The sequence below is a fragment of the Podarcis bocagei genome (genome assembly GCF_964188305.1).
Source record: "Podarcis bocagei genome assembly, chromosome: 5".
Classification (NCBI taxonomy): Eukaryota; Metazoa; Chordata; class Lepidosauria; order Squamata; family Lacertidae; genus Podarcis; species Podarcis bocagei.
Genome location: NC_138129.1, coordinates 16,678,186 through 16,749,883, shown reverse-complemented (window position 1 = coordinate 16,749,883; position 71,698 = coordinate 16,678,186). Strand labels below are relative to the sequence as shown.

The window sequence follows — 71,698 nt, the reverse complement described above, 5'->3', positions numbered from 1 at the left end:
TCTTCAGGGGCCCAGGTAATAATAATAAGAATAATTTTATTATTTATACCCCACCCATTTGGCTGGTACAGGTACAGGTCTTTATCACTGCCTGCTATCTGAATGTTGTAACTAGATATTTTATTTTATTTTATTTATTTTATTATTTTATTTTACAAGACTTATATATTGCTTAATCATCAAACCACACACACACACACACACACACACACACACACAAAATGTTAAAAACAGCTAGCCTAACACTTTGAACATGGGAGTTGCCTGTAAATAAATGGATCGTGGGTCTGGGCCATGGTATGAATGAACATGATGCACTAACCGTGATGAATGTTAAGGAGGTCTGGACCTGAGCAGTGCTTGGATGGGGCAACACCTGGGAGTCCCATTCTCCCACAATGCTGGCAATAAATAAAGAATGTTTTGTTGGTTTATTATAGACATTCTTGGGGTCATCCTTCCCTGTCCAGTGCGTTGGTCATATGTATTGCGTCTGACTATCTGGACATCATGGAGATGCACATCTCTAGCAATTTCCCAGCAACATGTTGAGAAACATAAATTTCTCCTAGTACCAGAAAGCTCACTCATGTCCTGTTCTAATGGTGGCTTTGAACATTACGGGAAGCCCTGAAAAGAAGGTGTTTGAGTGACATTTTGTGTGTGTTTTTTTTGCTCCTCTGGAGTACGAAGCATAGGAAATTGCTTTATTCCAAGTGAGCCTGTGGTGATCTAGCTCAGCAATATGTCTGCTGACTAGAAAGCAGCTCTTCAGGATTTATGGCAGGATCTTTTCGAACCCTACTTAGACTCAACTTGATACCTTCTGTATGCAAATCATGTACTCTGCCAGGGAACTATGACCCTTCCCCAAAATAAAGGAGCAATTTTCACACCTTCCTGTAGTGTAGTAAGAATTGATCAGACTTGAGCTTCTGCAGTGACCTTAGACAAGGCCCTGTTCTTCTGACCTCAATCTCCTCTGCCTTCACCTGTAATTATTATTATTATTAGTTATTATTAGTTATTAAATTTGTATACTACCCTATACCTGCAAGTCTCAGGGCGGTTCACAGGATAAAATTAGAATTGTTGTTGTTTAGTCGTGTCCAACTCTTCGTGACCCCATGGACCAGAGCACGCCAGGCACTCCTGTCTTCCACTGCCTCGCACAATTTGGTCAAACTCATGCTGGTAGCTTTGAGAACACTGTCCAACCATCTCGTCCTCTGTCGTCCCCTTCTCCTTGTGCCCTCCATCTTTCCCAACATCAGGGTCTTTTCCAGGGAGTCTTCTCTTCTCATGAGGTGGCCAAAGTATTGGAGCCTCAGCTTCACGATCTGTCCTTCCAGAGCACTCAGGGCTGATTTCCTTCAGAATGGAAAGGTTTGATCTTCTTGCAGTCCATGGGACTCTCAAGAGTCTCCTCCAACACCATAATTCAAAAGCATCAGTTCTTCGGTGATCAGCCTTCTTTATAATTAGAATATAATACCACAAAACACAAAGCAAAAACAACCCAATAACACCCCCCCCCAAACACACCTGTAGTATGAGGATAAAATATATGCATCTATTTAATGAAATCCATGTTCTGCCATTCCTCCATAGAATTCATGGCAGTGCACAGGGTTCTTCCTCCCCATTTTATCAGCACAACCACCCTATGAAGTGGGCTAGCCTGAGAGCGACTGGTCCAAGGCCACTCACAAATGCAGCTGTCACCTCTGATACCTTTAAATATTCTGAGGTAATGGGAGGTGAGGCAGCCAGGGTCCCTCCCCATACTCATCCTGTTTGCACACACACACACACACACACACACACAGACACCAATCTCCCTATGGTATGGCACACCTTGATATTTGCTTGCAACAACAGGCAAGTTGAGATGGATGGACGACAAGAGTAGGAGTGATTGGAAGGGAGAGCATTTAAGGGTGCTGTTGTCTCCTAAAGGTCTCTGTCTGGAGTCTTGGTTAAGACTTAACAATGGCGTACTGGTCTGTTGTGAGAATTGTTGCGATCATATAGGCGAACCACCTTGAAATGCTTGAAATGTGTTGCATAAATGCTAAGAATTATTGATTGGAGTTGATAAGGGCACAAGAAGAGCCAAGAATATCAGTTGCTGGAAACCATAGGAGTGGAGAGTTGCTCTTCTGCTCAGGTCCTGTTTGCGAGTTTCCCACAAGGCATCTGGTTGGTATATAGTTTGGATTTGATATCCCGCCTTTCACTCCCTTTAAGGAGTCTCAAAGTGGCTAACAATCTCCTTTCCCTTCCTCCCCCACAACAAACACTCTGTGAGGTGAGTGGGGCTGAGAGACTTCAGAGAAGTGTGACTAGCCCAACGTCACCCAGCAGCTGCATGTGGAGGAGCGGGGAAGCGAACCCGGTTCACCAGATTACGAGTCTACCGCTCTTAACCACTACACTACACTGGCTCTCTGGTTGGTCCCTGTGAGAACAGGAGGCTGGATTAGATGGGCCATTGGCTTGATCCAGCAGCTGTTCTTATGTTCTTATGTTTGATCAGACCACAAACCCATCTAGCCCAGCTTCCTGTTTCTCTCAGGGGCAAGTCAACTGCCTCTGAGAAGCCCACAAAGGGGCAGAGGCTGGAGACTCATATCTGCACATTGCAAAAAGCCAATCAGCTAGCCATTCATAGCAGCTTCTTGTGCTTTGCCCTGGTGGCCATATTTATTGCTTTATTGTGTTTTTATTTTACTGTTGTGAATCAACTTGAGATTTTTAATAATAATAATAATAATAATAATAATAATAATAATAATAATAATAATAATAATAATAATAATAATTTATTTATACCCTGCCCATCTGGCTGGGCTTCCCCGGCCACTCTGGGTGGCTTTAAACAAAATATTAAAATACAGTAATGCATCAAACATTAAAAGCTTCCCTAAACAGGGCTGCCTTCAGATGTCTTCTAAAAGTCTGGTAGTTATTGTTCTCTTTGACATCTGGTGGGAGGGCGTTCCACAGTGCGGGTGCCACTACCTAGAAGGCCCTCTGCCTGGTTCCCTGTAACTTGGCTTCTCGCAGTGAGGGAACCACCAAAACAAAACCACAATGCAGTCCAGATATATGTTAAAGCAAAATATGTAATTTTCTACATCCGCTTCTTAGCACATCCTATAATGGGAAAGGTCACCATGTGTACTGGTTCATGCCACTTTATCTTCCCAGCGACAAGAACTTTATGAAGATGGTAGGTTAAGAGAGAGAAGAGTTCCTCACAGCAAACATGTAAGATATGATAGTAAGATAAGGTATGCTTAAATGCCCATGTACACTCCTCAGGTAGATACTGTCCTATCAGCGGTTCCTGTGAATGGCTGGGTGTGCATGCATGCCTATATCTGGGATGTGTGCCTTTCAGTCACCATTTGCGCATGGCTTTTCCCATAGCAAATATGCTGCAGGATAAATGCAAAGACCGCAAATGTCTATTCCACCCTTCAGTGAAAAGCTGAAAAACACAGGTTTGGCACAGGTTCGGAGGGGATTCCAAATGTTGGGGTTCATAGTTCATGTTAAGTGTGGACCCCGTGTTTCATGTATCAAGGACTCAGTTTGTGGGGTGCTGCAAAATGTGTGGGGGTTTTTTTTGCTGCAAAACAACTGCAAAATTTTGGCACAGTTTTTGAGGGGAATTCAAATTATGGGGTTCGTAGTTGCCTCTCTCAGGGAGGCACACAGAAAAAATTGTGGAAACAGTGAAAATATATTTTTCAGAAACAAGCAAAATTTGCACCCTACTCTGAAATGTGAGCGGATCCCTTGCTTTCCATTCCAACCCAGATTTTTGCGTGACGTGGAACCCTGCATACTTCTATCTACTGTCATCGACAGAAATTGCGGCAACTGGAAATGGTATCAGCTCACCTCCCTTACCTTTCCCCAGATTGTTACCTAAGCAGAAGAAGAACAAAACAATATCCAAAACTTGTAAGCAATGTTTACGGCAACTCCAGATCTCACAGAGATCTCATTCTTGCAATATTTCCTTCCAAACAGCCGCATCATAAAACTTGCAGCTGGGGAGACAGCGCTTGCTACAGTGACAGTAAAAAAAAATATCTGAAGATATGTGCAAAGAATTTGTGGGGGAAGGTTCTTTTTCAAACAAGTAAGTCAACAGGTTGGACCTCTGACCTCTTTTTTTCGGCAAGTTGACAGCTTGGTTACTCTGTGGCAATACAAAAGTGATTTAATGCACATTTTCTCGGCTAGATTAGGCAAAAGGTCCACCAGATCCAGGAAGGTTTCCAACAATGGCCAGCCAAGTGCCTCTGGGAAGATCACATGCAGGCGATTGCCTTCATCTATTGTTTGTCCTCGGAAACTGGTGCAGGTAAACTCTTCCTGAGCATGGAGGCTTCACTAGCTTTCAAAACTGATAGATCATTAGGAATTTCATATGTACACCTTAAAGCAGAATAAGAATCAAGAGTGATTGGTCACCGCATCACAGGAAAAACTCTTCTGGATCAGGCCAGTGGTCCATTTAGGCCAGCAGAGAATCATAGAATTGTAGAGTTGGAAGGGACCACAAGGGGCATCTAGTCCAGCCCCCGGCAATGCAGGAATCTTGAACCCAGGACACTGAGATTAAGAGTCTCATGTTCTACCAACTGAGCTACTCTCACTCCAACCAGGATTCAACTGCTTTGGCAAAAGCATATCAGACCAGTGCCTTCCCTATTGTATTTCCAGCTAAAAACATTCCTCTTTCAACAAGCCTTCTAAAATCTTTATCCCAGTGGGTATCCGTCATGAATTCAAATTGATTTTATGTGTTATTGTTTAAAAAATATTTTCAATATTAACAATTATTTTCTTAAATTCATAGAATCATGAAATTGGAGAGTTGGAAGGGACCATAAAAGGTAAAAGTAAAGGTACCCCTGACCATTAGATCCAGTCGCGGATGGCTCTGGGGCTGTGTGCTCATCTCGCTTTATTGGCCGAGGGAGCCGGCGTTTGTCCACAGACAGCTTCCGGGTCATGTGGCCAGCATGACTAAGCCGCTTCTGGCAAACCAGAGCAGCACACGAAAATGCCGTTTATCTTCCCGCCGGAGCGGTACCTATTTATCTACTTGCACTTTGACGTGCTTTTGAACTGTTAGGTCGGCAGAAGCGGGGACCGAACAACAGGAGCTCACTCCGTCGCGGGGATTCAAACCACCGACCTTCTGATCGGCAAGCCCTAGGCTCTGTGGTTTAGACCACAGTGCCACCCACGTCCATGGGGGGTGTCATCTAGTCCCACCCCCTGCAATGCAGGAATCTATTTTATATATGTTTATGTAAATCGTTTTGCGATGCTCAGTGGGAAGAAATTCACAAATGGCATTTATTTATTCACTATTACTTGGGCTTGGGCTACCACAACCACCTTAGGCAAGGCTTCTGCCCAAATCGCTCCTGCAAAAGGACGACTGTATGGAGGTGACCTGACAGTCACCCCAACCCTGGTCCAGGGAATGAAATCATAGTGCTATTAAGCCACAATTTCCCGATCTCCCTTTGCCTTCCATGGGAGTTATCTTAAACTGGCCTGCCCATTTTACCTTTGCAGCCTGATTTGCAGAAAGACCAGGCAGCTGCATTCTTTTCTCTCCTTCCCTTGCTAGTTCTTTCCACTCCTCCCAAACCCATCCCAGGAAAGGAAGCCAAATGCCATGCTTGAGAAATACTGAGGTGCAATTGCCTTCTCAGACAGGTTGCACACAGCGATAGATGTAGCTCTATTGATCCATCGTAGAAATCCAAAATCCACAATATGGCAATACCTTTATTAAGTCCAACCAAAAAAGTAACAAAGGTGTTCTGTATGGTTCACAGAACTGTAGAGCTGGAAAGGACCATAGGGGTCATCTAGTCCAATCTCCTGCAGTGCAAAAATTCCTTAGTTTGATTATTCCACAGACAGAATCTGCCATGAAAACAATGACGGATTATATGTCATCATAGCAGAACACTGTGTCTTGCTTTTCTAAACAGTAGGCATGCAAAAAGAAAAACCTGGGCGGCTTCTTATGGTGAGCCAGTAGGTCTGCAGTTTCTGCAAAGGACGACTGATTTTGCAACTAAAAGCATGGGCAAGGTTCAAAAACCTTAAAAGGTAATGTCTTTCTTTTCCTTTTAACTCATCCCCTTTTTTAAAAACAGTAATTTCCCAGTGACCGATACTGACCTGAAAGGTCAGAAGGTTTGACTTAATAGCCGGGAAATGTTCTTCCCCCATCCATCATTAGTACCTAATTAACAGCATAAAATATTTTGCAATAAATTTCAATGACACTGAATGGGTGGTTTGCGTTGCTTTTTTTTACAAAGAAACAGCCGCATTTGCATTTGAAAGGGCCACCAGGAGCTCTGGAGGAGTCCACCTGATGGCTTCTGCTGGGGCAAGATATCTCTCCTGTCTAGCTCTCAAGAAGATTTGGTGACCATTGCCCCCCACCCACCCTTTGTAGGGGAAGGAAATTTCCACAATTGCAAGACTCTTCACTTATTATCTACAGCACAGTCTCACACATTCTGGCATACTAAGATCTCTGGTATGTATATTTAAATATTTGATCTATGATGTCAAGGTGTGGATTTTCAAAATGTTCTGCTGCAATAAAAATTAAAGCAAGCACACCTGTCTTACGTGGAATGGGCATGGAATTAATATGAGGGTCTTCAAGCTGGTTGAACAAGCCTGGGCCATGTAACCTGATGGCGCCGCCAGTTGAGATCTTCACCATGAAAATGATTGTTGAGACGCTCATAGGAAAATATTGTTTTCCGCAGGTGCCTTCCTATGCTGGTGTTGGTGCACCTTACCTCGATGACACTTGGGCAGGGCACCTGATTGGATGCATCTGCAGAGCCAATCCACCATTTCTGCCATTGCATCCTTGCAGCCTCCATCTCAGTGCTGCCCTGCTCCGCCTGAGCCCTGTCTAGGTAAATGCCAGCAATCTCTAACTCAGCAAATTCTGCCCCAAATGGGGAAGCTGAGTCATGATACCTCCATAACTAGTCTGTATTTAACCCGAGGAAAGTTGAACTATGGAATTCCCTGGTCAGATCATGGTCTCCTGATATGTCTGGAGCTCCTTCACATGTTGGCCAACCAGGTGGCCAGGGTGGGGCATCAACAGGTAGTCAAACTTGTCTGTGTGTCCTGTGTCCCTCCTGTTTTCAATATGTTTTGGGATATCTGGAAGCCCATGATATGAGGCCCTCCATTGGCCTGGTCTAACCAACTCATGGCTCCTCCTCTCCCAGAACTGTTAAGGTCCCACACCACCAAGCTAGGAGAGGTGAGACAGCAACACCCAACAACAAGAACAACAATTTGTAATTTATATGCTGCCCATCTGACTTGGTTGCCCCAGTCTGGGCAGCTTCCAACAAATTAAAGCATCTGCCTGGCTTAGACTACCTGGCATTTGGCTCCTCCCCTCTCAGAATTATCTCCTTCAGATGCCACAGAACCTGAATGTGCTCAGTTCCCTTTTCCATTTCCAACCATTCTCCCTTTTGCATTGTGTCTTATTGAAATATAAACTGCAATTTCAAACAGTGGCCTGTTAGTGGAAAGACTGCATGTAAGCATATTTCAGAAACCGTTAAAAAAATTCCTCTTGCTTGGGAGTTTTACTATTACCCTCGTCTAACTTCATCTTCTCTGGTTTATATCTAAAACAGCAACACCACACAGACAAATTTCCTTCAGCCCAAAGGCCTCTCTGATGGAGTGCATTTACCTGATTAAAAACGCAATAGTTTGGTACACCTCCAGAAACCAAAAGGCCTACTTGCCGTGATGACCACTTTGTGTCATCAGTCATGACCGTAAGTCCTTTGAAGGGATAGAAGAACACCTCCATTGGACTTTGCTCAACAAGGAAGTATCGCTCAGGGGGTGGGGAACATTTTGCAGTCTGAGGGCCACATTCCCCTCATTGGCAGCCTTCAGGAGGCCGCTTGGCAGCAGTGGGTGTGGGCAGAGAAAGAAGTGAGTGGAGCAACAGGCAAATTCTCACCTAAGTACCTTAAAGGACAGAGGTTTTTATCAGTAGCCTCACAGCTCTATATCCTCTGTCCAGGCAAGCAAGAAGCATTGCTTGGTGAGGCCCCTGGCCCCGCCGTTCCCACAGAAATAAACACACAGACACGAATATGTTGGGTTAATGGAATAAATTAGGCCACAACATTATTGGTTACAGATGTGAGCGGTTTGGCTTAGGTAAGTGGATGAAGCAAGACTATATCCTGTCTCCTGCACGTCTACAGGAAGTCTTGAAAGGGTCAACCACCAATAGGGGGAGTCCTATGATATACATCAATTAAGAGCTCCCCCAGGGTCACGGAAGGGGTCATGGCATGGTCCCAGCCAACGCCCAGTCTTTGGACAGGAACCACACACCCGGATCCCTTTAAGGGGATACTCTTAGAGTGGAGGGGCAGGCAGAGGCAACAACCTCCCCTCCCATAACAAGGCTTACCCAGTGCCTAACCTTACAAAGTTGTGATGATTGCTACTAGGTAGGCAAAAACCAAATGGATGGTGCCAGTTTGCCAAGTGGAAAAATTCCTACCCAGCCCCAACAACCAGGCAACCAACATTAGTCATAGCAAGGCCATGCTTAAACCACACAAGAAAAGAGGGTGGATGGGCTGGGAAATCCAATGGAGGAGATGAATGGAGGCTGCCCCCTCCCAGCTGCGTTGCAGTTTAAACGACATGTGGCTATGCCCCCTGGCTAACCCGATTGGTCAGCAGGGGGCGTGACACGACTGGGAGTCCTAATGACTCCCTCCACCCAGTACTGGGTCACTGCGAGGTCCCAGATCTCCGCCTGCCATTGCTGAAAAGGGGAGCCATCTTAACACAGTTCAAGGACACATTTCAGCCAGATAAAAGGACTCATAAGAGGGCACAAAGCAGAGGAAGAATCCTGAGGGCCAGAGACACCTGAGAGTCCCCACCCCTGGTACAACTGAATTGCCCCATAGTCTTTTAAAACTTTTGGTTTATCACAGGGCAGCTGTGATTAGTGATGAATGGATCTTTGTGAATGAATCAAGGCCATTAAGGAGCTAACAGTTTCAATGGCCATCTAAGGCAGTTCTTGATGCTTGGTGTTTTGCAGGTGGGATACAGGCTGCACTGATACTTGATCTGAAATGATTTTTGTATGTTTGTACTGGTGATGTTTTTATTGTTAATTGCTTCAGATCTTTCATGGGAAGCAATTCATATATGAAACAACAACAAAAATGCCACAACAAAACAACTTTCCCCACCTGAATGCTGAAATGAAGAAAGGACCTCTATGTGGGAAGGACTATGAGTTCAGTCCCAGCATTGAAAACAAATTCCTAGGTTCAGAATGTTCTACAAAGCACCCTTAAAAAAAATCTAACTATAGGTTGGAATAGATGATCCTTGGGGTCCCTCCCTCCTATGATTCTAAGAAGAGCGCGGCTGGATTTAGACAAATTCAGCAGGAGGATTAGACAAATTAGTGAAGGAGAAGTCTATGGATGGCTACCAGGCATGATGGGTATATGCTGCCTCCACAGTCAGAGACAGTGATGCTTCTGAATGCCAGTTGCTGGAAATTGCAAGAGGGAAGAGGGCTCTGCTGCTAAAATCCTGTGGTCTGGTTGGGGTAACTGAAAGGACCAGATGCAAAGCCTGGGAGATATTTTGGACTCACAGCTGTCCATGGAGGCACAGGTCAATTCTGTGTCCAAGGCAGCTGTCTACCAGCTCTATCTGGTATGTCAGCTGAGACCCTACCTGCCTGCACATTGTCTCACCAAGGTGGTACATGCTCTGGTTATCTCCTGCTTGGACTACTGCAATGTGCTCTACGTGGGGCTACCTTTGAAGGTGTCTTGGAAACTGTGGCTGTTGGACTGGTGACTGGGAGTAGCCGCCAGGACCATATAACACTGGTCCTAAAAGATCTACATTGGCTCCCAGAAGTCGCCCAGAGGGGCTGGTGCAATCCAATCAGATGGGCGGCATTATTATTATTAATAATAATAATAATCCTGGTTGCAGGTTTCCCACAAGTATCTGGTTGGCGATTGTGAGAACAGGATGCTGGACTAGATGGGCCATTGGCCTGATCCAGCGGCCTAATCTTATGTTCTTATGACTGAAAGCCCACCTAGTTCACTACTCAATTCTCACAGCGGCTAAGCAGATGCCATTGGGAAGTCTGTAAGGAGGACATGAGCACCATAGCTATCTCCCGCTTATGCTGCCTGGCAGCTGGAGTTCAAGAGCATACTGCATCTGACATTGGAGGCAGCACATAGCAAGCTTGACTAGTAGGTACTGATAGCCTTAACCCACCTTTTAAAGCCATCCAAGTTGGCCACTCTCACTATATCTTTTGTTAGCAAATACTTTTAAGTTTACCTATGCAGTTCCTTTTGTCTCTGCTGAATCACTCCGCTTCAGGGATTTGAGGGTTCTAGTAAACAAAACAAAAGAAAACCTAGATTTGACAAGCCTGAAATCTGCCCCCCTCATTAAGAACACCAGCCATGTGGGGAATGTGCAGATATGAACCGCAGATTGCCCGGTTACTGTGCACAGTCTCCAAATGACATTGAAGAATGTGTGCAACTTGACAGCATTAAACAGGGCATTGCAAACATTGTGTATTCTTCACTTGGACATCAATGCATGTTCACCAGTCAAATGTGTGAAATGCATCCATTAATGAATGGTGTAAAAATTGGAAGATCACTCGAAGGTCATGCATATTCCCTGTTCGCCTTCCAACTGCATAAGCATTCTCTACAATAATGTCTGGTGAATTATGTCCATAATAACCAGGTGAATTATGCACATTCTCCATTCAGCTCACGTTAACACCTCCCTCCATGAATAAAGCCCTAGAATCTTGACAGATAGTCACACATTTCCCCATCTCTAATTTTCACACTGCTTTGATCTCACCTCTCTTGGTTGGTGAGTTTCAGTTTGTGGAATCGAACTATTTGCACCCTCTTATTCAACAGTTCTGCCAGTACTTTCTCTGGAGCCTAGAAGCTACTGGCTGGATTTATTTATTTTTTATTAGCAGCCAGAGACTTAAGCATCAAATACTTTCTCAATGGCGTGATTGAATTCAGAGTGCTTTTAACAGCTGGAGATTGATCAATGGGTTGGTGGGGCTGTGAGTGGGTCATGCAAATTCATTACTCGCAGAGACCTCGCCCAATCTTTTATGTGACAGAATTCCATTGTTCAGCAAGTACTGTTAGGTGACACAATGGGCCCATTATCTTAGCAATGCTGCAGCAGCTGTGTCAAAAATAAAACAAATAAATCATACTGGTTGCAGCTTGAGCTAAGTTTGTAATCGTTGCAACACTCACTGCTTCATTTTGTGTGTGTGTATTATTTTTTAAAATTACGAAAACAAAATAGACAGTGTTACATCTTGCAATTACTTTACCCCAGTCTGTATCTGTTCTGGATTTTAATTCTTTTTAGGCATTGTTTTTATCTATGAAATTACTTTTATTGTCACTTTGAGATTTTTTTTTATGGTGATATGTTAATGGAATCAAATAAATAAATATAAGCAAGGTCCCTTGGCAATTTGGCCATTTTCTGTATCATATTATCATCACCAAATTATTTTCATGTACAGTAATGAAAAGGAGCGTTATTTTGGATTTGATTTATCACATGCTTCCTTCAAATACTGTATTTGATTATATAGACTCATATGACCCAGCTGTCCCTATTTGCTAAGGATGGATCCTATTTTCTGGTACCTACCGTACCTTTGGTAAAACACTGTGTCGATAGTGTTCCTATTTGACCTTTTCAGGAGCTGGGGAAACTGTGGCACTGCAGATATTGTTAGACTACAACTCCTATCAGTTCTAGCCAGCATGATCAAGAATGACAGGAGGGTCCAACCAAATCTGGAGGGTCAAAGATTTGCCCTCACTCCAGAAGTAAAATCAGGAACAAGGTGCATTTTTATTCTAGCACACACACTTGTAAACTTGGTGCCCAATAAATCCCATGTCTTGCTGCTGCTGGGTCCTCAGCACAGTGCCCAGGGGACCAAGGCACCCCAGACTTATCCCAAAGTGGTTGCTAAGACCCAGCACCTCCAGATTTTTAATATTTGGTTGGTAGTTGGGCTGGCTGAGAAGAGCACTATAGGCAGCTGTCTACCATTTTCCATTTTCCGTCTCAGAATGATTCTGGGCCCCATGTGAGCCTGGGAATGCAAAAGAAGGACATGTAGCAGCTGGTGGCAGGGGCAGCGAGGCAGCCTCTGCCTAAAACTCTTGAGGAAAGGGATCCTGCTGGAGCCTGATAAATATTAGGGGATGAGGAGTGACTCTCACAAGGTATTTTCCCTGTTCATTGAGGGATGCACATCTTTGTTCCTGATTGCATTTTTGTGTGTATTTCTGTTTGTATGGTTGGATGGTGGCGTGTTCTGTATCCCTTTTTGTTTGCAGAGTATTCTATCTGCATAGGGGTCAGGTTGTACAGTGGTACCTCGGGTTAAGTACTTAATTCATTCCGGAGGTCCATTCTTAACCTGAAACTGTTCTTAACCTGAAGCACCACTTTAGCTAATGGGGCCTCCTGCTGCCGCCGCTCCGCCGGAGCACGATTTCTGTTCTCATCCTGAAGCAAAGTTCTTAACCCGAGGTACTATTTCTGGGTTAGCGGAGCCTGTAACCTGAAGCGTATGTAACCTGAAGCATATGTAACCCGAGGTACCACTGTATTGGTTTGGAGGATCCATACATCTCAGCACAGTCCATTATATTTTACAGGTTGTACAGGTTATACTATCTGCCCTCTTTTTCTTGGGGGGATTGCCTGTCTTTTTCAAGGAGGTGGTTGTCATTTTGAAGAAATTTCCTGGGTGTATGTGAGGGGTGTTCTTTTTGTAGAGTCCCCCCCCAACAGTAGGTATCTGAGCATCTTTAGTTTCTTCTTCTTCTTCTTCTTCTTCTTCTTCTTCTTCTTCTTCTTCTTCTTCTTCTTCTGTGAAATAGGTATTGTGACATGGTCCTAGGAGTGAGTTGTCACGTACCTGGCAGGCTACAATTGATGGCATTCAGTTTGGTGGGTTATAACTCAGGGAGGTCTGATTGAAAGATGTCCATGGAACCTGCAGCAGAGGAATTTGGCAGCAGGTTTCCCCACTGGCTGCAAGACAGGTCTAAGGCTTAAAGGCCTGGCTCAGATAAGACTCTTGCTTTATTGTCTTGGTGATGTTGCAGAACTTCACGGATGAGTGTGAGAAAGGTCTGGTGCTTCAATTTCCACAACTCCTGAGATCTTATCACCCAAATGACCAGATGCAAAGTGGGGGAGGGGGGCAGGATTTATATTTTAATTGCTGTTTAGCAGGAGAGGGAATTTTGGCAGGTGCCAGTCTTTATCATGTCTGCAGCACTGAAGAGAAAAAGTTGCACCTGCCAGAAGCATACTTGCTGGCTCTGCTCCTGAACTACTAATGGCAGCCTTATGAGGCAGAAATTGCATCCAGGAAGTTTTTCCTGGGATTGAGATAAGGGGGGGGGGGAGTGTCAGCAGGTTAATTTTTATCTGCTATTAAAGGCAAAGAAGGACCACTAAAAAAAAAGTTGGCACCTTTTCTTGCCATAATGCTTAAAACGCAACAGGAGACCTAAAACTAGGTTTTAAAAAAATTACCTGTTTCAGGTCACTTGGAGCAACTTGAAAGGAATTTTTATAACAAGAATGCATTTTTCCTTGCTCTGTATTTATTTATTCAAGGAAACTCAGTCCTTATTTATTCAAGGTAACTTCTGGAAGCTCTTAGGGCATAGCTGTCAACGTTTCCCTTTTTTTAAGGGAAATTCCCTTATTCCGAATAGGATTCCTCACAAGAAAAGGGAAAAGTTGACAGCTACGTCTTAGGGTTCCAGAACTTCCCCTATTGTTGCCCCAAAGACTTTTGTGCATTCTTAGGATCTGCCCAAAGCTGCTCCATTTTAGGTGGTGAAAACATCCCTTTGAGTCTGTTCCGGGAAGGATCCTTTTTTTCCTCCTCTTCTTCTGTGTAAACCTATTCAATTCTGATATAGGGTTGACTCCCTAAAATCGTTCCTACAGAATTCCCATGGAAGGGAATTTTCAGGAAGGGAATTTTCAGGTGCAGCTATCTGTGAATTTATCAAGCACCATTGCATTTAGTTCTCATGCCTGCTGGAATGCTGCCAGTTTCATCCATCTCAAAAGGATGGAAGTGTTGAATGTGATAGCCACCTTCAGCTGCATTGATGGGCAATCTAATCACCAGTCTCTGGTGAGTCAATTGAGTGATATGGAGGATGCAACCAGTTTCTATCACTGGATTTTTATAGTGGGCTGGAGAAACTTTCCCAGTGTATGCTAATTAGTCCTTTGAGAGGGGAAAGGGTGTGGGCGAAAGCTGAAATGTATCTTTTTTGTGATGCAAATTGTCAAGGTGAGACCGCAACCCTAATCCCTTTTACCTAGGAGTAAGACCCATGGAATTCAATATGACTTCCTTCTTAATAGGTATGGTTAGGATCACACTTTTGGACCTTCTTTTTAGAAAAATGAATACAAGAAATTCCCATTATGCATACACAAAACTTGGATGGAAATTGTATTTATTTTATTTTATTTAAATATTTTATTTAAATTATTTTATTTTTTATTTAAATATTTTAAATAAATATTTTATTTAAATTATTTAGACTCTGCCTTTCTGTTACTAAGCCTACAAGCCTATGTTTATCAACATAGGTTAAATTGAAATATTTAACAGCTAAATCCATCTAAAATGAGGGGTTTTTTTTACTTATATGTGACACTGAGTTACTGTAAGGGGGGAGAGAGGGGGGAAGAGAATAATAAAATTCTCACCTTAATACCAGAGACCAGTTGTATAAGGGGAGGGAAAAATTTGTTGGTTGTAGTTTTTGTTGTATATATTAAAACTAATATCCTCCGTGCCTTTTTTTAAAAAAGAAAATATATAAAGAAAATTGGGAGTTTTTGACAATTAATTACCAGATCAAAAACGATTTGATTTTTCTAGTAGTTTAACATTCAGAAAAAAATCAATTATTGGGTTTTTTTTGTTAGGTTCTGATGTTCTTTGATTACTGAAAACATTTCTTAAGATGTTGTATCCCAATTGTTTTTTCAGGATGTGGGGATGAAAAACAGCTTTAAAAATGCTTTAGCAATTCAAACACAACATATTAAGCAATACCTTTTTTTAAAAAGTCAGTTTGTGAATAGTGGTGGTGGGCATTAAGAAGAAAGTTGGTTCCTGCTGCTTTTAATTGCTTTAATATGAAAACTGCTTTCAGAATGGCTGCAATCCATGGGATGCATAAAAAAGGACTACCATCCTAAGCAGAGCACACACCTGGGAATAAGTCCCATAGAACTCAATGAGGCTTATTTCTGAGTACCGGTAGATATGCCTAGGATTTTAGTCCCACTGGAAGGAATGGGTTACAGGTTGTAGTTTATTATTAAGTACTCTCTGGAAATACAGAAACTGCTGTGATGATGACTAAGTAGCATCACATCCTTTGAATCTGCTGGCTTTAATTATGGCATGACTACAAAAGCAAGGAACCTGAGGACTATTTTCCCTTTAAGGAGTGATAAGAGCTGTTCCAAGGGACAGGCTGAAACTGGAGTCAGACTTTCCACTTTATATATATACACACACACACATACATATAATGACCTCTTTGCACACAGATATTTTGCAGCCAAGACTTTTCCTGGTATGTAGCACTACCTGCTTGGCACCTGTATGTTAGCCTCGGCCAACATGGCACCCTTCAGATGTTTTGCACTATAATTCTCATCAGCAGCGCTGGCAAGGCTAATGGGAGGACAGGAGGGTGATGAAGGTTGCTGTAGGTGATATCAATGTATATACAGTATTCAGAGTAAACTCAGAATCAATATCTAAATTTTGGCATAGAATCATAGAATCATAGAGTTGGAAGAGACCACAAGGGCCATCGAGTCCAACCCCCTGCCAAGCAGGAAACACCATCAGAGCACTCCTGACATATGGTTGTCAAGCCTCTGCTTAAAGACCGCCAAAGAAGGAGACTCCACCACACTCCTTGGCAGCAAATTCCACTGTTGAACAGCTCTTACTGTCAGGAAGTTCTTCCTAATGTTTAGGTGGAATCTTCTTTCTTGTAGTTTGGATCCATTGCTCCGTGTCCGCTTCTCTGGAGCAGCAGAAAACAACCTTTCTCCCTCCTCTATGTGACATCCTTTTATATATTTGAACATGGCTATCATATCACCCCTTAACCTCCTCTTCTCCAGGCTAAACATGCCCAGCTCCCTTAGCCGTTCCTCATAAGGCATCGTTTCCAGGCCTTTGACCATTTTGGTTGCCCTCCTCTGGACACGTTCCAGTTTGTCAGCGTCCTTCTTGAACTGTGGTGCCCAGAACTGGACACAGTACTCCAGGTGAGGTCTGACCAGAGCAGAATACAGTGGCACTATTACTTCCCTTGATCTAGATGCTATACATGTTTGAGTATGCCTTGGTTGATTATCATCCAGTGTATCAGGATGTCTCTAAATGAACTGTTTTTGTTTGTTTGTTTGTTTGTTTGTTTTTAAAGGTGGCAGCTCTAGATTGGGGGAAGGGACACACAAGACATTTGTACAATATGGGTCAGGTGTTACAGAAGGCAGTCTTTCTTAAACAACCCCCCCCCGACACAAAATAAGAAAAAAACACCTCATCCATTTTATCAAATGTTGGTTTCTCACATCTGTATTCCTGTAAGGGGGGGGGGAATTGCTTTTGGGGATGGTGTCTCCGAAAACTTTTACACATCACTTGGGAAAACAGGTGAACTAATGCCAGTGTACTGGAAGAAGCAAAAAATCACCAATGTCAAAGCAATGATTCTTCAACATCAAGGTCGTTGGACTGGTCATGTTGTACGGATGCCTGATTATCGTCTTCCAAAGCAACTACTCTATTCCAAACTTAAAAATGGAAACCGTAATGCTGGTGGTCAATAAGGGGTTTAAAGACTCTCTCGAGGCATATCTAAAGAAATGTAGTATAAACACCGACAACTAGGAAACACTGGCTTGCGAGCGCTCCAATTGGAGAGCAGCCTTTACCAAACGTGTCATGGGCTTTGAAGATGCTTGAACTCAGGACACAAGGGAGAAACATGCTAAGAGGAAGGCATGCTTGGCAAACCCTCACCATGATCAACTCCCACCCGGAAACCTATGTCTGTACTGTGGAAGGATGTGTGGATCCAGAATTGGCCTCCACAGTCACCTATGGACTCACTGAAGTGCGCATGCACACGAAAGCTTATAACAAGAACAAACAGTTGGTCTCTAAGGTGCTACTGGACTATATATATATATATATATATATACACACACACACATATCGACTGCGTCAGACCAACACGGCTATCTAAAAAAAAAAGCAAAGGTAAAGGACCCCTCACACTTAAGTCCAGTCACAAAGACTCTTGGGTTGCAGCTCACTTTACTGGCCAAGGGAGTCAACGTTTGTCCGCAGACAGTTTTTCTGGGTCATGTGGACAGCATGACTATGTCGGTTCTGGCAAAACCAGAGCAGCACATGGAAATGCTGTTTACCTTCCTGCCGGAGCGGTATCTATTTATCTACCTGTACTTTGACATGCTTTTGAACTGCTAGGTTGGCAGGAGCTGGGACTGAGCAACGGGAGCTCACCCTGTCATGGGGATTCGAACTGCCGACCTTCCAATCAGCAAGCCCTAGGCTCAGTGGCTAAGACCACAGCACCACCCATGTTAAAACCGTGTTCATGGAAGACAGTCTTACTCAGCTACAAGTGATAGCCAAAGAAGAAGAAAGAAGTTACTGAAAAGTTGTCTAGGAATCAGTAAAGCAACAAAACACAGACAAATGTTTTGTTGAAAGCGTCCTCCTTTATTGTTGTGGTTACTTCAACCAACTGAATTTGTTAGCCTTTCCAAGAACACCTATGCTTGTGTATCTCTGGAGAACCTCAAGCTCAGAACCCTTTCAGGTCTCTCTTTCTCTCCCTCACTCTCTCTCTCTCTCCCCAGTCCTTGGCATTTCCCACAAGTCACACCTCTTTCCCCTAGGCCACACACCACACCAACTCTGTATCCTCTTCAAGTGGATGAGAGGAAGTCAAAAGAGGACAAGAAGACTGCAGAGAAGCTGGATGAACGCTTTCCATGTGTCTTCGCAGCAGAAGATGAAGGGTAGATCCCTCTGCCTGAACTAACTTTTCCAGGAAAGGAGCCTGAGGAACTGAAGCAAATAGCAGTGATGAGAGACAAAGTTCTAGGCCTAAACAGACAAGATTAAAAATTGACAAATTGCCTGGTCCAGGTGGCATCCACCCAAGAGTTCTCAAAGAAACAGGGAAATGCTGATCTTCTCTAACTTATCCCTCAGATCAGTCTCAACAACTGAGAAGTGGAAAGCAACTGATGTAACACCATTTAAAAAGTGGGGGATCCAGGGGCAGGGAGCCTAGAAATTACACACCAAAATTTCAGGCTGCTTAGCTTAATGTGTATCGCAAGAAAACTGGGGGTGGAGGAGTGGCTGGAGAGACATGCATATGTGGAAAGCTCTGACTTTTGCATGGCTGTGTAGCCTGATGTCTAAAAGGAAAGCGTTAGAGGTCCCAACCACTTTTCTATCTGGCCCTGCCCACTACTATCATGTGACCCCACCCCCAAGGTTGCCCCCATGACAAAATGTAGCCCTGGGCTGAAAAAAGGTTCCTCTCACCCTTGCGCTAGAGGAAAATAAATATTTTCTAAATAATGCAAATACGTATTGTCAGGGTACACAGATCTGTGTTTTGCAGCTCATCCATTCTGATCTGTCTTTTCACCTCACTTCATTGCTAAGTTATCCTGACGGTTATCAAGAATTCAAGAAAAGACATTTCTCATCACAGTTCTCTCCTGTATAAGGTCCTGAGAGTATTACTGTGGGATGTACAACAACATCTGACATTTGTCGCTGTCATTGTCACTGTGTCTGCAGGCCAGGAAAAAAATGTCACCTGTTAAGATTGTGTGTGTCATGATGCTCTGAAAGGCACCAGAGCAAGACTGGGGGGGAAAGCCGATAATTGTATGCCAAAGATACGTAAATCTTTTGTCTCCAGGTTTGCAGATTTTTAGAAAATATATAGTATTTCTCTGTTTAAGCTAAATATTTAATTTTACAGGTTAGGTTTTCTTTGGTCTGTTTTGTTTTCATTTTCGTTGTAGTGTATGTGAATTATTTATTTATTTGGAATAAAATATTTTCATTCTAAACAAGGAAATTCAAATATATTTATTAAGTGCCAGGTTCACACATAATGCTAAACCCTGGTTAAAGTAAGGCAAGGTTTCTAAACCAACAACAAAGCATGGCTCAAAGGGGTAGTTTCTTTGTAGTTAACAAACCATGGTTAAGCAGCTGAGCTGGGTCAGGACCATCAAATAAACCGTAGTTTAATAAACCACAGCTTACTCAGCCATGGCTTAGCATTATGTGCAAACCTGCCAGTGTACATAGCTCGCTTTTCAGTCAAAACATTTGACATGGGATATGAACTGAAGATTTAAAATGCAGGTAAAATAATATCTCAATAAAATTAGCACACACCACGTGGGTTGAAGCTTCAACTGGTCCAAAATGAAGTCTGAAGTGTGCAGGGAATCTCCACCTCACACAGCTTCACTCCAGCTCATGGGAAAAGATGGAAACAATAGTGAGGAGTGCAAAGCTGGCACACTCATCCCCATAATACCATTTAATGTCTTGAGTTCAAACATGATGACAATACCAGAATAATATGGGTCCTACTATAGAGTCCTCGAGTAGAATGACTGTTAAAGGATAGTCTTTTAATGGAAGGTGCCTTCTGTCTGAAGAGTTCTTTGGTCCAAGCCCAGTTTAAAGAACCCTAAGAAGGGAGAACGGGACACGGGTGGTGCTGTGGGTTAAACCACAGAGCCTAGGACTTGCCGATCAGAAGGTCGGTGGTTCGAGTCCCTGCGACGGGGTGAGCTCCCGTTGCTCGGTCCCAGCTCCTGCCAACCTAGCAGTTCAAAAGTACAAAAAGTGCAAGTAGATAAATAGGTACCGCTCCGGCGGGAAGGAAAACGGCATTTCCATGCGCTGCTCTGGTTCGCTGGAAGCGACTTAGTCATGCTGGCCACATGACCCGGAAGCTGTACGCCGGCTCCCTCGGCCAGGAAAGTGAGATGAGCGCCACAACCCCAGAGTCTGCCACGACTGGACCTAATGGTCAGGGGTCCCTTTACCTTTTACCTTAAGAAGGGAGAACAGGTAAGAACTTGAAATCGTCCATCAACATTTAGCACCTGAGCTCATTTGGACACAGACTTCTCTGCTATGGTGAGATGCATTTCCATTTAAATTATAATAACTATTTCTACATTTGCCTCTATTGCTGTTTTTTGCATCTGTCTGTCTCTTGAGAGACAATGGAGTGAAGTCAAAGCGCTGCATTAGTAGCACCAAAGGGACTTCCCCAGAGCGCAAGCCTGGGCAGTGTGTATGGTGGTCCTGGGCTGCCCAGAAGACAAGACCCCCTTTCTCAGCCTCACTGATGTGGCCCAAAGGAAAGTAGAGCAATATGTTTGGCACCAGCTTGGCTGCAGAAGTTGCTGGAAGGAGGAATACAAGATGCCATCCAACCGTCTTAGGGGCTCCACTCTGGATTTGTGAAGGGTTTACTCCTTAGCCTTTTCTTCTCCTGAAGATATCCCACAAAGCAGCAGATGTTTAGGGTTACCTTCCCAGGTCGACAGGCCCCACCTGCCCCTCACTTCCCTCTACAGCATGGGCAGAAACTGCCTTCTTGACTATTGGTCTCACCCACTCGATCCGCTGGAGCCTGTCTTGAGAGCCAGCGTGGTGTAGTGGTTAAGAGCGGTAGACTCATAATCTGGGGAACCGGGTTTGCGTCCCCGCTCCTCCACATGCAGCTGCTGGGTGACCTTGGGCTAGTCACACTTCTCTGAAGTCTCTCAGCTTCACTCACCTCACAGAGTATTTGTTGTGGGGGAGGAAGGGAAAGGAGAATGTTAGCCACTTTGAGACTCCTTAAAGGGAGTGAAAGGCGGGATATCAAATCCAAACTACTCTTCTTCTTCTTCTTTGCACACAGCACTAGTCCCTCACTCACCAAGGGTCTGAGACCCATCGGCTACCCTCACCTGGTTTAGTCAGCCAATCAACACCATTTCCCGGGGTGTGGCTGCTGTCACATGATGATAGTTTCTAGGAGCCACAGGTGAGACCTGGGTGCAGGGTGGGGAACAAAGGTGGACAAGGAGCATGACGTGTCCCCCACCAGAGGTACTACCCTCCACTAATACCCCATACACACCCGTTCTTCCTGGAAGGTAAGGGGCAACCAATAGACTCTTGCAGAGGTCAGAATGTGCTTCTTTTTTGCTGCCTGTAGACAAGCTACTGTTATCTCCACTGCTCACCCCTGCTGCTGTTTGGCTAGCATCTGTCTCTCTGAGGAGACAATGGAGGAATGCACCTTTGGGTTGAGGTTGCAGTGGCTGTAGAGACCAGCGCGGGAGAGACTGATTTTATTTCAGCTGGGGCATATGAAAGTGTCCAGTTGTCCTGCTGCAGGTGCACCATGGCGTTTCTTCTCTCTGCGCTCCTCCCAGCGCTCATTTCTCCTCTGGTCTATGGATGCATGACCTGACTGCCTGTCTCCAGGCACTGCAGTCATCTGCAAGGGATTCCCAGGTGGCAGGGCTGATGTTGCCAGCCTCCATGTCATGTTTGCAGACATCTTTGTAATGCAGAGTTGGTCTGTCAAAAGGCCTGGTGCCAGAAGCCAGCTCCCCATAGAGCACAGTCTTTGAGGATCCTGCTATCTTCCATTCTGTGGACAATATGGTAATAAATAATTTTGGCCTACCAGTTCGGGGCAATGCAAGGTTTGCCACGATAAACCTGAGAAATACTGCATAGATCCCAAGTGTATAGTATATATGACAACAATGTGCAAAAGTTACTCTAAGAAGCTGTAGCACTTCAGAGCCATGAAAAATCCTACCAAATCCTGTGGGTTAACTAATTTGCATTCACTGACCTGAAATTATAATTAACTCAGGTAACACACACACACACACACACACACACACACACACACACACACACCAGCTCAAACCCTAAAACAAACAAAAAGAAAACATAGGGATAAGTAGTGCTTAGACTGCTTGGCTTAATAATGTAGATTGCCCTGTCTAATAATGGTTGCATTTACATAAGCCCCAAGGAGGCTTTGAAGTGAATGGAGGGGAGGGGATGAGCTGACACTTTTGCTGAGATCACTATTGTTTGACTGGAGACAGTTTTCTGCAAGACTGGTTTAACAAGGTAACAGTCCATTGACTCCCAGAGATGCCAGCCTCCAACAAAAGAAGGGGAAGGGAGCTTTGCTCTGAGAGCCGAAATTCCAGCCCCACCTCCCCGTTTCCAGATGGGGATGCCTTGCGCCCACACTTCTGGGTCTAGAGCTGCATTCAGAACCAAATAGTTTTGTCTACACAAGGGGAAAACCCCTTTAAAAACCACAAGAAATTGAGAATTACAGAGGCAGATCTGCACTCCAATTTTAAATGTTTGCCTTTTACTTGCAGTTTTGTCCAAAATATGTATCTATATATATATATTGAGAACTGTTGAGAACTGTTGGTAAGACTATGCTTGTATATTTAAGTATTTTTATACCATCTGGTTTTGACACATAAAGCCTTAATGCTTCAGGATGAGAATAGCTCAAGAACCCTTTCTCTCCATATGAACCTACCTGGACCCTGAGATCAGTTCCTGTGCCTCCTCTATAAGGGTGGCAACATAAGAACGGGCCATTTCAACACATGGTGTATGTGTGTACTTATGACTGGTAATTTTTTTGTCAAAGTGTATGTGATTTCAACTAAAATGAAAAAAACTTAAATAAAATCCAGAATGCATTTGTTTTTTGTTTTTTAACATTGTTGTTGTTTAGTCGTTTAGTCGTGTCCGACTCTTCGTGACCCCATGGACCAGAGCACGCCAGGCACTCCTGTCTCCCACTGCCTCCCACAGTTTGGTCAAACTCATGCTGGTAGCTTCAAAGACACTATCCAACCATCTCGTCCTCTGTCGTCCCCTTCTCCTTGTGCCCTCCATCTTTCCCAATATCAGGGTCTTTTCCAGGGAGTCTTCTCTTCTCATGAGGTGGCCAAAGTACTGGAGCCTCAGCTTCAGGATCTGTCCTTCCAGTGAGCACTCAGAGCTGATTTCCTTAAGAATGGATCGGTTTGATCTTCTTGCAGTCCATGGGACTCTCAAGAGTCTCCTCCAGCACCATAATTCAAAAGCATCAATTATTTGGCGATCAGCCTTCTTTATGGTCCAGCTCTCACTTCCATACATCACTACTGGGAAAACCGTAGCTTTTACTATACGGACCTTTGTTTTTTAACATATTTTTTTATTAAATATTTCTTGGTTTACAAAAGTATGTGCAATGTCTCTTTTTTCAAGTTACATTTTCTACAGATCAGTTTCATTTGGTTTTTTTTTAATTTTTTTTATTCAAAGTTATAACAAAACATATTTTCCAAAAACATATCCTTATTCCCTCCCCATTTTTCCTCCCCCCTCCCCCCACAAAACCCATCCCCCCACCCCACCCCCCGACTTCCCTCAGTTCCAGTCTTTGGTTTCTCCAATAATGCTATTTTCTGCATGTTACAGAGTTGTATAGATCCTCCAACTGTTTAGCTAATTATTATCAGTAAAAAAAAATAAAAAAATTGTGGATGTTTGTTCAAAAGATGCCAAGGAGTCCAGTTCGCTTTGTTGCGTCTTCAAATACTTTGTGAAAGGTTCCCATTCATCCTTAAAGTCACCGTTATCCTTGTCCCGTAGCCTATGAGTTAATTTTGCCAGTTCTGCATAATCCATCAATTTTTCTTGCCATAATTCTTTAGTTAGGATTTCTTCAGTCTTCCATCCTTGTGCTATCAGAACTCTCGCGGCCGTTGTCGCATACATGAAGATGTTTTTCAACTTTTTTGGCAGGTCTTCCCCTACGATCCCCAACAAAAATGCCTCAGGTTTTTAAACAAATGTTAAATGGAACATTTTCTTCAGTTCATTGTATATCATTTCCCAAAATTTTTTAATTACTTTACAATCCCACCACATATGATAAAATGTTCCCTCCTTTTCCTTACACTTCCAACATATGTTTGAACTAGTTTTGTACATTTCCCCTAACTGCACTGGCAGATCAGTTTCATTTGCTAAGACATTAGTGTTACATTAGGAGGAAAGAGGTGGAGGGGGGCATGGTGAATGGGGGTGGGGTTGGGTGGCAATGCTTCTATTCTTCTTAATGTATGTGTGGGGTTTTGTGTCAGTGGTTCTCTTTACTATTCACTTGTGTTCCTTTGGTGGTGAGAGAGGCTGGGGTTGGCCTAGGGCAGGGGTCTGCAACCTTTAAGACAAAAAGAGCCACTTGGACCCGTTTCCGTTTCTGAAGGAAAAAAACCTGGGAGCCGCAAAACTCGTCATTATAAAAATAACTTTTTTGTCACTTTTTTAATTATTTCTTTGTTTGACCCCTCAGAATTACTCCTCCTCATAGAAATAAACATTAAATTAACAAGTTACCTTTTTGTGTGTGTGTGTGTTCTTCACTCCCCTTCAAAACAGTGACCAGCGTACATGCCCCCTTTCAATGCAGTGACCAGCGTACATGCCCCTTACAATGTAGCGGGCGGGCGGGAAGGTGACGTCGGGACGGTGCGTGACTAACGCACGCACTGCCCCCATGCGACGTCACAGCCAGTACAGCGCCCGCCACAGTGGGGAGTGTCGGGGTGCACAATGCGCCTCCTCCCCTCGCTAGTATCCACCCTGGAGCCACGGCAAAGGTGTAAAAGAGCCACATGCGGCTCCGGAGCCGCGGGTTGCAGACCCCTGGCCTAGGGTGTGGTTGTTTGTTTGGGATTGGCTGTTGAGAACTTTGTTTTCATGTGTGAGTGGGGTGGCTGGGTGTTTTTGAATCAGGTTAGCCATATTGATTTGTATGCTCTTGGTGGATTCATGTCCTTGTCTTGTTGGGCTGTGCCCTGTGTCAGTTTCAGTTTATTGGTTAGTTTTTCTAATACAGTGGTACCTCGGGTTACATATGCTTCAGGTTACATACGCTTCAGGTTACAGACTCCGCTAACCCAGAAATAGTGCTTCAGGTTAAGAACTTTGCTTCAGGATGAGAACAGAAATCGTGTTTTGGCAGCGTGGCGGCAGCAGGAGGCCCGATTAGCTAAAGTGGTGCTTCAGGTTAAGAACAGTTTCAGGTTAAGAACGGACCTCCGGAACGAATTAAGTACTTAACCCGAGGTACCACTGGAAAGCTGTTTCCCATACTATTTGGTACCATTGATCCATGCTTACTCCTGACAGGTCCCTCCAGCGTCTGGCTATGATCCAGAGTGCATTTGTATAATATTTGGAGTCCTCCTGTTCAATCAGGCACAGATAAGTGCAATTCTAGTGCGTTTTCTAGAGCTAAAACATATCATGAGTGAATACATTCTTGTGCAAATTGTAAATGCATATGTGTAAATTTACACTTGAAAGCCAAGATTTAAATTTTAAAATGTATCATCAATAGAAACACACCTCTTTTCAATGGCCGTGATATAGAATTGCACATTTGCAATAAATTTGATAGCTTTATCTAAGTAGCAGTCGACTTCCCAACCAACACTTCCTCCAGTGTTGGACTCCTCCTAAATTTATGCTGTGCTGTTCTCCACCTTCAACCTGTGACGAGGAACTACTTTTTCTTGCATAAAGCAGGATCAGGCCAGTGACCCACCTAGTCCAGAATCCTGTTCTCACAGTGGCCAACCGAATGCTGGAAGGGAACCCACAAACAGGAACCCAAGGAAAAGAGCTTTCTCCCCTCCTGAGGTTTCCAGCAACTGGTATTCCGAAGCATTACAGACTCTGATGCCTGGGGAACAGAAAGCCCCATATTTTAAAAATAAGCTATACCTACTTCTACACATCCATTAAAGGCCCAGGGTCTCTGCTCTCTTTCGCACCTGCTCCCACTTCAACAAGAAGAGTGGAGAACTCTTTTAATGGAACACCAAGAGCTCACTCTAACTTCATCACATCTGAGGTTAGTAGGTTGGACTCAACTCTGGAAAGACCACCTCACAAAACTGAGGATAAATAAATTGGAATAATTTCTACCTTTTCCACACTGGGCAGCTAGCTAGAAGCAATGTGATGAATAAGGATGTTAAGCCACCAGATCCCATTGTAACTTCTTGTTTTGCTACACCACTGTGAGGAGCTGCTCCCTCATGAAACACCAAAACAGAGACTATCTCTTTGCCTTTGGGAAGCGTAGGAAGAATACACTATGCACTAACAACCTCTAACATTTTGCAGTGACCCTGGAGGTTGGGGCATCGGCCTCAATCTAGAGATTGTCAGATACGTTGACTTTAGCCCCATATTGCCCTACACTCACTTAACCTCTGAGTAAGCCCCTCTGAACACAATGGGACTTCCAAGTACATACATATAGCATAAAAGTAAAGGGACCCCTGACCATTAGGTCTAGTCGTGACCGACTCTGGGGTTGCAGCGCTCATCTCGCTTTACTGGCCAGCATGACTAAGCCGCTTCTGGTGAACCAGAGCAGTGCACGGAAACGACGTTTACCTTCCCGCTGGAGCGGTACCTATTTATCTACTTGCACTTTGACATGCTTTCGAACTGCTAGCTTGGCAGGAGCAGGGACCAAGCAACAGGAGCTCACCCCGTCGCGGGGATTTGAACCGCTGACCTTCTGATCGGCAAGTCCTAGGCTCTGTGGTTTAACCCACAGTGCCACCCGCGTCCGACATATAGCATATGCACTTTTAAATATGACTAATGTGCTTAGGATTGGGGCAACAGACTTAGGACTCCGTCCACTGGCATCCTTTTCATCGTGGATCCATGATGATTTTTGTTCATGATGCTATTGGGGGGGGTCACATGCAATGCCGCTTTCAAGACCACTTGCCCCCGCAAAGGTTTTAGGGAAGTCATGCCGTTTCCTTTCTCATGTTCCGTAACTTCCAACTAAAATCCTGTAACTTTTGATAGTATAAACATTCTGATTTATTTTTTACCTGCTTCTGTTCCAGACGGCATTACACGCTTGCATTGGGGAAGCATTGCAGATCAAAATACAGTTGAATAAATCCATCACTACTGCACTATCGTTGTGCAAAGACCATGTGGCAGAATACAACTGCACGTGTAAACACCTGCCTGAAAGCAGCCTCTGCATGCAGACCTAAAGGGCCAGGTGTATGCCCCCTGTTCCTCAGTTTGATAAAGTGTCTATTACAGGGATCCCCAAATTTGGCCCTCCAGCTGTTTTGGGACTACAACTCCCATCCTCCCTAGCTAACAGGACCAGTGGTCAGGGATGATGGGAGTTGTAGTCCCAAAACAGCTGGAGGGCCGAGTTTGGGGATGCCTGGTCTATTATCCTCTGATGGGGGACTCTAGAAGAGGTGGGTTTAGGGGAGCAGGACCACCTTGTATTGGGTTGTATTGGGCATGGAAAAGGGACGTGGGTGGCACTGTGATCTAAACCACTGAGCCTCTTGGGCTTGCTGATTGGAAGGTCGCGGTTCGACTCCCCGTGACAGTGGTGTGAGCTCCTGTTCCTCTGTCTCAGCTCCTGCCAACCTAGAAGTTCAAAAGCACATCAGTGCAAGTAGATAATTAGGTACCGCTGTGGCGTTTCCATGTGCTCTGTTTTCCATCATGGTGTCCTTTGCTCCAGAAGCAATTTGGTCATGCTGGCCACATGACTCAGAAAGCTGTCTGTGGACAATCGCTGGTTCCCTCGGCCTGAAAGCGAGATGAGTGCTGCAACCCCATAGTCGCCTTTCACAGGACTTAACTGTCCATGGGTCCTTTAGCTTTTACCTTTACTGGGCATGGAGCCTCAGGGGCACCACAATGATTATGCAGAATGGAAGGGGAGAGATGTGGGGACACTGAACTTTGGTGACACACAGGGTACCTCTGAAATTTGAGATCCCACTGTCCCACTGACTCTAGTTTATGAGAGCTTATGCTGTAAGCTCATGTTGATTTGAGTTCCCCACCCCCCAACATGTAAATAGACTAACTAAGATGGCTCAGTTACAAAATGGGGCAGGGTCTCTTGTCATGCAAACCACACCTGCTGAATTTAAAGATGCATAAAGCTTGTTGTCTTTGGTATCTGGGCTGGCTGGAGAGGGGAAAAAACACCCACTCCAAAATTCTCCAGTTTTTTGTTTTTTGTTTTTAAAAAAGACCTCAGAGGGGGGTGAGAATCGAAATTGAGTAAAAAAATATAATATGTGGGTACCTTATGAGGAACCTTCAGGAACTCTCACAGATAAATGAGACTTGAAAAACAATTGTGCTTGCATTTAACAAAAACCAACCGCAGAAAACTTGCCTTGTGGATTCATAATTCCCCTCAGGGATTCAAAGGAGTAGGAGACTGACTTGTCTATGGGGGTGGGGGGAGACCCAGGACTTACAGACCACAAGAGGAGGAGAGAGGAATGGGAGCCACTGGGGCCTGTTTCTTGACTCACCTCCTGTATTCCTAAAACGTAGCCCTGAAACAGATTTGATAGAATTGATAGAGTCATGTGTTTGTTTGCAAACACAATTATGTTACCACCTGTCAGGAAAAATGTAGTGAGAAGCAGGCTTGGAGGGGTCCCCCCCCCTTTCTCTCTTCTTAAATAGCTAGCACTTGATATTTTATGATGCTGACAGCACATCACTGGTACCTTATTAGTGTGATTATATATGACAGTGAGAATTAAGTCTACCATTTTGATTGATGTAAATTTTGCCAGCAGTGCAAAAAATCCCATCCTCCCACTCCCCCTTCATGCTATTTTTGATCCTCCTGCCATCATCTTTGGTGCCTGGGAGATGGCAGGGAAGATGGGGAGAGTTCCCAGGGTTGGCCTCTGTGGGAGGTCCAGGGTGGCTGCTTTTCAAAAGGCTCCCCTTCTCCTCTTTGTCTGCCACATAAGAACATAGCACATTTCTCTAGTGGTTCAAACCACTGGAGAACAGTACTCCAGGAACAGCGCTTTAGCTCTGAGCCACAGCCTTTCCCTCAAGCTGGGGTCTCTCTGTAGCTCAGTGTTGGGCGGTTGTGGTGGCTGCTGTCTGCCAGGACTGGTAGGGTAGAAGTCTGGGAGCTCACCAGTAGGTGGCACCAGAGCCAATGAGAGGCGGAGCCAACGAGTTGAACCCCCATCCTCCTCCTTGCTGGGTTCTGCTGAGGGGCAACACTGAATCTAAAGAGGAGATTTGATGGATAGTGCCACCCCCTGGACTGGTTGTCAGTAAAAAGCCAGGCAGGATAGGCTGGATAGGGCAGGCTGAGGTCAATGGGGCAGTGCCTCATCTGCCCAAATGGACCAGCCTTTGCTGATGTGAGACAGCCACAGCTGGAAGTCAACATGGCGGACAAAAAAAAACCCAGTCCACCAAAAAGCTTGCTTGCTTATTTGCTTATTTCCTTTATCTTCCAACATTCTTCCAACAAGGTCAAGGTGGCTTACGTGGTTTCCCTCCTCGTCATTTTATCCTCACAACAACCCTGTAAAGTAAGCCAAATGGAGAGGCTGAGGTTGGCCCAAGGTCATCTAGTGAAGGCTGAGTGGGGATTGGGACCCTGTTCTTCTAGATTTTAATCAGGGTTTCCCAAACTGAGCCCAGCTGTTTTTGGACTACAGCTCCCATCATCCCTAGCTAACAGGACCAGTAGTGGTTGGGGATGATGGGATTTGTAGTGCAAAAACAGCTGGAGCCCCAAGTTTGGGAAATACTCCAACCATGATACTGAGTTTCCTAGAATGTTCTTTTCAGTCTTGGGTATTTAGAGCCATCAAAGGTAGTGGAACTAATGCTGCAATCCTAACCCCACTTGCCTGGGAGTAAACTCCAGTGAATTAAATAAGGCTCACTCTGCAGTAGACATGGTTAGCATTGTACAGATAAGTCAAGCTGAAATCCACATATTTTGGTTCAACAAATGGAGAATGGATTTGTTTGCATAGGCCTGAGCGTTATGATCTATGCTTAATCTGCCCTGGAGGGTCCTTTCTGAGTATTCTAAGTTTCTCTAGGCCAGGACTTCATTCCTGCTCATTCACCAATTAATGGTAACAGAGCTATGGGGGTACTTATTTAAGAATCATCAGTCTGAAAAAGAACTTTGAGGATCCTCTCATCCCGTCTCATCCCCTGGGGCACAATCCACCTCACCTCAATGGATATTTGCCCAGACATTACAACTTCTTCCATAGTCTGACAGTTCTTTGATTTTTCGGCTGTGATGAAAGCAGATGGGCATCCCTATAAATGACTGGGCCGGAGAAATGTGTGAAACTGTGCTAAGATTTGTGGTAAATTTACATCTGTTCAAAGATAGTGGGGTTTTTAAATAGAATCACTTCACTGTTTTTGGTCCCTGTGGAGAAGAATCCTTATTTGGCAGTGGGACTTAGTCTCCATAGAGACTTGGTTTATTTCTGCATCTGTGTGGTATTATTCAGATTGTCAGGATGGCCAATTGGTTTGGGGTTGGGGGCTAGGGAACTGGGCCACTATGTATTTAGAACCTACATGAATATAAATTTAACCTTTGTACACTGAACTACCTTTTTTCCAACAAGCCTTTAAACTAGAGTTCTTTCTCAGTCTGAGCTCTGCTGATTCAGGTACTCAAAACAAAACCCCTAGAACATAATTCTTCAATTCTGAGCATATCATCTTTTGCATAAATCTTTTGGATAAATCTCTGAATTCTAGTGAAAGTTAAAGTAGATCCCACCAGCCTGGAATCTGTCCACTCCTGTATATTCCGTAAAGCACACACAAGTAGCAATTCCGAAATTGTGATCTGTGCATCGCCAGTGATCCACAATGTTCTTTCAGATGTTTTTGTAGGACCACAACTGTGGGACAGGTGCATTAGCTGGGATTAGCTCCAGACTGCAGTGGTGAGAGCTTATCTACTCAACACAAAAGGTGACAAAGATTTCAGTGGTAAGGTGCACACCTGGGAATAGCCACACTTCCCATTTCCCTCCAATCTACTTGGGCAGTACAGCTGCATCAGAGTGCAGAAGCAGCCAATGCATTGCAGCAAGAATGTGAAGAACAGGGAAACTGACATTGTGGTTTGAACTTCAGCAGTAGAAAGGATAAATAACTAATTGAAGTGATTTGTGCCTCTAAAAGGGGAAAAGTAAAATAAATACCTTTTAAGCTCTTGGATTTATCTATACTTGATCATTTTTTGTTATGTCAATATGTCAGTATTTTCTTATAAATTAAAGTTTGATTTTATTGATATTTCCTTATGATTGTTTTATATTATTTCTTGCAATTGCCTTAGAGGTTTTTCTGATTAAGTGGTGTATAAATCTTGTTAAATAAAACAAGACACCATTCAACCACAGTGGCACACTCCAAAGTCCTACTGATGTCACTGTGAGAACTAAGTCTGTACATGAGTTGCATTGAAACCCACACCTCAGTTAAACTTGGATATTACCAGGCTTCAAAAGCGCTCATTTTTTGGCAAATTATTCCCCTTGTTTTAAATAAATAAATAAATTGAAAGCTGAACTAATTTCTGTAAGTTTGTCCTGCAAACTGCTACTCATTTCCCCCACTTCTTTTATTTACTTGCAGTGGGGCATTCCCCCAGGTAAGCAGGTACAGAATTTCAGCCTTATTTATTTGAGAATATACAGTATTTCTAAGCCTGCCTTTCCTGAAATGTAGTCCAAGGTGCCTGACAATAATGGAAAATTAAAACACATTGTGTAATATAATTTGAAAAAAGGGGGGAAAACAACACCAACAACTTTCCGCTTGAAATTATGTGTTGTGTATATGCGAATGGTGATTGTCAGAGAGAGGGGATCTGGTTTGAATTGGGCTCCTCACCTCCCCCGCCCCCGCGTCCTTTTTTGGCTAGAGACATACCCTGATGAAAACTGAAGTACTGTAAACAAAATGAAGTATTTACATTGTATTTGAACATAAGCTCCCCCCCTTTTTTTTTTTAAAAAAAAGACTCATGACAAAACTGCAGCTTGGATGGAAATTGTTTAGTTCCATCATGGCAAATTTAAAACGTTCGGACTGTGAGGCAGGGAGTGTCTGAATTTAGAAAAAATATCTCTCCCCCCTCCCCTTTTCTTCTTTTATTTTTAGAAAAGGGAAAATGCTGTTGCATTAGCTAAGGACATAAAGCTTCTAGAACTCAGAGGAGGGGATGTGAAACTACGGAGCCGGATTCAAGCAAGATTAAGCAAGGATATGAATGGCATTTGGAGAGGGGGAAATTCCTATATTTTGCCTGGGTCGTACACTTTAATTTCTGCAATCAGGAAATGACAGGAATAACAGATCGGATTCTCCTTTCCTTGGGATAAAACTCTACTCGCTGGAGCAAGCTGAGAGACGGACTGGAGGGTAGGGCATGCATAGGATCGGCCTTTAAAGCCACAATCCTAGCTAGGCATTGATAGGAGGGAGCCCGTCTTGAAGAACTCAAATATGCTTACTAGGCTCAGCGTTGCAGACGGTTCCCTCCGCCTACCTCCTTCCAGAAATCAAGAACACATTTCAGCATCTATTCCCTCCCCCCTGGTCCCTCAGACAGGGAAATTACCTACTTCTGTCCTATCACGTTTCAGAAAATTAAACATCTAAACAAAGTAATAATTAATAACCGTGGGTTTATATTGCTTTGAGGGCGATGATAAGTAAACGACGTGGCGCAAGGCGATATCGACAGGCGGGAGCATGCAAATCCGGCACAAGAAAGATTTAAATCAAACTCGACACAGTTTTCAAGGTGCTAGTCCGTATGTTTATGTAAGGTTTTCTAACGCTGCGCGTGCTTCGCCTCTTATCTTTTCACAACACCCAGGTAAAGTAGGTCAGCGTTATTCCTCTCACACTGCAAACTGGTAAGGGAAGAGCCAGTTCTCCTTTGGATGTTTTCTGAGAAGGCAAACCTAGAGAGTAGCAGGAAACATCAACCCCATTAAACAAAACAAGTTTCTAGCTTCTGTATCTAGTTTCTGCCTGGTTATCTACTTCTCTGACGTCCTCCAAACTAGATTGCAGATTGAGTTATCTCTGCCCGATCGCAGAGATGAGAAAGCAAGATTCTGTCTTTCTTTCTTCCCAAGTGCCATTCATTTCAAAGGGACTTGGAGTTGCTTAACTTTGACTGGATCATGCCTCATAGTTTCTCTCTCTCTCTCCCTCTCTCTCTCTCTCTCTCTCTCTCTCTCTCTCTCTCTCTCACACACACACACACACACACACACACACACACACCCCTTCTAAAAAGTTTGGCTCCTCTGTTAATGAAATAATACATTCCTTCTTTTTGTAAGAAAGCTGTTTCTAAACCCACAGAACTCACACAAGTCCAAACGGTTTAAATTTGCTTTGCGACTGCACCAGGCGATTTTCTTGCGAGCTGTTGAGGTGGGGCGGGGGCTGAGAGCTAGCGTCCCGATGGCAGAAGGTGCTACTGAACCTGGACACTGCTAATCCGGAGTTTAGCCTCTATGCACATGTATCTGGAAATAAGTCCCACTGAGCTCAATGAACGAGCGTTACTTCTGCACAGACCTGCCTAGGGCTCTGCTCTCAGACTCGCTCACCCCAATCCTACGCATATTTACTCAGAAATAAATCCCCTTGTGTTCAATGGGGGTTAAATGGGTGCAGGATCAATGCACCTGCCATATATCCTCCCAGCTAAAGGAAAGGCCCACACATTTAATAATAATAATAATAATAATAATAATAATAATAATAATAATAATAATAATAATAATAATAAACACCCTGGGGAATTTGAGTTCATGGCTTGGTTTGCAATCCCATTGAAAGAGGGCTTTAGACAGACTGAAGGCTGCAGAAGATTGAACTCCTTTTCCTCTGCAGTTGCTAAAAGCACAGGTGCCCCTCCTCACTTGCCCCCCAACTACTGTCTTCAACTCCTTCCTTAAAACCCAGCTTTTCCACGAAACCTTTGACACAGGCTCCTAGTTTCTAAGCTCTAGCTCAGCCTAGGTGCAGGTGAAGCAACCTCTCAATGCTTGCCTCTTTACAGTGGATCAGGGAAGGGGACTTGTTGGCAGTAGGCAAGGCAACTGCTGTAGCAAGCGCATGAAGTGATAAAAAGGCTTTCAAATTTTCTGGTGTTTATGCCAGATTAGCATAGAGCACAGAAATAGCATTGACTTACTGTGCAACCCTAACTGTAGCTGCTCAGAAGTAAGTCTTATTGGGCTCAATGGGGGCTTACTCCCAAGTAAGGCTTAGGACTGCAGCCTTACAGTGTTGCACTGTTAAGGGTCTTCAGGATAGTTGAGATGACGTACTTGTGTTGCTAGAACACTGCAAAAAATTAATGCTAAGTGCTAAATATCAGCATAAGTATAATGATTGCTGGGGAGCTGGGTATAAATGAGAAGACAAATCTGGGTTAATGCTAAAGCAAGTTATGTCCATATAACCATGCCTGTCTGATCGTATTTCAAGGAGGCTGGGCTTGTTTCTAGCCACAGCCATCCCTGAATGATTATGTGGAGGTAAACACCAAATTTAGCACCCGAAGTTAGACTCCAGTTCAGGCTTTTTAAAGAATAATCCTATGGAAGTAGGCCCCACTGTGCTCAGAGTGAATAGCTGGGACCCTGAATGGGTTTTCATCAAGGTGAGTCCCACTGAAATCTATTGGACTTGGTAATTGATTCAATTGAAAACTCTATTAATATTATTATTTATATTGATATAGCCTAGGGTTTCCCAAACTTGGGTCTCCAGCGGTTTTTGGACTACAACTCCCATCACCCATGACCATTGGTCCTGTCAGCAAGGGATGACGGGAGTTGTAGTCCAAAAACCGCTGGAGACCCAAGTTTGGGAAGCCCTGAATAGACCCACTCATTTGTAAAGATCTGTAAAGATGGCGAAATAAGAGGACACTGCATTGGGCTTGACCTGGAGAAGTATAAAACTATTTAGCCCCATTGGTATCAGGGGTTAGCAAACATATGTATTCTTTCCTAGGTGCAAGACTATTCTCACTATTCCCTAAATCCAATAACTTCATTTTGGGTTGCCATGAGTTGGTTATGATTGCACTGTGCCTGGTCCCACTGAACTGAATGGGGCTTACTTCAGAGTAGACGTATACTGGATAATTCAGGGAAGCTTGAAGCAAGCATGCAGAGGATCCGGTACACCTTTCTCCCGCTGCAATGGAGAGAACTTTAAAGCGCGTACACTGGGCTGGATCGTGTCCCAAGTTAGCTGATGTTTTAGGTTCTCTTCAAGTTCTCACTAAGCTTTAATAAACTAGCTAATCAATGAGGCTTAGGGTTGGTTCTTAGTCTATAAAGGATAGACCAGCCTCCAGATCTAAAATCAACATCAACAGGCAAGACTACGTTACGGAGTTTTAATGAAAAATACTGGCTAGAATGTGGAACCGCTGCGTTTTCTCCATTGATGTCCACCTCCTTCCTTTAGCTGCTTACCTGCCCCCCATGTTTTATTCAAGTTGGCACCCCTGGCTAAACTTGACAACTCCGCGGATGCCTTATTATTTTCTCCCTGCCCCCCACCTGCGTTTTTAAATTCAAAGAGGGGAGACAGGGCAGCCCAGGTAGATATCCATCAGCTCGCCACCAGGCTGCCAGATGATTACCCAGGAGTTGAAACCAGAAGGAATCAGAGCTAGCAGGAAAAACGAGGAATGCTCCTGCTTAAAGGGAGGGGGGCGAGAGAGGGATTGAGAGAGCAAGAGAGAGAGAGTAGACGAGCAGGTATCTGCGCAGGCGCCTAGTTCAGCCTCGCCGTGCGCCCAGGTGAAGCGCTTTGGCTGGGACTCCAGTTGAAGAGGCAGCTGCGTGGGGTTTCAGTCCCCCCGCCCCCTCCTGCCGTCGGTTCCAGCTCAAAGCCCCACCGGGTGGCTCATGTCTCTGCTAGGGAGGATCGACTGGCAAGTAAGTCGCCTTCTTTGCTTTTTTCCCTCCCCCCAGGATCTTTGCAAGTTATGGAGGCGGTGCGGGGTTTGGCTGGTGGCTCAGAATGTAGGAGTCGGTCTGGGATGATCAAGGGTCTTGCTTGGCTCCTGGAGCTCTGAGCCTTCCACAGGTTAGAAGTTCCTCGGAGGCTCCACAGAAGAGTTCGGGCTGTGTAGGGGAAGGGAAAGGGGCTTGAGGAATTTCTTTCCCAAGGCGGATAACCTCGTGGCTTTCCGAGGAACTTCTCGCGCACGTGGGAGAAAGTTTGGTACATTTCACCAACAGCCTGGTGTTTAACAATGCGCCCACATATATATTCTTAGCATCGCACCCCATTGAGAAAAAGCAGGGAGAGAACTAACTTTCACGGAAAGCTACAATCCTTGCACACCATTACCCGGGAGCAAGTCCTATGGTACTCGGGCATCGCCCGATCCGGTACGCGCGCGACTCGGAGTGTTGTTTTAACTGACTCGGAATAAACGCGCATAAAAAAGCCGTCGCTTGAGTTCATCGGGACTTACTCCCAAGTAAGCCTGCCCAGGGTTGCAGCCTTAAGCCTCTTTGCATTTCTGCCTGCAAGCCCCCTTCTTTGAGGGCAGGGGGCGCCACGTTCTCTGCGGTGCCCCCAACGCGCTCAGCTACGCTGCAGAATGACAGCTCAGATCGGCCCGAAGCCAAAAGTCTCCGGTTCCAGAGAATTGTGGATGGGCCGGAGCGGCTGAGCTATTTTAAGAGTAACACGTTGATTGTGACACAAGCTTTACTGGTCCATAATGCATTTGTTAGTTTTTAAAGGTGCCACAAGACTTTTTCTTCTGGTTTGGCTGCCAGAAACTGCAAGGCCGCAGCCCTAACCTCAGTTACTTGGGAGTAAGCCCCCTTGAATTAAATAGGGCTTACTTCGGAGTAGACACGGCTAGGATTGCCCTGTAACAGGGCCATCCCGCTAGAGTTGGGGAGGAATGCGTGTACGCATACTTTATCTTGGACAAGCGCAACTTCTGAAAAGACTTGTAGACCACTTCATTTGACTGGTCCAGGAAAGCTTATGCTATAAAGTGGCGAGCCCTTAAGGTGACCCCAAGACATTTCTTGCTCTCCCGCGGTTACTGCAAAACAGCAAGTTAGTCATAAGAAACCAACGAAGTTAAAAACCATGCGCGCCTCGGAAAGCCTCTGCAGAGACAGCAAAAGGAAGGTTTGTCTGGAATTAGGAAGGTTTTTCTGGAATTTGATGTAGCATTCGATTTCCAGTGTCTGAACCCATTCGATCTTTTCCCAGAAGGAAATCCGTTCCTTCAGTCTAGCTATTTCGAGGCTTGCTCTACGAAATGATTTCAGTGCTTCCTGCAATCGATAGAGAATTAACATTCGGAGCGAGTATGGAGGGGGGTGCACCACTCCCCCCCCCCCAGCCCTCGGCCCTGCTCCTGCGTTTCTCGCGCCAGCCTGAAGCCCCGTATTTCAGTGTCTGAAATTTGTCCTGAGGCAGGTGGGAAGAAGCGACTCCTGTTGCAATGCTGGGCACTAGAACAATTCCTCTGGTGTAACTTGAGTGCAAGTCTAACCATGCCTACTCGGAAGTAAGGCCCACTGACGTCAATGGGGCTTACTCCCAGGTAGGTGGGGGTTAGGGTTGTAGCCTTAATTCTGAATGAATACGGGGGCGAGCAGGCTGTATGTATTACTAGCTCTGCACATCAGGAGCCGGGCTCGTTCAGAAACCCCAAAGATGGGCATTTAGTGATAACTGGAGCAAGGAGACTAGGTAAGCTTTTGAACCAAACAAATATCTTCGTCAGGGAGGTAACCATTAAGAGATTCCTTTGCCCGCAGTATTTTTGGTTGGGAATCCCCACTTCTTTCTATAGGGCAGGAAAATAGCAATGGCGTTTGGAACGCCTCTTTTAAGCACATGGTCAGTCACCTGTTGCAACTGAGTAGCATCTCCCTTGAATTAGGAACCTCCCAGTTACTATTGACATTAATTCACACACACACACAAAATATCGGTTTCACCCTCATATACATCGTGGGTTTTCAAAAAGCGCCTGTCCTCCTTCCGCCCAAGAATTATCCTCTAATTTATCAACACGTCCATGTTGAATCCTTTAGTTCAACGGGCATAAAATTTCCAAGCATATCACTTAGAAAGGGGACAACATTAACCCATTCCTCCCTGTACTTGAGAATTATTCCCAGGAGCGTCTCTATCTGGCCAACTCATTGTGCAACTGTATGCAATTAAGCCTACAATCCCAGGCTTACATTGCAGCCAGAACCATTGACCTCAACAGGGATTACTTATGAGTAGACACGTATACAGGTATGCATTGCACATGGGCCTATATTTGCATGTCAAAAGCACAATCCCCTTAGTGTAAAAAGATACATCTTCATATTAATTATACTTCAGCATAATTACAGCAACATTATTTTTTAAAAAAAATCACTGTGACAGATGCTTTTAAAATATGCTACAATTTTTGCACTGTCAGAGGCTTTTAACTGGTGTAAATATGTTCCATGGGACTTCAGTGTGCTTAAAATTGCAGGCTTTATCCTGAATATCCAACATCCACTTTGTTACTAAGAATCTCTCTCCCCCCCCCCATTATTTGCATAGTGCTTTATTTCTTTGTGTATCATAATTAATGGGATTAGCTGCGATTGAGCTATAAATATATTGAGGATGCCCCAGTCCCATAGCAAGCAGATGATGTCTCTGATTCAGGCAACTCCTATATGTATTTACCATCTCTTTAGAGCTGAAACGTTAACGTTTAACTCTTGAATGTGGGAATGAACGGGAGAAAGAACGCCAGCATTAATTCAATCACTCGTCGCTGATACATTTAGAACAAGTTGGATAATTTAATTTGGGGTGATGGTGGGGTTGTGCTGGAAAAGAGCCAAGCTAGCAGTGAAAGGAAAGAGGTACTTTGGGTGGGGTCGAGATCTCTCTACCGGAGAAGGTATAGAAAAGGCAGCCGGTGGTCCAAAGTTTTAAAAACAGTGGGAGTTGTTGTGTAAACGTAAAACTGGTTCTCAATTCTTTTCCGCGGATATTCCGTCTCTCTCCCTCTCCCCCCACCCTCTCCAGTGTGTAGGCAGGGTCTGCAAATTCAGGTGGTTGAGTTTTGCGGGACATGTTTTAAATTCTGACCAAAAGATCCCATTTCCTTAGGTTCTCATCTTGAAAAGTTTACTTGATTTATTTTTAAAAATGAACTTGCTTTTGCCTGTACCACACCCATATGAAGGTTCTATTGAAAGAAGTGTGGATTATTTCTGAATGGATGTACTTAAGAGCAGCCCTAAGATTACTTACCTGGTAAGAAGACCCACTGAATTCAATGGGGCTTTCTTCCAAGTAGAGAAGTGTAGGCTTGCACTCCTAAAATGGAATTACATGCACACTGATTCGGGAGAAATTGGGCACAGTGGAGTTTACTTCTGAATGTAGGATTGAGATGATTTACAATTTGGTTTACAATTAATAATGATAGTTGAATTTCCTGAAGCCACTTTATAACTTCACAGGTAGATCTAGAGGCATTTGTTTTAACACATTTCTGCTTCACCTTTATGTCAATTTAAAAACAGCATATCGGACTCTGAGCCTAACTGCATTTACAAGGAAGCAAGCCCCATTGATTTTAATTTGAAATGAATTAGCTACTGAATGGTATCTTTGCTTTTCTACAAATGCATCCTGTCTCTTCTGGCAAAAACAGACAATAGTCACCGTTCATTCACACGCAAGCTCACAAAAGTTTGCACCATAATATAATTTACGTACTTTCAATGGGTATCTTACTGCTTAGTAAGCATACAGAGATTCCCAGTCTTCTTTGGCGATTTCATTTGAAACGAGTGGGACTCAATTCAAGTTGGGAGTTTTCAAAAGGTGAGGAATTCTCCTTCAACCTTTCAAAGGAAACCAGCAGCACAATCCTAAGCACCACTATTCAGAAGTAAGTCCTATTGACTTCAGTGGGACTTGACCGGCAGGTAAGTGGGGTTAGGATTGCAACCTGGCAATTGCAGTCTGGGGATAAACCTCATGGAGTTCAGTGGGGTCAGACATGCATAGGATAGCACTGCAAGAATGCCTCCTGCGCATGCTTACTCTGAAGTAAATGCCACTTTGTGCACTGGGACTTACTCCCTAGTAAACGTGCTTGGGAGCTGCAACATAATTCTGGTTTTTGTTCTAAAATAGGGTCGAACTATAACCCCGCTCAGTTTTGAAACGTCAGCAAGGATTGACTCTCGATCAAAGGTGCTCTGAACTTTGAAGCACCCCTTAAAAAGAAGGGCCAACTGGCACCCCTAATTTGGTTCTACTTAAATGGCAACCTTTAGGAGTCCCCCCTTCTCACATTTAGAGTGCTATTTTGCAGGAGATCAACATAAATGTATCTTAAGGGGATGGTGGTGGTGATGGCGTGTCACTTCTGAGGGGTTTTTAAGACTACCTGTGTCTTGCTTGCTGAGATGCCTAGCCTTAATGACGCCAACTGCCTGAGAGACGTAGGAGCTGAGTGAGCTTCACCTTTTTACGGTTAAACGAGGATTATTTTGCCCTTGCTGGGCCCCTGTCACTGCTAGGATTCAGCACCTGCGTGCCAGATTGACAGATAACAGGGCTGGGGAGAATCATGCTGTGATTAGCTCTTCTCTCCGCCTCTCCCCCCTCCACCCCGACCTCCTTTTCCTTACCTGGTCAGGGACATCGCTCTGGGAATCTTCACCTGGTCAGTTTCAAAGCTGGAAGGGCAGGGGGAGCTATGAGCCAGATCGCAGGCTCACTTGAACAGCGTGCCTTTCGACTGGACCACTTCCGCGTACAGTTTGAGGGATTCCCAAGAGGGTGGGAGAAGAATAAGGCACAGCTGAACAATATAAATCGATCAGTTTTATTCTAAAGGGGAAGTTTTCAATAAAAGGTCCAAGGAGTGTTATTTAGTGTGGCACCTTAAGCACTTCCCCCCGTCAGAGAAATCCAGGACGATTCCAGTACATGGCTCTTAAATACTTGGAAAGAGCTTTTTAAATTCCCCCTCTCCACGCTAAGTCCACAAAGCTGAAGGAGTGTGTGTGTGGAATGAATGAGGATAACTGCTTAGGTCAGAATGCTGCAATCCTATGCATGTCTGCCAGGTCTGCTCAGAATTAAATCTTACTGAATTCAGTCGCCTTATCCGCAGGTAACGGGGGCGAGTGGGTTACCCGCCTCCCAGTCAATAAGGCTGAGTTGTAGAAACAGGAGTGCGACTGAACAGAGGAGAAAACTGATCGCCTTTTTAAAACACCACCATCCCTTGTTTTAAAAAAGTGTGTTTCATCCTCCAGACGTCAAGTTAAACACTTTAAAAACCTTTTTTTTACAAAAAAAAAAAATATTCCGAAAGGATGTGCGATCGTTATGCACACTTCCTTGTGAGCAAGCCCCGTTGGACTAAAGTGAGGCCCATTTCTGAGCAAACATGCGTTGTAAATCGCTTAGATGCCCCATTAACTTCGTGGACCACGCCATAAAAAGCTTATAAAATCCCGGAGAGGGAAATCCAAATCGGAGGTCAATGCTTGAGTTTCCGGTGTATGGAACTTGATTGAAATGGAGTTAAGTGTAAATGTAGCTGGATCGTAGCTATTTTAGCTGGTACCTAAGTGAGTTCCCTTATTTCTGTGGCATTTGACTTCCAAGGAAGCACGTTATGGTTAGAATTGCATGTGGGGCACAGTCCTGTCCAGCTGACAACCTGTTCCTACCTTGCTTGGAACAAAAGTGGACGAATGGAGAAAGGAAGCTAACACGTGCCCCCTGAACACATTTTATAGAAACCTCCATTGAGATAAAGGAGGTTTTCCTTCAGCGCAATGGAGACTGGGATCAGCCTATTATTTGAGAGAAAGCCTATGAATATTAACTTCATATTCTGTAAAACACCGGGAACGTCAGTCAGTGCAGAAAAGGTGGCGTACGATTTTATTTGTAGTTTTAAAAGTAACGAAGCAGTTAAAAACAGCCGTCTAGTGGCGCCTTTAAAAAGTTGCATACGTATTGTGGTATAAGCTTTCGTGGATTTAGATTTGTGTTTCCAGTATCTTTGCAGTGTAGTTTGCCTTTCGCTGTATCGTTCGGCTGCCATCCTAACTCCGTTTGCCTGAGAGAAATCCCCATTTACACCTGAGCAGACATGGCTAGGACTGCGCTGCAGACCCGCGCGCTTCCAGACTCTAGTGAGGAATACAAATTCAGGACAATAAATAACACCTTTGATGGAAAGCTATTTGTCTCTAAAGGCGCGCTCAACCCTTTTGCTTTAGCAAATCCCTTAAAAAGAAAGATAGATGTGCATGCAGAACGAGAGAGGTGTTTTAGGGTTTGTTAAGGAAGGCTAAGATCCAAGAGGATTGTATACTCAGCCATAATAAATGTGTTCGGATATAGATGCCACAGGATCCTGTTTTTATACTCTACAGTACTGCAGAGATCGCAAGTAACTTTCAAAGTTCTACTTAGGGAGTCTATTCCATTCCTGTCATTGCTCTTAAGAGTGTGATTGGATTTTATCTGCGCAGATTGTAGGCACAATGGTGAGTATGGCATTATCGGAAGTTACTGTGAGCCATTTATGCAATTTTTTGTTTTAAAAAACTGTTAATCTTGTCAGTATCTTTTCCTTTTTGTAACTGTCCCCATCTCAGGAATTCCGCGGTGCGTTAGGGGAAGGGCGTTAAGCACAAAGGATGCTTTTGTTCGTTCGTAAGCTTAAATTGTTAATATTTATTATTATGCTAAGTCGAGGTTTCTCCATCTAATCAACCCACGCTGCAAACACAGGAGGCTGCCGTTAAGGCCACTTGCCGGAGATTAGTTCTACCGTAGGGCGAGCTTTCAGCATCCGCCCAGGCTTGCACAAAAATCAGTTGGGGGAAGAAAACCCCGCTCTTCGAGTCAACGAAAAACAAAAGGGAGTGTGGTGGCACCTTGATGGACTAGCAGATCTGTTGTGGAAGTGGGCTCTAGCTAGAGGAAGAGTGCGCGGTGCGCCACAAGGTACTGTTCTACGTTTGCTACAACAGGGCTGCCAAATAGAATTTTTGCAAACCGGTTTACCACTATTGCTAGGAGTCTATTTCTTTACAAACAAAGGCCTTCCCCGGGATTTTGTGCGCCTTACTCTTATGTAAACGTGCATAATATTTGCAGTCTTCTGAGCCAGAAACGCTGCCCTTTTCTTTCCTAGTCAATGAGTTTAGGATCAAGGCAATAGTCCCGTTTGATGTCCGCGGGCTGATAATCCAGACCGTGGGCATATATGTAAGAAAGACCCAGGAATCGTGAACAGTTGCTCCTGTCTCAATTGGGCCAGGTCCCAAATAATGATAGTCGTTTCTTGCCCAGGGAGGGAAAAAAAAATCTCATGTCATAATAAATCTGTCTTTAACGTACCGCAAAAATCCCTTGTTGTGTTTGTGGCAACAGCCTAAGGCTGCAAGCCTTTGAGTATTTATCTAGGCGCGAGCCCCGTTGAACAGAGTGTCACTTACTTCCGAGTAGGCACTCATGGGATTATATTGTAACAAGCGCGCCCGATCCTAGGGGCCCAGCAAAATTGGTTACGGCGACCTAGCTTTGCATAGGATCAGGCTGCAATACGGCTCTTAATTTCGGCGGTAAAATGTGAGCCACTCGCAAACTATAAAAAGTAAAGGCAGCCGTCTCTGGGTGGCGGTGGTGGTTGAAATTCAAAAGGGGGTAATGCCTTTAATCAGACCAACCAAAATATCGTCAAGTGGCGATCCAAGCTTTCCTGGTTCCCCAGGGACAGCTTATCAGACGTAAGATGTTCTTGAGCAAAACACCGGCAGCTAAATTGTGGTGAGAAGCTGGCCTGGTGGAAGGGTATTGCCCTAGTTTATAGGTTTCGAGATTAAAACACGACGCACATCAAAACTAGACTTAAAAGTAGCGCGCTGTGCGCAAGGCCTTTAAAAAAAAGGAGCGCATGGCTTCGCAGGAGCAGCCGAACGACCCAGATCAATTCCTTTTGTGGTTTCTCATCTAGCCGTGTATTCTGGGAACTATTAACACCTATGTTAGCTTCTCTTCTGTGACCCAGAGCAAACTCCCCCTTCTCCCTTTTGGGGGGGGGGAGGTAGGCAGGCAGCCGGGGGCTATTGCTGGCTCGGTTTTCTTGTTCTCTGCTTGCTTGCTCTCTCTCTCCTTTTAATGCTTCCCAGTTTCCAACTCTTTCCATCCGGTGGTTGGCTTGCTGTGCTGCCAGCATCCTCTTCTGGCCAACGAAGGGTTAACTTTTTTTCTTGGCCTTTTTATTTTTTTAAATAAAACAATATTTTGGAGACCCTTCCGCGTCTCGGCTCCAGCTCCAAACGTGCATGGCAGCTTGCAGCGCTATTCGTCGTTTGCGTGCGCGCGCGCGCGCGCCCTGAGTAGACATTTGGCCCTTTCCCCGCCCCGTTGCTAGCCATGCGTGTGCGCCTTTGGGCAGCCTGGCGCTTTCCCAGGCGCGCGTGTGTGCGCCTTGGAGACGCTCCAAAGCCGAGAGCGCAAGGGGGGCGCGGCTTGCCGAGAAGCGGCTTGCGGCTCCTTCGCTATTGGCTAGCTTGGCGCCGCCTGTCAGGGGAAGCCCCCGCGTCCCGGGCCGTCCCTGGGGAGGAGCTATGCTAATGAGATTGCCATTAAGGGGAGCCGGTGAAAAGAGGCTCAGTCACTTACTTCCCGGGAAGTGAAGTTCTCTCCCCTAGTCTGCCTGTATGCCTGCCCATTAAAACAGCCCTTTGAAGGTGGCGGGGAAGAGCTGCTCTTCCCCCCCGCAGTTGCTGGATTAACGACTTTTGGGCTGGGACGCCCTTTTGCTTTATTTTTATTTTTTGCCCTCTCTGGTTTATATTTTAATTTTTGGGGGATACTGGACGCCATGTTGTGGAAACTAGCAGACAATGTCAAGTACGAAGAGGACTGTGAGGTGAGAGCTTAGGGCTGTGCACGGGGCTAGTCCTCAGTGGTTTGGCTGGGGCTTTCTTTTCTTGGACGGGAAACAAAAGGGGCAGGCGGTAGGCGCATCCGCCGGTGGAATGGGGGTGCTTGGATTGGAGCCGTTAAAGATGTGAGGATGGAAACAAGGGATTTAGAGAGAGTTTATTTCGAACAAAAAGAGGCCGCTCAGGCATTCTGGCCAGGCAGCAAATAATTGAAAATCGGTGGGGCTTGATTTGCTCATAAAGGAAAATAAGGCGCTAGTCCTGTTGAGGCATAAGTTGTAGAATTAATTGATCGAACTACAGTTTAATGCCTTGGATGCCTTTATTGCATTCTGACTTTAAATTCAGAGAAAACCCTCTTGTGTGGGGCAGGGGGTGCAACAAGACATTATAGAATGGGGCGCTCTAAATCTTAAAATTAAGTGCTTGGATCAAGTTAAGATGAGATGCAAGTTTGCATGGAGTGAGTCAGATTTGCTGCGGGAGCCGACTAAGGTGTTTGTCCCCTAATGAGATAATGAACCCCAAGCATTTTTACGTGGAATTTGCGCAATAGGATGGCAGTGTTTGGCTGCTTTCTGCTCTCTGGACCGTTCCGAACTCGCAACGTAATGGTCCCGGACCTTGAATTGTGTGTTAAAATAGCAAGAACCTCCGAACAATCCTCTTTCTCTCTTTTGTATATGCATATAATAAAAAAGATGTTGCAGCCAAGGTCATCAAAGCTGGCGAAGAGCGTAGAAGATGCCTGGGGGGGGGACGTGATTGGCACCTCCCCTCTCCGCTTTGGAGGATGTGGCTACTGTCCTAGTCGTAGACTTTCTCGGTAGTACCTAAGCAGCACCACTGAATTCAGTAGGATTATGCCTAGGATCTTCCTAAAAATCACCCAATATTTTTTCGTTTGTGTGTGTTTTTTAAAACCCCCAATTCCCGCTTACTCTAGAGTAGTCCTACTGAAGCTAGCGGGATTTCCCCCGAGAGAAACGGTTCCTTCAAGTATACAGTAGTTTTAGAACTCAAATGAGTCCCTGAGGGACATTTTTCTTGTGCGTTGCACCCCCAGTAATAAAAACGCACAGCATGGTCGAGGTCCAGAGCGTGGAAAGCCGCGTTTGCGCAGCGTCTGGAATTCGTTCCAAGAGCGCGGAAAGTGGAGACAGTATCCTAAGCGGCTGCGGTTCGGTGCGCCCTTAAAGCCTGGCAGTCGCGCTGCGCTCAGGCTGAAATGGCATTTTAAATAATTCTAAAACTGAGTGGTGGGCGACCCCCCCCCTTCCAAAACCTTCATTTTCCGACGGTAGTGGTCCTATCCTGGAAGTGAGTCCCCTGGAAGTCGTGGGGCTTTCTTCTGAGTAGACACCTCTGCGTGTACCCCTGTTTGAGCAGAAAGAAGTCCCTGGTCTCCCCAAAACTTCAGGACAGGGTAGATCTGCCCTCCCAGAAAACACTGAGCAGTGATTTCCCCCTTTTGTGCTCCGACGGCGCGGCGTTCAGGAAGGAGCGGAAACGCTTAATCCCCTCCGAGCTGATTCTGCTCGCCGTTTTTTTTTCCTCCCCGAGGTGAAAATCAGTGCAAACTTCCGCACGCTTTTTCGGCCGAGGTGCGTGCGTGCGCGCCCCGTCGGAAGTCCGCCCACGGCCGGGGGAGGGGGGCTGAAGGAGGGAAGAGCGAGCGAGCGCCGGAGATCTTCCCTCGGCGAGGCAAGCGCTCCAGCCTGTCGGACGGGTTCTGCCCAGCGCGGAAGGGAGGCCGCTCGCTCCTTCTTTTGCCATGCGGGGAGGCAGCGAGGTAGGCAGGAGGAGAGAGACAGAGGCCCCGGGAGGGGATGGCAGGAAGTCGGCGGTCTTGGCATCGAAGTGGCGCCCGTGCCCTCTGGGAAGGCTGCTTGGCCCGGTTCCTTTTCCTCCGGGGGCGGCGCAGAGAGAGAGAGAAAGAGATGGATGCCCACGCAGCCGAGTTATACTTCGAGGACGGCTGCCCGGAGGGTTTGGTGGGAACTCTGGCAGGGCTCCTTCCCTTTTAAATCTGTGCGCGGCGGGCAGAAGTTCAACCGGAGAAGCTTTGCAGATTGCGCTTATCCACCCTGCAAAAAGAACCCTAAAAAATGTTAAGGGGGGAGGACAACGGGCTGGTGCCTAAAGTCACTTTTCGCGTGGTTTAATTACTCCGCCCCACTTTCTAGCCAAGGGCCTTGTCCCAATTGCAAGGGGGATGCGTAAGGGGGTTGGACTAGATGACCCTTGCGGGTCCTTCCAACTCTGCAACTCTATGGCTGGAAACTGGTGTGTTCTGATCTCCTCAAAACCTTGTGAGGAGCTCGGGTTGCAGTTAATCCGGATTAATTAATCCAGAATAAGGAGAGCGCTTTTTCTTTTTTAAAAAGCCCTTTCGGGATTGTCCCCTCTTACTTTCCACGTAGGGCTGCGATAGATTAGGAGAGACTAGTCTCCTTCCCCCACCCGCTTTTCATGTAGACATTTCGTGTAAACCCATTTAGGATCGGAGCGCGAACTGTATTGCACTGGGAATTCAGGCCTTCCCTCCCAGCGATGATGCAGAAGGTTACAGGGAAAAGTGCGATCCACAAGGCGCTCATGTAGGTGGAATTTGTTTCGGTGTTTTAAGGGACTCCCAGTAGCCTGCTCCTCTTTAACACGTTTGCTGGGAAAACGTCTGCCCCACAGCAATCGACGAGGCTGCTTGGCTTTTCCCAGTAAAGTGTGCACAGAACCTTTGCAGCAAGAGCCCAAACAGCTTTACTCGGGAGTAAGTCCCGTGTGCAGCGAGGCCTGCTCATCGGTGCACAGTGGGAGGGTGGATTTGGAACCAAGGAGGCCACGGTTTTGAGATTAAGCTGGGGGAGTTTAAAGGACTTTTTATCCCCAGGCCAGATACTGCTAAATCCGCATCCCAGTCCGAAATGGGCTTTTCTCGGGGAGGCGGAGAATCATCCCGTGGGCTTCCACAGTTGCGGGAGGGAGATCCCAGGGATTTGAACTGGTCCCCTGATCTCCCCGTGGAGCTGCGCCTCTTTTAAAATGCACTTTTCGCTTCGGAGCGAGTCCCAGATAGGGACAACGGGCAGTGCGAGCCTCTGGCATGCTTACTTGGAAGTAAATCCCTCTCGCCCTACTCTGCGTGCAGTGGTAAAGAGTGCAAAGGAGCGCAGCCGGAGTTGCAATCCTATACACACTGAACCTGGGGCTCAGTCCCGTGGATTTAAGCGGGACTGACTTCTGAGTGGACATGGCCAGGATTTGCCCTACTATTGGTACAGTATAAGAAAATGGCAGGGTCGCCTGGATAGATATCTGGAAGATGAGGTGTGCAACTTTCTCTTCCTCTTCAAATGAGGTCCGCTTTCGCTTCCTTCCTGAAGGCTTCGGTGAAATCCAGCATCTAAAAGTCATCCCAAGTGCGCTTTGGCTTAACAATATCTATGAAATCCTGAGCGCGCGTTCTAGATAGCAAGTCCTTGCCAAACGTTGCTTTTCGCGTCTGTTATGGGTGCCTGCGATAGGTGAGAGAGGAAAAAGCAAAGATAACTCTGAGCGGGTACAGATTATTTCTCGACAGTCTGACCTATTCATTTCCCTGGGATCAGGTTTTGTTGAACGCCCAGAGAAATGTGCATAGGGACGCGAAAATAATAAAAACAAAACAAATATAAAATAAACGATGGCACCGTCAGGTTATCCTTCAATCTCTCCTCCCCCCCCCCCAGTCATTCTATTTCTGATGCCTTTGAAGGTGGCAGCGTCTCCCTCCTTCCTCTGGTCCATTGGTCACACCGCAGCGTCTCTGGCTCCTTCCAGAAGCCGCTGCCGCCCCCGCTTCCCTTCCCGCAGGGTCCCGGTCGGGATCTCCATTCTCTTCTGATTAACCCGCCCCTGTTAGTTTAACGAGCGTGGAGGGAGAAGCGGCTTTTAAAAACCCCAAGCTTATCAGTGTGGTTTAGACATGCTTTAAATTGCTTGGTGTTTTTGTCGAAAAGTTTTAATTTCATTCATTTATTGATTAATGCTGCGTTGAGGTCGAGAATTTTTTTTTTTTTGCTAAATGATTCAGGGGTTTCAAGATTACATGTTTGCTTTTTAAAGAAATCAGTACTGGAAAGGTAGCTGTTTTGTTTTCGGCAGATTTTAATACTCTGCTCTCTCCCTCCTTAACAGGCGCCCTGGGCAGTGAGTTATATTAACTTTTCAATGGCCACGGGAGGGGGGTATTTTTTAAATTAACTCTGTGATGGGCATAGGAGTGTTGTAAGACATTTCCCAAGACGGTGGATTTGTACTTTAAGACAACGTGAAGGCAAGCATTTGTTTATTTTTAAGGAGGGGAACACTAATACAGTCAACATAAAACTTGTAAATCACCAAATTTCAATTCTGGGCTTTTTAGGTAGTAAGGAGAGTACATCTTTCTTTATAACAAATGGGGGAAATTTCCTTCTTTCCACAGTATTGAACAAAATGATTACCCCCACCCACCCAATCTAAGCAAATTAAATAAAAAGCAAACTCAAAATTTACAGTACTAAACAAATTTTCTCTGGAAGTAAGATCCATTGACATAAATGGGTTTTTCGTTCAAGGACATGCACTTTGATCTAAGTATATGCAAAAAGCCTCCCAGCTCTGTGGCAGGAAGCCCAAAGTGCAGTCCTATGTACACTTTGGGAGTCCATGTGCTCTGTGGCACTTACTTCTGAGTAAACAAGTTGGAACGTACGTCAAGGATTTCAGGGTGACTTGACTTTACTCGTCAACCTCCCCTTCTTTCCCCTATCTCTCCATTGATTTGAAACTGAACTTAAATTAAATTAGTGTGTTGACTTAAAAAGTATTTGTATTTATGAATGAGGCAGGAGATTCCTAAAAACCAAACTGGTCCCAAACGCATTTGCTGAAAATAAGATCATTTGAACTTTCAGTGGGTGAGTGAGGCTGCAGTCCTCAGATAAAATTTAATTTGGTCCATCAGGTGCTAGTATATATTCCCCCCCCCCCCACCTCATTCAGGGTTAGGCTGCAGAGAGGATATTTTAGACTCATCTAGAGAGTTTTATTGTAACTTTGTTACTTCAAATGGGTCATTTGGAGGACTATGACTAAAAATCTTTGTGTGCCAAGTAAATAATAATAAATTGAAGCCTGCAAGGCTTCTGAAGCACAACCCTATGCATGTCTACTCAGGAGTAAGATCCATTGATGCCAGGTAAGTGTAACATTGCAGCCTAACTTGCAATGCTACCTTGCTGTGAAAGACAGAATGTAACACTAAGACTTGTCGATTTACAGTGGACCTTGCTTCCTGAATGTGCTGTTGGCTCCTTGAGTGGGGCTACCAGTGACCTCTCCCTCTCCAAATATCCTCCTTTCAGGCTGGTACCTTTTTTATAGAAATCAACTTCCTCCTCTTTGCTCCCCCACCCAGTCCAGACCCTATGATGCCTTGGACTGACACATCATCTTTCTTTCTACAGGACCGTCACGACAGCAGCAGCAATGGGAACCCCAGACTGCCCCACCTCTCGGCCGTCAGCCAGCACTTGTACAGCCCGGCACCCCCCCTTTCCCACTCGGGGGCCTCCGATTTCCAGCCCCCTTACTTCCCACCCCCGTACCAGCCTCTGCCTTACTCCCAGTCCAGTGATCCTTACTCTCACCTGGGCGATCCTTTCTCCATCAACCCGCTCCACCAACCGCCGCCGCCTCCCCCCAGCCAGCAGCAAACCAGTTGGCCCAGCCGCCAGACCAGCCAAGACCACTCCAGTTTGTCCCACCACGCTCGGTCTGGTTTGGTGCCCCATCTCCCGGCTCTGGAAAGCGGCTCTGCTGGGGTGAGAAGGGAAACCTACAGGCGATCTGAGCTGCTCCTGCCTCATGGCCACGGCCTCGATGCTTCCAGCTTGGCAGAGAACCTAGGACTGCATGAAATGGCCCACCAGATGGAAGAGGTGCAGGTAAAGATTGGCAAAAGTGATAAATGGTGTCCCTGCAGTTCTGGATGCCCTGTAGACTAGAAGAAAAGCTTTGGTTGCCTCACCAAAGGGAGTCTTCTTTAAAGGGAGGGACTGTAGCTGAGTGGTCGAGCACCCACAGGTTCAGTCCCCAGGACCACCAAATTAGGGTTGGGAGAAAATATTGTCAGAAACCCCAGAGAGTTGCTACCCATCATTGTAGACAATATACTGAGCTAGATAGACCAATGTCCTGACTTTGTTGAGGCAGCTTCCTAAGTTCCATGATGCCCAACAGAAAAGCAAACACTTGGAATGTGAGCATCAGTCAAATGTGGCAAACTTAAGGGCTGATCCTTCTTTATGGTTTTCATTTATACCTGACTTTCCTTGAAAGAGCTCAAGGCAGCATACATGCCCCTCCCTCAGTTTGTCCTCACAACAACCCTGTGGGGTAGGTTAGTGACTGGCCCAACATCATTCCATGAGAATTGTAGCTGAACAGGGATCTGAACCTTTCCAGGTCAGGGTTGGGGGAACCTGTGGCCCTCCAGATTTTGCTGAGCTCCTAACTTTCCTGACCATTGACCATGCTGGCTGGAGTCTAGTCATCTCTGGAGGGTCACCACACTACAATGAGGCAAATGGGAGTCTTGCATGGAAGAGCCATGGAGGAGAATCATGTGCCCTGTCTCTTGTTCCATAAATGGTCGGCATACATAGAGTGCTTCAGTGATGAGGATGTACTTGTTGGTTTTAGTTTTAGTCCCCTAATTGAGGAATTGAGAACTTGTTCATTGACTCGAACTCCCACCAGCCCCTGCCAATATGGCCTGTGGTCAGGGTTGATGGGAGTTGTAGTCCAACAGCATCTAGAGGACCAGCCACTCCTGACCCTAGTTCAAAGCACTTCACATCTATTTCAATAATTTGCCTTTTGAGTTAGGTCAGAATTATCTCTGCATTGCTGAGGAGTGGCTGGCTTAGTGAGTTCACTGTGAGGAGAGATTTGGAGAGTCCCTCCTTCATTCTCTTACAGAGCAGCCCTATGCCTGCCTGCTAGGAAGTAAGATCCATTGGGTTCAATGGGACTTCCTCCCAGCTAAGCACACACAGGATTGCATCCTTGGTCGTTATACAAAACCGTTGCAAGGGAACCCACTTCTGCATTATTGACCAGGTGTTCCTAAAGCTCAGAGAGAGGTCACTGCAGTGTCTTACAGATTAAAACCAGTCACTTAAAAGTTCCATTACTTGCACTGTGTTCCAAAATCTGCAGAATATCACCACTATGAATAGACCATACAGAACAGGCTCTTTGCGGGGGGGGGGGGCACTGTAGACTGGAGCCCACCATTTTGCTCAGCAAGAAGCTAGACCCGTTTACTGATTTGTAGAATAAACCCTAAACAGATCCACTCCATGCATTTAAAGGACATTCAATGCACATTTTAAGCCCATGTCTTCCCCTGAAGAGTCCTGGGAGCTGTGGTTTGTTGAGGGTGCTAGGAATGTGTAGCGGTGTGAGGGGCAAACTACACTTCTCAAGATTCTTTGGGGGAAGTCATGTGTTTTAAATGTATGTCAGGTGTCCTTTAATAATTTAACGGTATGGCGTGGCTCTCCTCTTTGTCCAACATCTTTTTCCTCTGGACTGAAGAGAAGGTAATCGGTCCACAAAACTTTATAATTGTCCCCATTTCGGAAGCCAAATTAGGGCAGCAGAACTGCAGTTTCATTTCTTGTGCACACTGCAATCCTTAAAAGCCTTGGGTGGGATTTATCTCTTACTAGTCGTGCTGAAGTCCTGGTGAAATCGGTGTGCAGTTAAGTGCATGGAGCAACAGTCCTAAATGTGCACAGATACCCTCTGAGAAATAAGATAACTTAATGGGACTGAATTCTGAGTTAGCATCAGAAATGGGCTGCACACACCAACTTGCATGAAAATAAAGCGCCACTGATTTCAGTAGGGCTGGCGCTTCTGTATGCATTCTTAAGAGAAGACTGTATACCTGATTGTTGGTCTCTGGTCACTACGTGGGCATCCTATTGGAATAAAAGGCTCTTCTTGCAATTACGGTAATATGTTTAGGGTTTAGCCTTAAAGTTAATCCGTAGGTTCATAGCCATTTGGAGGAAAATAGCATTGTGTATGTGCATTTCGTGTGGGGGGGGGGAAGAGAAGGTGGGGTGTGTTTTCTTTATTCCACAATTGTGTTCTAAAAATTTCACATTCTCTCTCCAGCATGTGGAAGATCAGCATTTATTAATGCATGACCAGACAGTCATTAGAAAAGGTCAGTAAATCTGCATTCTCCTGTTGGTTTTTTCTCTTGTCTTCTTTTTAAAAAGATAAGAATTTCTAACTGATAAAGGCTAGTTTCATTGCGGTAGATTGTTTTGGAAAAAAGATTTTTCTTTCGTGTGGCTTTTTTCTTTTTTAAAAAACGGAGTTTCTGTAAACGAAAAATAGAGCTCCCCTACTCCTTTCCAGTTCTCTGCATGAGCTAGCATGTGTGCCGGAGGCTGTATTCCATATACTGTAACCCATTTACTCCAAAGTAAGTAGGTTGTGGGTTTGACTGGAGTGTGCATTTGTTTACATACAGATGCTTTTAAAGGCTGTTAAAAAAAAAAATCCAGGATGTGGAATTTGGGACTAATAAAATGGGTTATTAAATTTTCTTGTGGAAACTTTAAAAACTAGTCTGAGCTGTAATTTCCCCAGGAACAGCAAATAACTGTACTTGCCATACCAGGAAAAAGAATATCCTGATGCAACATTCACATGGGTGAACTGTTGCTTTTTAAGTCTCAACATTCTATTGTATGGGAAAGCAATTGCTTCCCCTCTTGAGATTATTACCAAGTTATGGTTTTGCACTGTGCAGATTACAGTATGATTATGTCAAGAGTCTCTGAAATGAACGAGCTTCTATCCCTGAGCGTGTAAGGCAAAAATCTAAGGCTATTGCAGATGCTTTTGAATTTTTGATTCCTTTTTCATATGGTCTTTGGAAGCGAAGCAGGAGTGTTTGGCAAGGCAGGTGAATTAATGAAGAATTGTCAAAAGCTGATTGGGTAGTGGGAAGAAATGTTCTATTGATCTAATCCGGGGAAGAGTAGATCCCAAGTATTACAAGTGGATCCCAAGTATTACAATACAGGCTGGAGAAAAGGCTAAGAGCTTTTGCCTGTTGTCAAATTAACCAGGGAATGCCACTGTTTTGAAGCAAAGGTCTTTATTCTCTCCTGCATCTAGGAGTTTGCCCATGTTGCTTTCCTTTCCTTATTAGAAAGGGAATGCTTGTCACTACTTTCATTAATGACCTGGGTGGAGGGGAGATCACTGTTGAAAGATACAGGCAAATACACAGATAGGTACAGGCAGGCATGGAGGGAGAAAAGTGAATTTGCCTTCAGGCTTTCTAAGCAGGGAATAATGGGTTAACCTTGCTGCCCTATTGCTTCTAAATGCATGGGCTTTAGGATTTATCCACAGTGAAAAGTTTTCTTTGGTGGCATTTTTTTTGGGGGGGGGACTGATGTGGGGGATACCAGGGTAGATGAACTCCTTGAATCTTGTTCTCTGTCCCTTCCTCCCCTCTACTTTGTTTTAAAATAATAATCAAAGGAGAGTTTTTCCTGAAAAACCACAGGGTGACTTGGAAAGGAAAAACGTGACTGAGAAAAAGCAGAAATGTTTTTTTGCTGTAAACGGTGCCGATCTGAGAACTAGCTCACGGCAGAAGTATTTTTTAATTTATTTTTTGCTGTCAGCTTCATGCCGCTTGAGAATCTTCCTCTTTTGATAAATAAAAGTATTGGGCCTGATTGTTAAACCATTTCCTGTTCCATATATTATGGGGGGAGGAGAAAGGGGGGAAGGGGACGGGACACTGGCCTTTGATTTGGCAAAACATGACTGTTTCTCAGGCACACGTAAGATAAGTTATACTGACTTGCTTCCTTTACTACAATTCCTGCAATGCAACCGTGCATTTATGGTGGCTGCTTACAAATCCCCCCTCCCCACGCAAAAAAGCAGGGAATGCATAACTAAAAAAGAGGATATAGATTTGCATGAAATATGCAAATGTAGATATGGAAAATAATTATTGTAGGTTAAATAAATGCAATGATCTCATGATAGTGGGAAATACGGTGACCTTTATGCTTGCTCAGTCTGCTATCCAGGTGAGGGGCAGATTCAAGGTTGATGTTCTCCCACCTTACTGTTCATTGTTGTTAAAGATGGGACAGCTGTTGAGACAGAGGATTTCCCCCTGTCGAGTAGGGCTTTGCAGCCACCCAATGCCATTTCAGGTTTCAGAAAAAGGAGACTTCCTTTAGTTAAATGAAGCTTGCATTTTATAGCAACAATAAAACTGAGCATTTCTGCCAGAGAAAAATAGGCTGCATTGCTGCAAACTGGAAAAGCAGTTAAGCATGCATATGTATGTATTACTCTTTTATCATTAAATAATATTAGTAGGAGTGCATCAAATGTGGAGAGTCTTCTACATTTTTCACTTTCTTACTGTATAGTTTGCAGTTAAAAGTTTCAGCTGTTCTTCATGAGAACCCCATTGGGAAATGCATCTTAATGGGTTAATAAAATACAGTGGATTTATGACGTCTAATAGATCTATTAAATGTTAAGTGATTTAGACTTCCCTAAAGGAAAACCCAAAAGTGGGGAAAAAACACACACCATCCTCTTTCCCCCCCTGTATATCTTGGTTCCCCTAGGTCCTATTTCATTAACGAAAAACAATGCATTAGGTCTCCCTTGCCAGAAGGATGGACTTATTGGCGTCGTGATCAACCCCAACGAAGTATTCTGCTCTGTTCCTGGGCGGCTTTCTCTTCTCAGCTCGACGTCTAAATACAAAGTGACAGTAGCAGAGGTTCAGAGAAGGCTCTCTCCTCCAGAATGTCTCAACGCTTCGTTGCTGGGAGGGGTTCTTCGAAGGTAGGAGGCTGTGATTTCCACCCCCCTCCTCTCTCCTCCTCCCCCAGCCCCGTCAAAACTATTCCAGTGACTAGAGCTTCTCATACCACCTCTTAAGCCAAACGGCATGTAAATACCATTTTTGTGTCTCAACAATTTTGCGCAGGGAGAGAGAGTGAAACCCAAACGCTGCATCCTAATGCGGTTTATTTCCAAGCTCTGTGTTCACGCTCTTCTTTCTCTTTAGCACCCCTTGCATTTCCAGAAATGAAAAGTGCTATAACAAGTCTAGAAACAAGTTCTCTTTTTCCTGTTAATATGACACGTTGCTTCTCAGTCTACAAAAAGAGAATCTTGCACCCATTATTTTCAGGTTTTCTTACTCACTCGGCTGCCTGTGTATCACAGTGTTTAAATGCCGTTCACATAAATTAATAATCGGCCGATTCCTCTCCCAACTTTCAACCCAAGGGTACAATTTCCAGTTTGCTGTTAAGGATGCCAACTGGCCAAACTTCTCACACACATAGATACATGCCCACACCCATGTGTCTTTAATAGCAAGTCAGAGGTGCAACACCCGGCGGGTGAAGCTTTCTGAAGCAAAGTGAGCCATGCTCCCTGCTAATGTCTGTGCACAGAGCTGCTGTTAAAGGCACAGCTGCAGAGACAGATCAATAAGTTGGCAACCCCAGGGGGAACTTTGTTGGAATGATGTCCAGGGCTCCTGCTCTGCGGAACAAGCAAGGGGGTCTCCAATGCAGTTGGGGTTGGCTTACTGCAGGCATAGGCAAACTCGGCCCTCCAGATGTTTTGAGACTACAATTCCCATCATCCCTGACCACTGGTCCTGTTAGCTAGGGATGATGGGAGTTGTAGTACCAAAACATCTGGAGGGCCAAGTTTGCCTATGCCTGGCTAACTGCATTTTGAACTAACACATATTGTTATCTAAAGACTGGACCCTCCCTCGCCCAAGATCATGAAGTCTAGGGCTAAAAACGACCTCTAACTGCACCCATGGAGAATTCTAACTTGGATAAAGAGAGGAGAAATCTTCTGAGCAAGGTTCTTGGATAGGTTAAGGCACACACACAGAGTGTTTTAAGAGCATCTGTTGTGGTTACTTTCTAAGAAGAACCAGAGCTATTGGCGTCCTTGAGGAATAATCAAAAGCATGTGGTTTGAAACACCAAAGGGGTGTGCTGGTGAATCCAGCTCAGACCCACCCTCCCCAATATTCCTCCTTCTCAAATGGTACTCCTGATTTCGAAGGCCTGGGCTGGGATTGCAATCTTGGTTAATATATTTATGCTTGTGCCTCAACAAATGCTCAACTTGATGCTCCATGCTTGTAAAATGTTCAATTTTCATTACGCCTGCCATAAGCGTAATGATCTTTGATAGTGTGAATGCAAAGGCAAAGCGTATTCTCTCCCCCCCACCGCTTCCTTTCTTTTTGATCTTGCTTTCTGATGTTTATGTGATGGAGCATTAAAAAGTAGGTCAAAACTTGTTTTTCCATTCTGACCCCCCCGCCCTCGATTCCTCTCCCCCCCACCCCCGCGCAACACAACAGAACTGCACTGAATGTCAGTAATTTGGCATTTCTCAATTGCTTTGAAATGTGGCCTCTTTCGGGGGGTGCAGCTAAATAAAACACTGTCCACCTCTTTCCCCCCGCTATTTGCAGAGCCAAATCTAAAAATGGTGGCCGATCTCTAAGGGAGAAGCTGGACAAAATTGGCCTCAACCTTCCAGCTGGCAGAAGGAAAGCTGCAAATGTGACTTTGTTGACATCGTTGGTGGAAGGTCAGTCTTAATTCTTTATTTTTTAAAAAGAGCCTTTCTGGGTAAAGGACAAACGAGGTGACTTGGATGAGCATGTCCTCTAAAGCAGTGTTGTTCCATTTTCAGACTTTAGCCCAGATATGCATATGCTTCAGCCTTTGCCAACATGGTTCTCTCCAGTTGTTTCTGGACTGCAGTCCCTGGCTGGGGCTGATAGGAGTTGTGGTCCAAAATGGTTTGGAGGACGAAGGGCAGACCCACACCATGCATTTAAAGCACATCCAGCACACCTTTAAAAACTCCTGACTTCCCCCAAAGAATCCTGGGAAGGGTGAATTTCCCCATTTGCAGAGCCAAAATCCCCGGTGAAGGTAAAGGGACACTGACCATTAGGTCCAGTCGTGGCCAACTCTGGGGTTGTGGCGCTCATCTCGCTTTATCGGCTGAGGGAGCCGGCGTACAGATTCCAGGTCATGTGGCCAGCATGACTAAGCCGCTTCTGGCGAACCAGAGCAGCACACGGAAACGCCGTTTACCTTCCCGCCGGAGCGGTACCTGTTTATCTACTTGCACTTTGACGTGCTTTCGAACTGCTAGGTTGGCAGGAGCAGGGACGGAGCAACGGGAGCTCACCCCATCGTGGAGATTTGAACCGCTGACCTTTTGATCAGCAAGTCCTAGGCTCTGTGGTTTAACCCACAATGCCACCCGCGTTCCTAAAACTCTTAACTGATTACAGTTCCCAGGAGTGTGCTCCATAAGTATGCACTGGATGTACTTTAGATATATGGTTTGGATCTGGTTCTACCCTAAGAGTGTTTAACTTGAATTATTTGTTTTTTGCTTACCACTACCGCATGGTGTGTCAGTGTGGCTGTTGAGACTTGCGCCCCCCCATCCCCGTTGAAGCCCAGTGCTCCAAAATCATTAGTAGGGAGAAAGAGAGATATAAATGTGGGGGTGCAATTTCACAAGCATTAAATTGGGGGTGGGGCCATTGATGTAATTCTGGATGTAGGCTGCATGTGTTTGTGGGAGTTAGCGTTCATCTGAGCCCGCGCAGACTCTAAACTGGAAACAGAGCTGCTGTAACTCCATCCTTGTGACTCATCTGTGTGTGAACAAGCAGCTGATCTGTGCTTGAGTAATCGACAATCCCAAGTTTTTATTCATAGAAATTTTTATGACAGCGCTTCTCAAAAGATCTGGATAGCCAATGTGTGCATAGCCTCCTTTGTTCCTGCCTCTTCTCCCCCACCCCCAGATTATGTCTTGATCCATACTTTTACCGTTGGCCAAATAAATTTATTTCTTGGATGGGAAGGCAGAGTGTGCTCCATTGTTGCTGCGGATGTGGTGTAAGCAGGAGAGCAACTTGGTTAGCCTCTCCAGTGGAATCCTAGGAACCTCTCATCATTTAACTAATTCATTTCCAGAGGCACATTAGTGTGTGTCTCGCCAGACAGTTTGGTGAATTCTTGCCCCACTGCATAACTTTTGATTAAGGAGTTTGATACAAAGCTTTAAGGGGACCAGATCTAGTTGAAATTAATCCATAAATTAAGAAAGTGTCTAAAAAGAGTTTTAAGAATCTGGAATGAGAATGTTCGTTCTGATAACTAGCTTAGGAATGTCCCCGAGACAGCAGTGGTTCAGTGGTGGAGAGTTCCCAGTAGAATCCATTGTTTTGAAAGAGCAATAGCTCACCCATAATAAAAGCTCCATCAGCCTCCAATAACCTTCAGATCAGAGAGAACTGTTTCCAAAAGAATTATTATTTTTTTACTTGACGGTGGAGTTTAAGGCGAGAGTGTAGCAGACAGAAAGCACATGCAGTGGTTTACTAACTGAGAGCAATGCTTTATTAAAGCCATGGTTTCTTTGGGATAAAGAATCTTTGGGATTGCAGCCATGGGTTCTTTTTAGGTTTTCTACAAAGAGAATGTGTGTTTAAAGCAAAAGATTTAATGAAGGAGGAAGGGAGAACTTGTTGGTACTACAATTCCCACCATCCAGGACTGATAGCCATTCTGTTTTGGGCTGGTTTGAATCTCAACAACATCTGCAGGGCCACAGATTCCAAATTTTGGATTAGATGGATTTGCAGTTCCATGTCTTTAAGCACATGGTGTACACCCATTTGAAATAATTAACTGAAATAACGGGGGGGGGGGGCGGGCCCTGAGCTAGTTCACATGTGCATGGATGTTTAACTCTGATGAATGGAAAATGAATGTATGAATGGCGTCCATTGAAAACAAGCATGTCTGAGATGATGCACCACTTGTCTGTAGCAGCTAATCTATGATGGTTCACTCAACACTTGCAAGAGATCACTTGGTGCACATTCATCACTTTTATTGCAACATAGGCAAACCATCCTGTATTTTCTGAGCAAATGTGTTCCATCACCGGAATGCCGGGTCGATTGAATTCAAATGGGTGAAATATGCTTTGCATCCCACATCTTTTGTTTAACTGGATTGTCTGGGTGGAATCCGGATCCATTAAAATGAATAGTTGCTTTGCTAGTTGTTTTGATGGGAGTTGTCCTCAAGTTTTGGATGAGTGTCTTTTTGGTTCAAACTGCACCAACCGTATGGGAGGGGATGCGCCAAACTTGTAAGCCAACCGTGGTAGCTTCTGTCGCTGTGCGGCTTTACAAATATCTAAGCACCTCGGAATTTTGTGTTCATCCAAGCTACTTAATTGTGAAGTAATATTTTGCAATCTCTTTTGACATCTTCCAAAAACAGTCTGGGAACAGAGGCCAATTACAGGATGAGAAGGTAGAATTTGGCTAATTATTGGGGTGGGGGTGGGGCGGGGACGTAGGATGATGCAAGAAACTCTGCCTCAATCCTAAACAAAATCCCTAGAGCTCCAGTCCGAAGAGGATGTTTCTGTATAGACAAATGTCCAAAAAGGTTTTTTTTGCTGAAACTTGTTTTTCAAGAGAGCTTTGTTTGATCAATAGAGTAGCTCAATAAGTCTCCATCCTTTTTGGAGTCTGGACCCACCATTAGCTTAACATGTATGCCGTGGGAAAACCAGGCCATCTTTTTTTATTCCTCATGAGAGCATGGCAGCCGTTTGGGGCACCTTGGTCTCTTGTACGATTTCAGGAAAAGATCTCCCCCCCAAAAAAAGTGGTTTTTTGGGGGGGAGGGGTCCATGATCTTGCAAGGCGCTATGTGTTTTTGGCGCTGTACCCGAAGAAAATGCTTTTTCCTAGCCTGTGATATCGCGTGTTTCACGTGACTTGTGCAGGATTTTGGACCTGGAAGATGGTGTCCCGGATTTGGGCCACGTTGTGTTGAAGGGTATGGTATGTGAGGACTCATGCCGCCTTACTTCCACATATTTATACGGTGACAATGCTACTGCTGAAACCCTCATTAGGTCAGCCTGCAACCCAGTTAGCATAGCTTTTGTCAACCTGGTTCATTCCAGATGTTTGGGACAGAAGCTCCCATCAGGGATCAGAGACTGGGTGAAACTGATGGGAACTGTAGTCCAAATGGTAGATTGCTTCAAGATGGTGTGGACCTTCTCTTGTTCCCAGCTGAAAATCACTTTCTCTTCTACATCATGTGTTTTTGTGTGTGGAGGGGAATAAGTTGGTGAGCTCACAAAGAGACAGGCCCTGTCCACTCTTGGGCCTGGCTGTGCCAGCCTGTAGCTCCCGATGTATTACTCATTTCACCCCAGAGATTCTAGTCCTTAATGGTGAAAAAGTTTTCCCACCCCTAGACTAGCTGATCCACACCCTAGAACAAACCAAAAGGCTAGCTAGAACAAGGGGGTGAGGTTTGTGAGGACTTGGCCTAATTTTCCTTGGGCAGCAAGGAGAAATGGAGGACACCGCACCCATATTGTGGACTCTGGCCACTGGTTGCACCAGCTGGGTCCCCTATCTGCACGCAGCCCCTGACAGGCCACCCTCAAGGGTTATCCTGTGACAGAATTCTGCCAGTCACTGGTTTAGACTAAGAACAAATAAACCCCTATTGGAGCCTTTGGATATCAAGGCAGAATTGCTCAGGTTTCTTCTAGACAGATTTTGAAATCGAGTGGCACTTAACGTAAATTATGAGCCTGCTGGAAAATTAACTTGGACTTTATGGTCTTAAGTAGGGCATATCATGAAAACAGTGTATTATGGAAAATTTGTGCTGCAAACTGCTTTTGTTTTTTGGGAGGGGAGGTATTAAACTAATATTAGATATTAACTTAATATCTAATGTAACGCACCCTGGGACCTTGGGGTGAAGGGTGAGTAATTAATAAAATGAATAAGAAGAGGATGATAATCACAGCTTTATTTTTGTGGTTCTTTTCTCATCTTTTCCAGGCGAAGCTGTACATCTTGCCCGGGATTTTGGCTATGTCTGTGAAACTGAGTTTCCTTCCAAAGCTGTGGCTGAATACTTAACTCGGCCGCATCTGGGGCGTAATGAGATGGCTAACAGGAAGAACATGCTGCTGGCTGCAAAGTAGGTATTCTCTTTTTGAACATGAGCATCCTGGATGACCAATTTGTATTTTAGCATTTGTATCGTAACCCTTAGTTCTACGTAAAGGAAGACTGTGATCTGCATGTTAAAAGATTTAGGGCAGGCATAGGCAAAAATCTGGCCCTCAAGATGTTTGGGACTACTATTCCCGTCATCCCTAGCTAATAGGACCAGTGGTCAGGGATGATGGGAATTGTAATCCCAAACATCTGGAGGGCTGGAGTTTGCCTATGCCTGATTTAGGGGATGGTGGCAGTTGTTGAGGCTTGCTTTAAGGCAAGGCTTCCTGATATTGCTGGATGGGTCATGCTGGCTGGAGCTGATGGGAGCTGAACAATTACCTGAAAGTTTCCTTGTCCACAGCCTATAGGCTCCTACAAGGGCTGGTTCCAAGTTCAAGGGCCCTCTGCTTAGTGTCCTCAGATGGGTCCCCTCCCATATCAGTGCATTTTTTAAAAACTAAAGCAAGCTTAGGTTCCTGAAGATGTTGAATGTATATGTTTGCCTGATTCTGTCTTAAGCAATGCTACAGAATATCGGGGTGATTTTCATAGTAATAGAGCAAATTGTCGGAATTCTTACGCTTTTGACATGCAAAGTTTCTTGGGGGGTGTTCACTTCCTGGCAGCTCCAGGGAGGGTAGAAAAAGACTCATTGCAAAATGCTTTCAGTTGATCTCTGTTGACCCTCTGTGGTGCTCCAGATGTTCTTGGACTCCAGCTCCCATCAGTCTCGGCCAGCATGGCCAGTGGCTACTGATGATGGGAGTTGTAGTCAAACAGCAGGTTCCTCATCCCTGTTAGTAGGCAATTTATTCATAGAGACTGAGCTCTGACTCCATATCAGCCTGTTTCCTGTGCTCCTTCCGAAGTTCAGCAAAGTTGGGTTCAAACTCACCAAAGTGAATGCTTTAGTTCAAATTAGAGTGGTGGAGTTAATTGCATGCTTCATCTCTCCTCCCTCCCCAACTGAAAGTCATGCACAGCATCCAAAGGTGCTTCTGTGTTTGGTTTTTGCTGATCACCCAGCCTCTCTAGTCCAAGAACAAGCTGCTCCTCAAGGTTTGGGAAGACCTTTTCAGGACAGCGTGGGCTGCGGCTTGGTCGGTGGTGGTGGTGGTAGGAGGGCTTCGGTGGAGAATGATGGAAAATTGGTGGGACTTGCCTTGCGCAAATGGGTGTGTTTTGCATCCATGCAAAATCACTATTCAGCTCAAGACAATAGTTCTTTGAAAGACTTCCATTTTGGGGGTGACACTCGCAGATTGAAGGGTACTAAAAGAAAATGTTTGAGGTGATTTTCGTCTGATGTCTAAATCTACCAAATATTTTTATTTTGAGTATTCTTAAACCAACCTTTCACTTTTTGTTTCCCCACATTTGTTTTGTCCTAAGTTTTTTTAGTGTGTGTGTTTTTAATGGAATAGTGGACTTCTCTAGGAGGCTGTAGCTATTTTGTGTTTTAAAAAATGTTGGATGGACCTCAGGACTGCATAGCTAGTTCCTGATACAATAGAGTTTTATGGTGATTTGTGCCAAAATCTGGTTTGGGTACCATGGTGTCTGCTTAGAGCATTTTGAGGTTTGGAGGGCAGCCCGATTTTTACTGAATCCAGTGGTGAAATTCTCTTTGAATGGAGAAAGGATTTTAAGAAGAAATCTGAAGGCTCCAGAATGCATCACACGTAGGCTATTGTTTCAGGATGACAGCTTTCCAAAGTAGAGCATTACGTATGTTTCTGCATTTGGGGCTGGATGAAAACGCTTTTTATTTTTAAATGGTGCTTAAAATGTCAATAGGAGGAAATAAGGACCTTTTAGCTTTAATATGTCTTGGCGAATGCTTGCAAGATCAAAAGGCACCACGTGCCTTTTGGAGCACAGATTCATCAAATCCTAGTAATACAGTGATCCCTGTGGGGGTTTTAAGATGTGAAACATCCAAAAGCATTTTAGGTGCATCCAGCAACACATTTCCACTTACAGCATGCAAACTTGGTGAATGGTTTGGAATTTGCAGGTATTTAAACTTCAACCATATTTCTCCAGTGAGAGATAGCTAGCTAAATTCACTGTCTTTGTTCCGTTGCCTTCCATACCTTCTGCAAAGCCAAAGCTGTGGAAATTGTCATGCAACTGTACCTTCAAAGCAGATTAAATAAAGCAGGTCTAGGCAGAAGATCATTCCTTCCAGTACTCAGGGCCTGGTACACTAGTACCACCCTCCAGAATTGAGCCTGGTGGCTATGTGGGTGCTTGTGCCAAGTTATAAGGATTGGCGTAATACAATCTTTTCTTGCTGCCCAAGTAATACCCTGGCAGCAGCATTCTGCACTAGCTGCAGCCTGTGGACTGTATTCAAGGGCAGCCACACACAGTTCATTGCAGTAGCCCAGCTAAGAGGTTGGTTCACTGATGCCCAACTGTCTCAGCCCAGGAAGTGTTCGTCATGGAACATAGCAGCTTCTTATCTACCAAGTCAGACCATTAGTTTTTCCCAGACCTTTCTGGAGAAGCCGAGGGTTTTACCCAGGACCTTTAAAAATGCACTCTGCCCCTGAGCTGAGGCCCTTTCCTAAGCCACCTGTGCTTTCAGAAAAATTTTAAAATTTTAATTTATTAAATTTGTATACTACCCTTCATCAGCAGTGCAGTTCACAGGTAGCTAAGGAGTATACTCCTCTAATCTCTGCTCCTTTGAGGAGTGTTGCCTTATCCAGGACAGACCATCTCACTAATTTCTGTACCCATGAGCCACTTACCCACAGCAGCTCCATCTAATCATGATTCAGCTTCAGTTTGTTGGCTTGCATCCAGCCCATCACTGCCTACAGGCACTGGTCCAGGACTTGCACATCATCTTCTGATTCAGATGGCATGGAGCGATAGAGTTGGGTGTCACCTGTAGGCTATTGCACTCCAAATCCCCAGAGGACATCTAGTGATTCCATATTCATGCTGACTAACATGGGAAACAAGATGGATCCCCGTGGATCTCAAACCCCTTGCCCAAGAAAGGGTGCTTGTGTGTGTGTGTGTGTGTGTGTGTGTGTGTGTGTGTGTGAGAGAGAGAGAGAGAGAGAGAGAGAGAGAGAGAGAGAGAGAGAGAGAGAAGGCAGTAGTTGCATAGAAACTTGGTGTCCTGTTGAGGAAGATAGTCTTTCAGTATGATGGGCACCTTCTTCCTAAATGAGGTTCCTCTGAACCCACCCAGTCAGACCCTCCCTGCCACATCTTAAAAGCTATGCTGGGCACAAGGGTCGAGAGAGCAAACCCACATCCCTGGGCCTTAATAACCGAAGCTCAATTTTGCAAACTTTGAGCAGATGGTGCTCTAAACACCCTCACAGGACCCGCATCAACTGTGGGGTCAGATTTGCGGTGGGGATGAGTGACTCAAAGGCCCCCAAGAGCCTTGATGAAACTTTCACGGTGTGCTTAAGAGTGTTTAGCCATGAATGGTCTCAAATTGATAACACGGTGCAAAATAAGCATTTAAAAAAACACACAAAGTAGTCTTATAGGAGGCAAAGAGGTTTGACCTCCCTCTTAAAATTCTGAGAGCCAATGTAAGAAATCGTAACCTTCTCTAGGAATAATAAAATGAATACTGGCTTCCTCACTGCCCTCTTGAGGTGGTCTTGAAGGTGCCAATGGCAAGTGCGTTGGTGATGTCAGAAACACCTGTTCCTTAGGCCCCTCCTCCAAAAGGCTCCGCCCACACTTGCACTCTACTGGGGTTGATTTGCTTCCTTCCTTGGTGGTGCTCTTAGTGCGCTGGTGGGAAAAATCAGCCTCCCTTCGCTCCTGCCGTCTCTTTTACCAACTCCTTTGCCCTACCAGCTTCTGAGCTTTGCTACATGGAAGAACAGTGTGATTCGGTATAAGATAACTGCTTTTGTTTAGCCTACCTTGGAGGGTTGCTCTGAGGATAACAAACACACTGATCTGAGCTGTGCAAACAGCTGACTTGTGTGACACAGGAAATGTGTTCTTCATTTCTTTCAGTTAGCTCAGTGTTCCTCACGCTTGGGGGTGGAGGTCTGCAGCTGTTGTTGTACTACAACTCCCATCATCTCCAGCTAGCAGAGATGATGGGAATTGTAGTCCACCAACAGCTGGAGACCCAAGTCTGAGAAACACTAAGGTAGCTGACCTTAAAATAAATTTCTGTGTTTTAGTATACATGGGGAAGTGATTAGGCACACCCACCTACACACCTGCCTCCTGTAATATCACTCTCTTTCTGATTCGGCAGGCCGTGCCTCCTTTTTAACTGTGGTGGCCGATGGTTTTGTTGAAAGTTAATTCCATGTGTTGTCTCTTGCAGGCAGATCTGCAAAGAATTCACTGAACTTCTCACTCAGGACCGCACCCCTCTTGGCAATGCGAGGCCGAGCCCCATCTTAGACCCTGGCATCCAGGGCTGCTTGACTCACTTCAGCCTAATCACCCACGGCTTCGGGAGCGCTGCGATCTGTGCTGCCATGACGTCCGTCCAGAACTACCTGAACGAAGCGCTAAAAATTGCAGACAAAACGTACATGAACGCCGGCGACCAGAGCCCTGCGGAAACCAATAAAAGCATTGAGAAAATGGACAAGCACCGGAAGTGAGTGAGAAAGAGGAAGAAGCCAGACTTTTGTATACCGTTTCTCGCACACAGACTTTAAGATCGTCTTGCCTAGAGGGCATGTAGATAATCTTGTTACAACTTGCTTCGGGGCGTGTTTTTCGTTTTTTAAGCATCCTTTTCAGGCTCCTCCGTGAGATACATGTGTCTCTCTTTCTCTCCTTTCTTTAAAGCTGCTGTTATCCATTCATTGTGGGACCAGGGAACCGAAGATAAACATGAGTACAAGCTTTTAATTTCATTTTTTAAAAGAAAAAAAACTTTTAAACAGTACAAAGTGGTGCTATTTTTTTTTTCTTGTATGGAAGTCTGTTTAGTGCTGTTTCTCAAAACTTTGAATAAGATGCTCTTTTTCATTGCGTACATCCTGATAGCAGCGTTCAGATGGAACACTAAACCGTGGTTTTTTAATGTTACCTGAAGCCCTGGAATTGAGAACCTCCCTCTTTGCAGTTGCAAGGATGAAATAGGAAGTGTTTGCTTCCTGCCTGACACCAAGTATAGTTTATCTGTATGTTAAAAAAGGACAAACCGTCATTAGTGTAAATTAATCTGCCTCAGTTGATGCTCTCTAACTGTTTTGTACTGCAGCTTCCATCAGCCCACGGTAAGGGATTATGGGAGTTGTAATCCAAAATGTCTGAAAGGCATCAAGATTGGGTGCAAGCTATGGTTTGATAATAACAATCCAGGACTATAAACCCCATGCCGACCCAGGTTGCTTCAATAAATCACATGTTTACACACAAATCATTGTTTTTCATTCTGAGATGTCACAATAAACTAAGGTTAGTGTTAAACAGAAGGCAAATGCTTCCAGTTTCCTTCTCATGGCTGTGCCAGAGAATAAGAAGAGAAGAATGGGTTATAAGCAGGATTTCCCAGGTTCTGGAAATCTTTGGAAACCAGCAACAACATAGCTCAGTATTAACCCCAGGGGATCTGAAGCCTTGACAAGGCACCCAGGACTGTAGATGTAATGGAATTTTTTAATCCAAAGGGAAGTTGAACTTGGTATAAAGTGAAACAAATTGTCTGATGGTTATTTGAACACCCTTGCATCACCTTGCAACCTCTTGGGGGCTTTTTGAGAGTGATTCAGACTTCTAGGCACAAAATCCTGGAAGTTATTCTAATGCAGACTAAGCTTCTGCTGGACTCAAATGAACACAGAGCAGCAAGCACTAAAGTGGGGAAGCGGAACCTTCAGCTGCTCAGATCTTGCTGGACTACAGTTCCCATCATCCTCAGCTGGCATGGCTGGGGATGATGGGACTTGGAGTCCAACAGTGCCTGGGAGACCACAGGCTTCCCATCCCTGCAGTAAAGCGTACTGTAGCAGTTCTTCTTACACAAGGAAAAACTAGTTCAAGCTAAAAAGAATGCAAAATAAACTTGCTTCTGTTTTTTAAATGCCAGGATACTGCAGCTTTATATATGTCATCAGGTCTTGTGTTTTTAAAATAGGAAAAAAACTTGAAAGAATAGGCACATTTTTTTTAAATTTTTTTGCCTATATAGGCCAAAAAGTTATATATATATATATGAATATATATAAATATATATAAATATATCTAGGGAGGTTTTTATGTGTATAAGGGAAAACAGTGTGTTGGAATGTATATATTTATTTATGTGTAATTTAATGGGTCTTGTAAATAATGGTGAACATTTTAATACTTTTTTTTATAAATGGGCTTCAAAATTTAAAATCCCCCCCTTTCCTCCCCAAAAAAGGTAATGGGCAAGCTCAAATACACTGCTACACAGGTCTGTTTATGCTGGGTATTTAAAAGTGACTTTTTACAAAAAAAATAAAAATGAAAATCCTGAATTCTTGCCACTGTAGAATTTTGTATCCGATCTGAGGTGTGTATTGACAAAGCAATAACTTTGTGTACTTGGTATCCATTCAAAAGGAGTGTGTTTGTTGTGTGTGTGTGTGTGTGTGTGTGTGTGTGAGAGAGAGAGAGAGAGAGAGAGAGAGGAAGAATGGAAGTCATAAAAAAAACTATACCCCACTTCACTTGTAAATGTCTTCCTGTTACCCAAAAGGCATTGTATAGAATAATCCATATAATAAAAATATTCTGGATAGAAAGTATTGAATGGTGTTTAACTGGAAGTGGGTTGGGGGGGGGTGGGAAGAGGAAGAGTGTTTTTGCGTCTTATGGGGGATGGGCAGCAGAATACCGAAAATGGACATTGTAATTGAATACACAGTTCTTTATAGTGCATCGAACTAATGGAACAGACATGTGAAGCTGAGTGCCAGCGCAGCTAATGGTTTCAATTATATCAAGAACCATCTCTCTATTGCCATGACTGCTCTCTTCCCCTACCTCCGTCCTCACGGATAACGATGTGCCAAGGCAAAGAAGGAGCCTGAAAGCTTCCTTTAAAAAATAATAAAATAAAATAAAATGCTCTGTCTAATCACTTAAGCATATAAATTCAGAGCTGGCCCAAGGCACTTTGTTGCTTGAGGCAGAGGAGAAGGTGGTACCTCCCTCCCATGGTCAGAAGGTGACTGAGGGCCAACTTCAACACTGGCTACAGGATGGCAAAAACCCCCTGCACCATATGAGGGTGGGGCCTGCTGGCTAGTTTAGGGGGTACAGGGCATTCCTGGCTTCTGGCCTCCAACAAAGGGGAGCAGCCAGGGAGGTGGTGCTGCTGCCACTCCTCAGCTTCTGCCGCCTGAGGCACTTGTCTCCCTCTGTCCAATGGTTGGGCTGGCCCTGTGTGCATTGAATCTGAGGGTTCCAAAGGCACAGGCCTATGGTGCATGTTTTGTTTCTATGCCCATCCCAGCAATTTCTAATGTGGCAATTCCTGAAATGGGAGAGCGTAACCACAGTTCCATGCACTGAAAGCCTCAAGGTTGGATTACAGCAATGCGCTTGTGGGGTCAAACTACCACCAACTGATCTATAAGGCCCTGCACATCTTGGGATCTGGTTACCTGACAGACTGCCTTATTTCTTACATCCCCAGTAAGGCACTGGGTCTCGTTTAAGTTTCCCACTCTACAGCAACTCAGAGCAGGGCCTTCACAGTGGCTGCCCCTGCTCCATGGAATAATATTTCTGATGAGATATGTCAGGTGCCCACGATCCATATTTTATAGGTCTCTGCCATGGGCACCCACTTTGTCTTTCCTTAAAAACCCATCTTTGGTTCTTTGCGCTCCTTTTAGCTGCTTTTATTATATTTTGTACATCACCTTGGGACCCTGGAAGGATTGGTCCAAGGGCACAGGGAGCCACTTCTATCAGCTGTTTGAAAAGCTCAGCAACTTTCAAGGCGTCCTGGTTTTTACTTTTTGAAATAGGACAACCCTAGACATGGGGAAGTGTTTGCATCAGTCCAGGTGAGAGGTGGGGTAGCTTTGGGTTGAGATGTTCGGATCAGTCTCTCTTTGTCTGCGTTGTATCTCGGTGATTAGAGAGGTGGGTTTTGGGAATGATGTGTCTGGGCCAAGGACGGGGAGAGGAGGGCTGCAATCGCAGTAAAGATGGGGAAGGGGAAGATACAGAGGTAGCTGAATGTCTGCAAGGGAGGAAAAAGGCCTAGTTACATCAATTCTGTTCCTGCAGCAAACCAAGCACCAGATTGCCTTCAGTTCCTCTGGAGGATTAACTGTCCCTCCTCTCCCCCCTCCCCCTTCTAGCTAGCTGTTAACTTGGCAAAAAGTCATTTCCTTGGCACTGAAAGTGCTCAGATCATTGAATTGTTCCTGCTGCGAGGACACATCAGGAATTGTCTTCTGTTTTCTGTCGCAACTCTCTCTGAGTTACTGCTCTGGCCTGACCAGCTTCCATTAAGGAGGCACTGCAGGAACACTATCTCTCACAAAAATACAGAGATCTGGCTCCTGCTAGGTGGATACGTCTTCCTGTCACACATCCTACTCCGGGGGGGGGGGGGCTGAGGAGAAAGAGTTTGGAGTACAGAGGTTTGGTTCTGTCTAGTTTTCAGTGCTGGTTCCGCACATCAGGCCAAAAGGAAGCTTTTCACTTTCCCTTAAAATGGAACCCAATTTGTAATTTCCCAAAACCATGTGAGTTGGTTCACCTGTTTTAGTGCCTGATGAGTGCAGTGCGATTTGGTGACCTGATTTGTGGGGGGTTGCAGGAGGAGCCTTCTAACGCAACGGGGTTGTTTGCTTGACGTGTCGTAGCTGAAACCAAACCAGTTTGCCCTCCTGGATCCAAGGTGCTGATTTTAAGCTCGTAAAATCTTCAGCCTGTGCTACCTCCTCTCCCCATATCCTGGTGCCATCTTTATGGAGGGTGTGCTCTGGGCAGCGTACCTTTGTGGCAAGGAAGGTCTGCAAGAGAGCACTCCCCAGGTAGCCTGACTCCACCTGCTCTCCGGGTCCGACTTCCTCTCTTTCCAAATGGGTCCATGGCTCAGTTGTAGAGCTTAGTGCCTTGCATGCAGAGGGTTCCAGGTTCTATTTTTAGCAACCGCAGTCAGATTCTCCAAAACCAGAA

The 71,698-nt window shown here is 44.9% G+C and overlaps 1 protein-coding gene across 4 annotated transcripts; it reads left to right on the top strand.

The window, feature by feature from the left end:
• The first annotated feature begins 36,133 nt into the window (after nucleotides 1-36,133).
• Nucleotides 36,134-69,033, top strand: TFAP2C (transcription factor AP-2 gamma). 4 transcript variants are annotated; one of them, XM_081196455.1, is made up of 7 exons: nucleotides 36,134-36,294; nucleotides 50,826-51,305; nucleotides 53,551-53,602; nucleotides 56,058-56,280; nucleotides 57,953-58,071; nucleotides 62,405-62,546; nucleotides 66,897-69,033. In XM_081196455.1, the coding sequence occupies exons 1-7, from the start codon at nucleotides 36,265-36,267 to the stop codon at nucleotides 67,180-67,182; spliced, it is 1,332 nt and encodes a 443-aa protein (XP_081052581.1). In that variant the 5' UTR covers nucleotides 36,134-36,264; the 3' UTR covers nucleotides 67,183-69,033. The 4 variants fall into 4 exon arrangements, with proteins under 4 accessions (XP_081052581.1, XP_081052583.1, XP_081052580.1 ...); XM_081196457.1 differs by lacking the exon at nucleotides 36,134-36,294 and adding an exon at nucleotides 45,056-45,320 and having other exon boundaries at nucleotides 56,091-56,280; XM_081196454.1 differs by lacking the exon at nucleotides 36,134-36,294 and adding an exon at nucleotides 45,056-45,320.
• Nucleotides 69,034-71,698: the final 2,665 nt, after the last annotated feature.

Coding starts and splice junctions, on each gene's coding strand:
- TFAP2C (XM_081196454.1), top strand. CDS start 45,273: ATGTTGTGGAAACTAGCAGACAATGTCAAGTACGAAGAGGACTGTGAG. Junction 53,603..56,057: donor CCAGACAGTCATTAGAAAAG/GTCAGTAAATCT, acceptor TGGTTCCCCTAG/GTCCTATTTCATTAACGAAA. Junction 62,547..66,896: donor AACATGCTGCTGGCTGCAAA/GTAGGTATTCTC, acceptor TGTCTCTTGCAG/GCAGATCTGCAAAGAATTCA.